Genomic DNA, 62,668 nt, shown 5'->3' on the forward strand with positions numbered 1-62,668 from the left:
TGAGCAGGGATGGTGCTGATGTGCCAGATGGCGTGGGCATCCAGGACCCAGAAGAGAGGCGGGAAGTCTAGCAGCTCGAGCAGGGACAGCCCCTGCAGCAGCAGGACCACCACGATGCACTTGCGCACGTGGGGCAGCCGCTGCCGATTCCGCAGGCACCAGGTCAGCCACCACGCCGCGTTCACCAGGCCTGGGTGCGGGTGGGGGCGGGGAGAGCTCATTCCCGGACCTCCTTCTCTCCTCCCAAAGTCTCTCCTAGCCCCCATGCTCTGTGACCCCAGGGCCCCCCTCAGGGGCTCCTCCCAACCTCCCCCCTCTCCCACCCCCAATTCTTTTCCCTTCCCTCCCCCTAAGGGTCTCTCTAGAAGCTCCTTCTCTGGGAACAGCACCAATGCCCACCTCCACCCCAAACCAGCAGCTCTGCAGATGGTCCAGCCCCCCCAGAGACCCTGTCCCACCTCACCGATAGCCACGTTGGCCGCCAGGTTGTAGCCATAGTCGAAGCGGACGAGGCTCAGGTAGGAGACGTGCGCCGTCAGCATTAGCAGCAGGAGGGCCCGGAAGGCACTGGCCACGGCCGGGCGGTGCAGCCCCACGGTCCTGCCCCGCCACCCAGAGCTGCTCAGATGTAGGGTGACCCATCCCCGCAGCAGCATTCCCTGAAGCGTCCCCTCACGCCAGCAGCAGTGTGGGGGAGCCGCTGCCCCTCTCCCCCATCAAAACAGGCTAGCAGGGCAGGCCTCCAATTCCTGGGGGCCTTTGCCAAGGTCCTTGGAAAGAGCCAGGGCCCCTGATCCCACCACAGAGTCCCTATCCAGAGCTGTCTGGAGCGTATGCACATGCAAGATGAAAGCCCTGGGACAGCACCCCCAGGGGAGAGACCGGCGACCCCTCTCTGCCCCCAGGGCCTGATTTTGCTCGCACAGCAGCCAAGGCGGGCTCACCTGACACAGCACAGATAGACTGAGTGTAGGATGACAGTGGAGGCACAGAAGTAGTCCATTTTCTGAGGACAAGGAGAGCTGGATGAGGGACCAGTGTGTGGGCAACAGGCGGTAGACAAGGCTTCATGGAGGGCGGGCTCCAGAGAGGACCCACTAGGGATGGAGGCAGGGAGGGGTGGCAGAGGCCCAGCCAGCATCTAACGTGGGAGTCCTAGGCCTATGGCTGGTGGAGACATGTCTCGTGCTCCTTTTGCCTATCGCTGTTTCATGCCTGAATTCAATAGACTGACTCTTGCATTCACATTATACAATTTAAAAAAAAAAGTGTGCTCAGCAGCAAGGCTTTAGAGGTATTGGTAGAGGGTGCCCGCCAAGACTCCAGAACGTGAGCGCATGCGCAGAATTCAGAGTGTGGTCTGGAGTTCAGCAGCTGTGGGCTCAAGTCTGGACTGCACCCCTTCACTGGCTGCAGGATGCTGGGCAAGTGATTTCACCCCGCCCAAGGCTCAGCTGCCGCATCGGTTAAGAAGAGCCAGTAATCACACCTGCCTCACGAGGGTCAAGTGAGGCTCAAGTGCACTAATAGGTTTAAAACGCCCCGCGCACAGCAAGTGCTCCGTAAACCGAGTCAGTACGAGGACTAGGAGAGAACGAAGAGCCAGCTCTGCCCCACCTCTCCTGGCTCCTCCGGGGACTGTCTCCAGCAGAAACGGGGGTGGGAGGGCGCTCACCTCTGTGAGGTCGGTGTCCCTGGTGTGGAAGACTGTGGACCAGAACCAAGCATTGAGGGAGACCTGAGGAGGGAAGTGGCTGGTGAGTGAGGTGCCCCAAGGTGGGGAAGACCCCCCAGAGGGCTCACATCCATCTCACTTTGGGGAAAGGGCTCTACAGAGCTGAGAAGCATGCTTCCCCTGGGCCCTGGAGCCCATGGACTGGACAAGCCCGGGCCCCTCCACCCCCACCCAGCCCGGGTCCCTCAGGCTCAGCTTCCCACCACCCTGAACCCCCAAGGCCACGGGGGCTGCAGCCTCCACAGGTTCCGGCCTGGCCTGGGAACCAGTTCCAGCAGAGTCAAGTTCCCCGGTTACTCAGTGGCTAAGACAACAGCCCCCGGGGAACCTCACCTCCTCCCCCAACTGGCAGGTGATCATGACAGCCCCACCCGGGCCAGGCGAGCCAGTGACCTCAGCCTCTGGGGGCGGGAATGAAGTGGGTGGGGTGGAGGGGCTCGAGCCAGCTTGGGGTGTGTCCAGAGCAAGCAAGCAAGGGAGGGAGATCAAGTAGATCCCACTGGGGCCAAGTCTCTGAGGAGGAGCCTGGCCAACGGAGCCCAGCCTCCTCCCAGCTGGGCCGCCGGAGCAGGGCTGGAGGGGCAGTGGTGGGCAAGGGCCCAAGGGAATGCTGGAGGCCTTTCTCCTGGAAATTAACTGCAAGGAGAGAGCACACATCATCTTGCAAATGAGGCCTACCTCTCGTGGGAGTTGGTGCTGGCATTTCTTTCAGGGACTGCTGTGTCCACAGCAGAAGCCCAACGTACTGAAAGAAGGGTGGGCTGGGGTGGAGATACACACACTGGAGGGCTGGGAAACCAGTCAAAGGGAGAAACGGCCAAGGTCTGGCCTGGAATGCCCTGGAGGTGGAGATGGATGCACTAGGGTGGTACAGGCCTGCCAGAGATGGGTAAAGGCCAGGAGCTGCTCAGTGGGGTCCAGTATACCAGGAAAATTGGCCAGGCAGCGGACAGAGGGAGCAGGGTAAAAAGCCACTCTCCAGGGGCTTCCCTGGTGGCACAGTGGTTAAGAATCTGCCTACCAATGCAGGGGACACGGGTTTGAGCCCTGGCCCAGGAAGATCCCACATGCTGCCAAGCAACTAAGCCCATGTGCCACAACTACTGAGCCTGCGCTCTAGAGCCCGCGAGCCACAACTACTGAGCCCGTGTGCCACAACTACTGAAGCCCAGGTGCCTAGAGCCTGTGCTCCCCAACAATAGAAGCCACTGCAATGAGAAGCCCGCGCACCGCACCAAAGAATAGCCCCTGCTTGCCGCAGCTAGAGAAAGCTGCGCACAGCAACAAAGACCCAACGCAGCCAAAGATAAATAAAATAAATAAATGTATTAAAAAAAAAAAAAGAAAGCCACTCTCCATCCGGTATGCAGCAGGAAGGTCAGAGGGTAGGATGAGTTCCCTAATGCAGGCTTGAGGGGGCTTATGAGGAAATGGGAAGAGCAATGGGGTGGAGGCCTGGGCTCTACTGCAAAGCTGGAAGTCTCTGGAGGCTCAGGGAGTCCGGTGTAAGCCTGTCTGGCCGGGGTCCAGGGTTGACTCTTGCTGCTTATGCTTCTCATGACCTGGGCACAGGCTTTGTCCTTCTGGGACCGAGCTTCCCCCTGGGACAAATCAGGGGCTGGTCAAAGTGATCCTTTGTCCCCTTTCCAGCCCTGATGTCAGGTGATCAGTCCAGGTCAGGCTGCTTCCTCCTCTGAGGACAGCCATCCTGTCCTATCCCTGGTGCTACCCTTTCCCCAGAGACAGCAATGGAGGCATGGTCCGGAGGCTGGAAAACGGGACAGGACAGAGTCGTTTCTCAGACTCTGCTTCTGCAGAGTCTGTGATACTCAGGGTCAGCGTGGGGAGAGAAGCAGGCCCGGGGCTGGAGACGGGGCCCAGGCGATCACATGGGCCAGGTCTCCTGGGCAGGTGAGGAACAGGGACATCCTTGGGGAAGAGAGTGGCCCTGGAGCCAACGTGAGGGGGAGGTGGTGGGGAAGGCAGCAGGGAATGGCAGCCAGCCAGGCCTCCTTGTCACCCATGGCAGGAAGGGGGAGGTGACAGGAGGACTGAGCTAAGTGGTGGCTGGAGGTTGGGTGGCATGCACAGGGCTAGGGATGGGATGGGGGTGGGGGTGGCTTGGTCCCCTGTCCAACCGCCTCCCCAGGGGGCCTTCCACTTACAGAGACCCACCTGAAGCCTGGACTCTGCACCCCTGAAAAGTCCCCTCTCCCCTGGGGAGTGTCCCATTATGGGGGGGCTCCTCTTCTGACCCTCTCCACAGATTTGGGAGATAGTGTCATTAAGAATGCAGGCCCTAGGGCCAGACTGCCAGGGTTCAAATCCTGCCTCTGCATTTCCTGTGTGTCCTTGGGCAAGTTATTTAGCCTTGCTGTGTCTCAGTTTTCTCATCTGTAAAATGGGAATAATCATAGTATTGATAAGGATTTAATGAGCAATACAAGTACAGTGTACAGCGCAGTGCCCAGGAACAGGGTTAAACATTAGGAGTTACTTCTCCCCACCTTGACCAGTTGACCAGTGTGGGATCCTCACACCATTTCACAGACTTGAGGCCAAAGAGCCCAAGTCGGCCTCCCATACTCCCTGCCGGCCAGGGAGGTCTAGGCTGAGAAGGGGTGGTCTCCCCACAACTGCCTAGGCTCATCCCATAGTTCCAGGCTGGGGGCAGGATGTCTGGAGCCTCCATACGGAGATGGACTCTGGGTTCAAGTTCTGCCTCAGCCCCTAAACAGCTGTGTGATCTTGAGCAAATAACAGCTTCTCTGAGCCTCAGCTGCCTCACCTACAAAACGGGGTTAATAATAGCATCCACTGCATAAGAGGGTTGTGAGGACGATGTCTGCAAAATACGGGGCACAAAGAAGCCATTCAGTAAGTGGTGGCTGTTGCTGTGGCCTGGCACACGCTAGGTAACCCAGAAATGTCAGTTTCCTTCATCATGTCCAGGGACTGACCCCCTACCACTTCCCTTCACCTGACACCCCCCACCCCCTGCAAAGGTCACAGTGTTCCAGGGCAAACCACGGGGCCCCAGGGTCTCTTGATCCCAGAACGCAGACGCCTCAGCTGTAGGAAGAGGCCCCTCCTCCCTGCTCCTGAGCCACTACCCCACCAGGATGCACCAAAGAGATGCTACTTCTCTTCACTCGAGTTTGTCATCAAGACTCAAGCGAAGGGACAGAGGGCCGTGGAAGGAAGGGACAGCCCAAGTGTACGGCTGCTCCCAGACTCCTCGGCCAAGCCTGAGTAGAATGGGGGGGCCGGGGGGATAACTGGTCAATCAGACAGGCCAGGAGGGTGATGGACGCCAAGAACTTTGCGTAAACACTGAGGAAAGGGGGAGGCGGGGCAGGTTGCCAACGAGGGTGGAACTGGTGGGGGATGAGGAAGGCTGGGCGGAGGGAGAGCAGGAGGCTGTTTCAGTCTGTTGGAAAATAGGAAAATTGAGACAAAAATATCACAGCCGTGAAACTGGTTGGATGCCAAGTGAGCCAGATCTGTCAGGAATTCGACCCCAGTACTAAGCCCCAGTGCTCGGGGCTGTCATTGACACCACCGAGGTGGGGACAAGTGGGTCTTTAAATAGCTCGGTGTCTCAGAAGTGGGGGAGGCAGAATGTTAAATATGACGCCTGCTGCCATCCTGGGCCCCCCCAGAGGCCTCAGGCAGGGCAAGCCGGCTCCAGTTCACTCCTGAGAAAGAAGTGGGCAAGAAGTGGATGGAGACTAGAGAAGGGGGGCTTTTTCCACCATCAAAAAGGATCCCTTGATTTCTTGCCATTGCCTGTTCCACTGGCTCTTGCCTGACTGTACGGAAGTCCTTCCTGAAGTCTAGCCACCATTCTGCTGTAGCCTTAACCTGTCTCTTCTCAGTTTCCTCAGCAGAGGTAGGGTACAGTTAGTCCCCACCCCCCTGAATCATCCTGCAGAGACAGTCTGGGATTTCCCGGCACCCTCAGCCTCACCTCCACCCCTGAGGACCATTCCTTGTTGGATGAAGGGGCAGAGCACTGGTCTGGCCTGGCAGCTTTGGCAGAGAGCAGAGGCCCCTGATTCCACGAAGCCAAAGGTCTGTGGAGGGCAGAGTTTTGGTGGGCTCCTCCAAAACCTGGCTGCTGCCCAGCCTAAGTCCAGGTCTAAATGTCAAGGCGGGGGTTGACTTCTTGTGCCAAAGCTTCATTAGCTCTGCGAATTCCCGGAGAAAAAGACTGAGACCCACTCCCCTCCCCAAGATCTAACCTGGAGCAGGTGAGGGGGCCTTCCCACCCCACCCCACCAGAAATCAGGAGCCCCAGTTGTTCCAGAAAACCCAGCCCAGGACAAAGTCCACGGCCACACCCTCCACAGAGCTTGGGATCCTTCGTGCTTGCAAACATACACAGGACTAAAGATCAAGTGTAAGATCCAAACTGCATCATCAAAGGGAGTGTGGGCACTGAGACTCTGTCCCTAAAGGGCCTACTGGTGGCATGAAGGGGGGTCCCGTGTCCCAGAACACCACATCCCGTAGGGTGCCCTGTGACACAGGCCCCAGGTATCTGTCCTCTCTCAACCTAGCATCTCCTGATCAGTCCCTAAGGGTCCTTGGTCACACTGGACTGCAGGGTACACCTGTGAGGTATGATCCTCACCAAGAAGGAAGCTGAGTGGCAGACGCCAGTGAGATGAAAGACCCAAGAAACAGGGAGATCAAGGCAAGAGCTGTGAAGTGACCACTGGCCTCTGGCACATGTCGTGAAGACAAAGGCTGGGACCCTCAGACCAGCACGTCTACCCAAGGAGGCTCTGAGTTTAGTTCAGAGAGATCAGGCAGGGCTGTCCTGTGCTAACAGGGGCATGGGCGAGGGGGCAGTAAAGCGGTGGGCCAGGCAGCAGTGTCCCTGGAAGAACCCCAAGGGAAAGGGGACGGGTGTACTGTCCTCAGTTTCCCCACCCTTCCTGCTTTCTTTGCCAGGACCAAATTCCCTTCTCTGTGTGAGGCCTAAAACAGGAAGTAGTGGCTCTAGCCCACCCATGCCTGTGACAGGCTGGGCTGATGCCAGGCCCTTGCTTACACAAGAGTCCTTGCCCCTCAGCCTGGCACTTGGGGCCCTCTCTGCTTCATCTTACCCCCCTCACCTCCCCTTCACCCAGCCACGCTGTGGTCAGGCTGACCTTCCCAAGGTTGCCTGTCCAGGCCCCACACTGACCAGCTTCTGCACCTTTGCTCCTGCTGTGCCCCCAGCCTGGAATACTGGAATCTAACCTCCTCTCCCGCCACGTGCACACGTCTAAGCCTGACCAGGCCTACGAATCCTGGATGAAGCCTCTCCTCCTCTCTGGGCTTCCCTGAAAGACTTCTCCCCCAGACGATATGATCTCCCCACCTCACAGCTCCCAAAGCTCTCTCCCTGAGCCCTCCTCACCTCTGCCTCCATCCTGCCGCCCAGATTGGCAGGACCTGGGCCTCCCACTTGGCTTAGCTCCTTGGGGCAGGGGCTTCAGCCACCACAAGTGCTAACCCCTTTCTCCACCCACGGCAGATGCTCCATAAGCATTTCGCACAGCACGTGGAGACAGCCCAGAGAGGCACTAGGTGCCCAGGCCCTGCAGCCAGACAGCCCTGGGTGCCAGCCTGTCTCCACTATTCACTACCTTGTTAGCTGTTAACTTGGGGCAGGTTTTCCCCCCTCTGAGCCTTCCACAAAGCTCACAGTGGTATTACGAGGATTAAGTGAGAAAATGTATGTACAGAACTGAGGACCATGCCCGTCACATAATCTGTGTTCCATAACGGATAAAAATCATTAATATCTATTGAATGGAAAGTGTTAGGGAGGAGCAACGTTACCCAGAGGCTCGACAGCCTCCTTGCTGCCCTCCTTCCGGTCCCCATCTCTCAAGTGTGAGGTTTGGCCTGGACTTCCGGCACCCCAACGCTATCAGTCTCCCCAGGGTCCTCAGAGATCTCAGGGTCGCCAGATCTAGGGGCGGCCTTCAGTCGCATCTTATTTGACTGAAGCAGAGTTCAGGAGAACGGCCTACTCTCTCCTTCCTGTCCGTGTCCCAGGGCTCCCCCAACCACACGATGGCCTCATTTTCCACCCACCCCTCTGGCCACCCCTTCTGTCTCTGTTGCTGGCTCATTCTCCTCGATTCAGCCATTAAGTTTTGGGGTTCCTCGAGGCTCCATCCTAGACCCCTTCTCTTCTCACCAAGTTCCCCCCTGGTGATCGCATCCACAGTTTCTATCACCGTCTCCTAAGCAGAAGCACAGGGGTCATCCTTGATTCCTCTCTTCCCATCTTAGGTTATCCACACAGCCAAGATGGTTAAGACTGTAGACTCTGGAGCCAGATGCCTAGATTCAAACCCTGGCTCCGGGGCAGGTTATCTAACCTTTCCAGTCCTTGGTTTCCTCATCTGTAAACTGGGGACAATAATACTACCTACCTCATAAGCTTGTTATGGTATTAACAAGGTTAATATTTATAAAATGCTTAGAATGGTGCCTGGCACACAGTAACAGCTATGTAGTTGTTTGTAAAATAAATACATTTAAAAAATTTTAATGTCACCTCCAAAACATAGCTCAAACATACTTCTCTTTAATACCTTCCTTCCCAAGACCCGGGCCACCTCTCTAGTCTCGCTACTGTGCCCTATGCTAAAATTACCAACTAGGCCCCGCATCCACTCCTGCCCGCTCCAACCTGGTCTCTACACAGTAGCCAGAATAGCAAATCTATTCACGAAGCCCCTTCTCTCCAACCCTCATTGCTTCATGAGGCTTTGACAGTCGAGATCTAAAGTGTTACTGAGCCTTCCAGGCTCTCCATCCCCATCCATCTCCAGGCTCCACCTGCTGCCCACCTGCCCACCCGCCTCACACCCCCCTCCCAGCTTCCTGCCTGGTCGGCCTCCTGGCCTTTCAGGTCCTCATATAACCTGCACTCTGTCCCGTCAGTGCACATTCCCTCATCATTCTGATTTGACCTCACACACCCCTTCCTCAGGGAAGGCTCCTCTGGATTGCCCTGTACTGGTCTAGACCCCATCACACACCGCGACAGCACACATCTATCCTCCACTGCACTTGTTCATAGCTGTCCTTTTATATTCAATTGTGTGCTTATGTGATTAGTACCAGAGGGCAGGGACCCGTCTGTTTTTATACACTTGTGGATCTCCTGCAGCCAACAAAGTGCCTGCCACATAGCAGGTGCTCAGTACATGAACAAGTGGCTGCTTTGATGGCAGGAGGGTGAGTGAGTGTGGGCTGTTTCCCCAAGGCTCACAGTGGTAGCTCTGGTCTAGAGACATCCACTGCCACCTCCTACTCTCACACCCTCCCCACGGTTGCTGTGGTTCCTTTCTGTACCGCAGTCCCTGCTTCTCACACAACTCCAGGCTCTGGATGCTGGCTCTTCTGACCAGCCATTCTGTGAAGCTCAGAGCCCTCTCTGGATACTCAGATGGAACATATTTCAGCTTCTCCAGGGATGGTCTAAGACCACACTGAGCTCTAGATGGAGTGCTGTGGCTGCTACTGCCTCCAGGCCTTAGCTGGGGTTGACAGTGCTTTGAACCTTGCAGAGGGGTCCTTGGAAAGACCTGTGGTCCCCGCATGCTCCCTACCACCCACCTCCCTTCTGTGTTTGTAAACTGCCCTGCTGGGTGTTTTAGCAGCTTCCTGCTTCACGACAAGAACAATGTTTCTTTCCTCTCTCCCTCTCTCTCAAACAGCCTGACCTAGGACTTTGCTAGAAAGGGAAGGCCTGATTCAGCACCTTCCCTGTTCTCCCCAGGCTCGACCATCCCATAGCTGCAACTTTAACCCTGGAAAACAGAGGGGAAGCTAGGTGGGTGATAATGGGGATCTAAGAGTTCCTCGTTGCTGGGTGAGGGTGTCGAGCAGGAATCCTGCCAGGTTACCTACCCAAGCGAAGGCCACGCAGGTGGGGTACATAGGGGATGAGGCTGGCACGGAGGTGCGGTAACGACAGAGCATCACCAGGCTGGCCAGGCCATTGAGGAAAGAGGCCACAGCAGAAGCTGGTTCTTGGAAGCACAGGAACCGGAAGAAGGGCCACTGAAAAAGGAGCACATGGAGGGGGCCTGAGGAACAAGCAACGCCCAGTTGGTCCAACCTACCTCTGCTTGACCTGCTGCATCACCAGGCCCCCAGCCGCTCCTCAGCTCTGGACCTTGGCCAAAGCCTCAGGGGCAGTCCCTCTTCAGATCAACGAGCTCCCCTGCAGTCCCTGGCTGAGGGTTACCCCTCTATCCTGGCCAGCACTCACAGCACTGGGGAGACCAGGCGGGGCAGTGTGGATGGCTCAGTATGGCCTGGTGGAAATAGCATAGACCTGCCATCTAGAAGACACAGGTCCTAATCCCTCCTCCACCACTAACCACAGCCCCTCTGGAGCCTCAGCTTACTCTGTGACAAACTGGGGAGAATAATTCTTGCCAAGCTCAACACTCCAGAACAAGATCATATTGGATCAAAAGGCATCAGCAAGCTGTGACTCGCTGGGCAATCTGAGGGGGTATTATTATTTTAATCCAGACTCCTACTGAAGAAGCAACAGAAAGTGTGCCGGGGGATGCTCAGGGAATTTGTCTTTGTGGCAAGGTGGGCATCTCAACCACCCTAAGCAGCCCAGGACCACTCCCTGAGGAGACTCCAAAGCCTCCCAGATCCTGTTACCTCAAATCCAGAGGCAGGACACATTGTCCCCATCTGACGATAACCAGCATATTTTGAGAAAAACAGGTACCTGCCCCAAACACACACTCATCACCCCACACCCTGGCCTGCTTGGACAGTGTGGTCCAACTAGAGGCATCTTACTCCCATCATCTACCTACCCTGACCCTCCAACTCACCTTGCCATGGAACTGAGGCACTTTGTGACCTTCCTGGAGGTAGAGGCCAACGGTGACCCACATACACTCATACTTACAGTCATCCTGACAGGTCCATCCTGAAACAGATAAATATGGCCTGGTGAACTCCCCAGCATGGGGAGGCACAGAGAGAGCTCGAATGGGGCCCAAGCTCAAACACAGGCCAAGAGGTCCTGCAGGTTGGAGAGAACCAGAAGAAATCGGAAAATTCTAGATTCCTGCTTGGATGGATGAGAGATGGTGTAAAATATACATAAGGGAAAGGCATGTGTGTGTGTGTTTTAGGGGGTAGGAGTGTACAGTGAGCAAGTAGAGATGTTTCTTCTCCTTTCCTTTCACACAAGATGGAGACTTTGGCATCTGATGGACTCATCTGTGGATACCTGGGTTTATGTTTGCCTTTCCTGAACACAGGATTTTCTCTCACTCACCAGGGAGAAACCCTTGCCGTTTTACACCCCGTCTATGAAAATGAAGCCCAGATTCTTCAGTCTGACTTTTAATGCCCCATATTGCCTTTCTAACTTTATTTCCCACTACTCCTTTTCATGCACCCTGCTCCCTGAGTAAACCAAGCTGCTGGATGTGTCCATATCTGTCCAGGGCCTCCACTCTCTGTTCTTTCTGTCTGGTATGAAAAGGGATAGTAAAGAGAAGAAACGTGTAGTCAAACAGGCCAGAACTAAAAACTCCACTTTACCACTTACTGGCTGTGTGATTTTGGGCAGGACACTTAACCTCTCTGAGTCTCCCCATCTGTAAAAATCAGGTTAAGAGAATTGACCTCAAAGGGTTGTTGTGAAAAATAACTATTTTGACACCTGCCACAAAGTAAGTGCCCACTATGGCCACAGGCCTAAATTTAATGCATCCATCCAGAAGTCCTTCCTCTCGAGAATGTTCCAAGATAATCACTGCCCCCACCTCCTCAAAGCCAGAAACGATTCCTTCCTCCCTATTACTTAATCTAAGAGTCCTCTGGGGCTCAAATCATCCTCTCCCTTGCACTTGAGAAGGCTGAAGTCCCCTTGGGGACTGTAAGCCCCGAAGTCAGGACCCTGGTCTGATTTCAGTGTCCTTCCAGGTCTTTGTACCCAGGAGGTAGTAAATGCCCATTTGACTGACTAAATAAAAAGTAAATGAAGCTCCTGGTTGACGGACTATCTAATCACTCTGGGGCTCCACTCACTCACACTCACAATGGACCCGGGGGAGGAACTAAGGTACAGATTGCAGAGTGGTCTTCGGGGGCGAAAGGGGCAGGGCAAGTCCAATGGGCGGGGCCTACCGCGGGGTGGGGCTTACCTGCTAGACTCATGTAGATTGGCTGGCGGGAGCGGAAGTGCTTCAGTGCGCCCCCAGAACAGTTCCGCTCCTCGCACCGCAGCACGCAGTCGCGGTACACCGGCTCGCGATCGCCCTGGGAGCCGCTTGCTAGCGCGGCTACCCCAACCAGCAGCACCAGCCGCACCGTCCGCCCGGCCATCCCTTCACCCTGGCCCTCCGCCGGCGGAGGAGCTTAGGAATCTTCACATCCGGAGTAACCGGAAGTTCCTTGTGTTCTTTCATCTACTCTCCGCTGAAGTCCACCCCAGTTTAAATTAAAGTTCCCGGATTTTTTTGGGCGCCTGCCCCGCCCCTCGCCGTAGTGTTATCTGCATATAACAGACGTCAGAGTTAGGGGAGGGGAGACACCAGGTGGGTTAAGAAGCAAAATAAAGTGGTATTTTATCAACACCCGTCTTCTTTCTTTTCCAGGGCCTCTTTATTTGAGGTAGGGCTAGTTTTCTGTCCCCAGCCCTGTCGAGTTTCCACTCCCTAATGTACCCAGAACTGTCCATTTATCTCCATCTCCACTGGCACCGCCACCCTAGTTAAAGACATCATCATCTGTCGCCGAGGCAGCCGCAGTAGCCTCTTAACACATCCCCCTACTTCTACTTAATACCCCTCCAGTCCATGCTCTATTTCCAAAAATTCAAATTTGACCATGTCATCCTCCTTCATAAAATTCTTTACTGGCTCCCACTTGCCTCAAGATAAAATCATAACTCCACAAGCCCTGCACGATCTGGCCCCTGCCTACTGGTCTCCCTCACTCGTCTGCCCCAGACTCCCCTCAAGGGGTCATGTCTCTCAAGCCCCGTGGCTCTACCTCGTCTGTATCACTCTTGCTATCACTCCTGCTGATTCTTTTAGTCTCAACTTAAACACTACTTCTGGGGGTGATAACACCTGGAGGGTGCTATAACATACAGTGGTCTCTTTGTCTTGTTTACCACTCTACTACCAGCACTAGTACAGAATTTGCCTCAGGGTAGGCGCTCGCTAAGAACGCGTTGTGGTTTTTTTGTTTTGTTTTTGTTTTTGCTTTTGTGTTTGTTGTTTTTTTAAGTAAATGAACAACGTAATTCACCGTAAGAATTTGGGTGCCAAACCAGGGCTGTCAAATCACCAGTGTGATTCAGACCAAGCTGAGATAGGAGAGGTGTCCTATTTCAAGAAAAATTAACAGGAGGATCTTTGGGAACAGGAGAACACTCGCTTTAGTATCACCCATCCTCCCCACACTACCACCAGCACAAACACACACACCTGTCTCATTGGAGCATTGACGCCTTGTAGCTAGATGCATAATTAGTGTGTGTGTAGATTAATGACTGCCTTTCCTCCTCTCCACTCTCTTCACCCCTGGTCAACTTTTTATCCTGGGAGGTGGAATGAGCTGGAAGTAAAATTGGATTCTATTCATTCACTCGTTTGGCAAACATTTCCTGAGCACTTAGCCCTAGCACCAAGGTGGCAAGGCACAACTCCAGGAGGCACCATTCACATTGTATGTTCTGTGAATGGCGCTCAGGGGTGCTTCATTCACATTATATTTTCTGTGAATGGTGTCTCTTCCAGTTAAATATAACATGAATAGTGTCCCCTGGAGTTGGGCACCCAGTTGATACTGATTGGGAAGCTGAAATGAACAAAACAACCACTCAGCCCTCCAGGAGCTGATGGAAAACAATAGAGTGCTAATACTACTTTGCATCTGATGGATCGGTTCATTTTTTTTTTTAATCTTAAAAATTTATTTTTTAGTTTTTAATTGAAGTATAATTTATTTACAATGTTGTGTGATAGATCAGTTCTTTTATAATACATTATTTTATTTTGTCCTTACTGTAATGCTTGGATGAACCTTTTTATGAGGATCCCCATTTAAAGATGAGGAAATTTAGGATTAAAGAGGATGAAATACGGACAAAGCAGGAATTCTCCCTTTGAGAGAACACCAAGGTAGAAATAGAGCTCTTTTAAAACTTTTAAGGTTCCAATTTTGGAAGACTCATCCTATATTATATCAAACATACTAAAATGTGGCAACACCCACATTAAAAAAATTTATAAGTAACTATATATAGTTGAATTGAGTTGCTGTAAATAGTTGACATATTGTTACATTTTGTACATATTTAATAAATTTTATTTTTTTGTAGTTTTCTTATCGTATTTTGGAGCTAACATTGAAAATTTGTTCATGTCTCAAACATTTCATAGGTCCTTGAAAACTCATGGCTACCTGATGGAGAAAACAATCCTATGTTAAAGGTGGAGAGGGCAGTGGAGACATCTGTCATGTTGTCCTGGTGGGAGATGAGGTGTTGTTTCTCTGGGACATCTCTTGAGAGTTTTTCCTGCCAGAAGAGCCCTACACAATTACCAGGCTTCTCCATCTCCCCACTTTTCAGCACAGAGACCCTCCTTTCCTTCCCCACAGAGCCCCCTCAGCTTAATCTTCTTCCTAACTTGCATTTGGTTTCTTATGTGAGTCACAGCCTGCAAAGTCATTGATTCATTCCTTCAACTCAGGCTTACTGAGCCCTACTGGGTGTCAGCCATTGCACTAGGAAAAAAATAGGTGAATCAGAAATCCTTCCCAGTCCAGGGAGGAGAAAGACAAAGCAAACATTATAGTGTGCTGAGGGCTCATAGGCAAACTGACCATATTCTTAGAATAAAAATTGGAGGATAGTCTACAATGAGGGTTCCTAATTCATCAAATATGTATTGCAGTTTACCACGGGCAAGTCTCTGGGGACAGAGTGATGAACAAGGTGCCATCCTTCTCATGGTCAGAGGAGGGAGACAGACAATAAATGAGTACCAAATAAAAGACTAAGATAATTTCACTGCTAATGTAAGAGCACATTGGTATGATCACTATGTAGGATCATTTAGCACTGTGTAAAATATACATACCCTGTAATCCGGTAATTTACATAGACTCTCTAACCAGCAATTTCTCTCCTAGGTATATCTACACAATCTCTAGATATATCTACACAAGTGCAAAATGGGGGTAAGTACAAAGCTGTCCATGGTAGCATTGTTCATTATTTTCAATAGCCAAAAAAAAAAGAAAAAAAAAGAATGGGACAGATTTATAATGTCCTGACATAGCAAAGCCTTCATGATATTTTTGGTAAGTATAAGAACGGTATGTGTGTTTGTGTGTGTGTCTGTGTGTGTGTTTACACATCACCTCATGTGAGGAAAAATAAGAGTATATATTATGTTTGTTATTTTAGAGACTGTATCTAGAAAGATATATAAGAAAGTGGAAATAATTGTTGCCTCTGGGGAGAAGGGGAATTGTGTGTCTGGGTGACAGGGAAGTGAGGGACATTTTTTATTCTTGTACTTTGAAAAATTTGTGCCATCTGTGTATGTCATCAGTTAAAAAGAAAGAGAAAATGTAAAAAAAAAATTTCATGTAGTCACAAGCATTGAGTTATATAATTGGATAATGTAAGTGAGGGAGGGAGGGCAAGGGAGTGGGGAGGTAGGTGGAGGCTACGTTGGATTGGGTGGTCAGAGACTTTTTGAGAAAGTGACATTTGAACTGAAACTCTCATGACCAGAAGGAACCAGCCCTGCTAACACCTGGGGGCAGACTGTTCTAGGCTGAGGGAACAGCCAGTGCAAAGGCCCTGAGGCAGGAACAAGTTTGGCATCTTTGAAAAACAGAAAAGCAGGCTGCATGGCTGGAAGGCTGTGAGACTGAAGCAAAGGCCAGAGACCAGATTCTAGAAGGTCTCAGGTCACAGGGAAGAGTTTAGGCAATGGGAAACCATTAGGAGGTGTTTTAGCACCAAAGCGAATGAAATGATCTGATTTATGTTTAAAACATTTACTTTTTTAAAAAATTATTTTTATTTATTTATTTATTTATTTTTAAATTGAAGTGTAGTTGATTTACAGTGTTGTGGCAATCTCTGCTGTACAGCAAAGTGACTCAGTTATACACATAGACACATTCTTTTTTTAATACTCTTTTCCATTATGGTTTATCTCAGGGTATTGAATATAGCTCCCTGTGCTATACAGTAGGACCTTGGTGTTTATCCATTCTAAATGTAATAGTTTGCATCTACCAGCCCCAAACTCCCCGTCCATCCCTCTCCCTCCCTCTCCCCCTTGGCAACCACAAGTCTGATCTCTATGTCTGTGAGTCTGTTTCTGTTTTGTAGATGGGTTCATCTGTGCCATATTTTAGATTCCACATATAAGTGATATCATATGGTATTTGTCTTTCTCTTTCTGACTTACTTCCCTTAGCATGATCATCTGTAGTTGCATCCATGTCGCTGCAAATGGCATTATTTCGTTCTTTTTTATGGCCGAGTAGTATTCCATTGTATATATGTACCACATCTTCTTTATCCATTCATCTGTCGATGGACATTTAGGTTGTTTCCATGTCTTGGTTATTGTGAACAGTGCTGCTATGAACATGGGGTGCATGTATCTTTTTGAATTATAGTAAAACATTTACTTTGGTATTGTGGGGGAAAAGGAGGCGATTGAAAGCGGGCAAGAGCTGTAGAGTGAAGATCAAAGTCCAGCGCGTTTGCCTAGAGAACTGACAGAGGCTTAGACTGGTGGTGGGAAAAACTTAGATGTATTGGAAGGGGAATTGATAGATCTTAAAGACGATTGGATGGAAAGGGCAAGGAAAGGGAGGCATCAACAATGTGGGTTCCATGAATGAAATCATCTGAAACTGGAATTGTCCCCCCACATCAGGATTTCATGATTGCCCTCGCTTTATGCTTCTGGAAGCTTCTTAGCCTCCTCTTACCCAAACCAAAAGCCAGAGGCAAGAGTGTCCTCATTCACACCCCAGTGGTCTCTATCTACAGCAGCAAGTGGGGTGAGCTTGGGGTCCTGAAGGCTTGAATGGAGCAGGAAGACCCAGTGCTTGTGAAACAAGGAATCTGGAATCTGCCAAACAGATGACTCAGTGGGGCTTTCAAGGGACAAGTGTAAGGGTTGAAAGGGTCACGACCCCCACACCAAATCCTAAAACACTGTGACCAGGGACCATTCAGTCCAACTCTCTCATATTTCAGATGGCGAGGTGAAGCCTTATTCAAGGCCACACGGCCCAGCCACTGTCTGAGGACAGACCCCAGATAAAGTAAGGGCACATGGTGAGCAGCCAGCAGAAACACACCGACAGCACAGGACACGGGATCACAAACTGTGACAGCTGTGTGTGCACAGGCCAAGATGGACGGCACGGGTGCTTCATGCACATGCATTAAAGCCAGGTGAGGCCAAGAGCACAAGTGGCCTAGGGAGGGAGGAAGGCAAACTACGCAGGCCTTGGGCCTGCATTCCTGAGATGAGGGTGAGGGGCTGAGGGAGGCAATCAGCATGCTCAGGGTCTAACGTGTCTGGTGTGCCCTTTGGGCTCTGCTCCTTTGCTAACATGGGGACTGGGGCTAATCCTGGGCCCACAGAGGGGCCTCCCAGAGGTTAGGTTGCAAGTGTTCTGAAAAGGCCACCTTTAGGAAAGACAGATTTTCTTATCAGAAACTTCTAGATTACTCTCCTGTGGCCCCAGAGAGGCCTTGTGCCTACTTTCAGGGTACTCCTTCAAACTAACTAATTAATACAGACACTTCCCCAGCAAACCATGCCCCAGACTAGAGGCCTTGTGGGGTAGGCCCCAGTTTGTGGCCTGGACCTCGGACTGTGGACCGCATCTCCTCCCTTTTTCTGTTTGTTTTCAATCCTCTGACTGCAGGCTGCCTGGTGAGGTAGGCAGAGAGAAGGAGACTCTGGTGCCAACACACACACACACACACACACACACACACACACACGGCCTCCTGTGCCCCCAGTCTCAGGGGCTGGTCAATGATTGACTGGCATTTCACAGGCCGCTGGTTCCAGACCCCAGCCTGCTGACCCCTCGAGGTCACCTCCCTAAGCCAGAGCCCCTTCTTTCCTCTTCAGTGCCGGTAGTCACTTCCACTGCCCGCAGACCCAGTACCTGTCACCCAAAGACCATCTCAGGCAGTTCTGGTGTGCTGCCCTGTTCTGCAGTCACCCCTTTCCTCTGCAGTTGTCTCTGTCTCTCGGGGTCCCTCACTGGACCCTTCTGGCAAACTTTTAGGCTCCTCCAGCAACCCTGGCAGTCCCCTGGCCCCCTCCCTTCTCCTCCTGAGGGCACCCCCCCAACACTCCCCCCCCACCCCCGCCTTTGTCCCTCAGACATCCCCTTTCCTTGGCTGTCCTGGCAGGCCCTGCTGGAGGGGCAGTTGAGGGGAGAAGCGAATCAGCAGCTCCCACCCCTGCCCCCCTTCCTCTCCGCTTGTCAAATGCCAGACAAGGTTTTTTCCCCTTCCTTCCTGGCTCTGAATGGGTTCATTCTCTTTGGGAAACTCAGCCCCGCTGGAGCCTCCTCCAGGGGCGTGAGTTCTGACCCCCGCTCCTCCCCCATCCCCACTCCAGCCCCCACTCCCACTGGCTCCGCCCTCCCTAAGCAGCCATCTAGGACTGAGCATTGTCTCCAGACCAAGTTGCCTGCTGGGATCTGGGATGCGGGAGAGGGTGGGCTTGTCTGGCCAAGGCAGGAGTAGTGAGTGGGGAGGCGGGATCTTTGTGGAGGGAGGGGCCAGTAGTTGCCCGGATTTCTTGGAGGACCCCCTTCTGACTCCTGTGCAGGGACCCGCAGGGAGGGTGGGTTCATGCACCCTTGATTCCGGGCTCTGGAGCCAAATGAATAAAGCCAAAGTCTCATGGCTCAGTTACCTCGGCATCCAAGGGTTCCTCTTCTGCAAAATGGAGAAAGATAACACCCCGCCAGAGGACTCAGTGAGATGAGGGGTGTGGCTCTAGGACAGACGGTGGCACCGAGTAGGGGACTCAGGAAAGGATGTCATCACAGCAGCTTTCCTGACAGGACAAGCCCTCCCAACACAATGGCAGGGAGCATGGGGCCCGAGGGAGACAGGACATCTCTAATCCTGACTCTTAAGACCCTGATGGTCTCTTGAAGCCTCAAGCTTGGGCGCCCAGTGCAAGTCCTTCAGTGTGTGACCAGCAAGTGACTCTTGGAGCCAGAGCCCCGTCTCCTCTCCCTGAAGGGCTGAGAGGCTGCACGTCTGAGAAGTACCTTGACTAGGTCCTGGGCTGGGTGATGGGGTGAGGGTGAGGGGCTGGCTTTGCTGGCCGTTCAACTTTTCCCTCATTAGCTCTGAGAATGTCTTGGGCAAATTGTTTAACGTGTTTGAGCCTCTGTTTCCTTGGCCCTCACCCTCATCCTAACTCTAACTCTAATCCTAGAGAAAGTAGGGATATTGATGCCCATCCTGAAGGGCCGCTGTGTCCCCATACACAGCAGTATTTCTTGAACATTCATGACTATAATCCAAAGAATAAATCCATTGCACCTCATCACCCAGGACACACATGCCCTTACCCCACTTAACCTGTAGTCAATCTTCTATTCCATTCTATTTCTCAAAAACTAACTAAATAAATAAAATAAAAAAGAAAGACTTGTCCTGATCATTGAAATTGGTTTCACAACCAACCTTCTAATGGATACTGACCTGCAGTTTGATCATCACTGATTAGAGCCAGAGGTGGACTTACCATGGTGTTAAAGAGGGGTAACCTTCAGGCCCCTCATTTGCATTTATGTGTCTAATTTTGTATTTATAACTTTGTTTTCTTTTTCTTAAAGAGAGTCCCCCAAATTTCATAAGCTTCAGGTCCCACAAAACTTGGATCTGTCCCCGTATAACTAAACCTGAGACCACTTTTCGAGCAATTACTATGTATGTGCTAAGTACCGTGCTTAGAGCTTCAGGAGTATTATCTCCTTTAACCCCTAGCACAGTGTGCCAGATGCTATTTTACAAGTGAGCCAACTGAGACCCAGAAGGGCTCAGTCGCTTGCGTAAGGTCACACAGCTAACCTGTGGTGGAGTTGAGATTTGAACCGAGGTCATTCTGATCCCAGAGTGCCGTGTTCTCAAGTTCCCTACTGTGAAAGTGCCTGCCTAGAACCACGCTAGGAATAAGGAAGCAGTTTAAGAGATGCTAATGTCCTTCATTCTGCAGCCCCCAGTAGGTGCCTCTGATCCCCTCTTGACCAGCACAGGCGTGCTCAAGGTTGAGCATTCCAACTAGAGTTGCCAGATTTAGCAAATAAAAATAAGGATGCCCAGTTAAATTTGAATTTCAGATAAGCAACAAATAATTTGTTAGGATAAGTGTATCTCGTGCAATATTTTGTTGGCATTTCCAACAAAAACACGCCTTCCTTCCATCCCCACCCCCACGAGACCCCTGACCGGGTCTTAGTAACTGGGTCAGGGGCTCCAGGTGGAATGCAGGGTGGGGAGGTGGAATTAAGCAGAATAATAAAAGGCAAGGGACAGAGAAGGAACCTTGGATGAATTGGGTGCTGAGTGCCCCGTAAAGAAACAAGGATGTTCTTTGAAGGATTGAGATGTAGGTTTCTCCAATTTGACTCTCTCCCCAAACTTGTAGACCCCCTTAAAAGCATGCTTTTCAGACTGGAAAAGATATCTAGAAGATTCGAGAAGGTATGCCAGGGAGTCCTGGAAGCCACAGGTTAAACGCAACACATCTCCCTCCTTGACTAACATTTCTACCTGAGGATGTGGTAGGAAAACCATTATTGGATATTAAAACAAACAGGCATGGGATGGAGTAGGATGCAAACGGCCAGGAATGTTTAAGATAAAACCTGCGACTTAAAAGAAAGTTAAGAATGGCAGGCTAAAGCGTTTGCCCCAGACTCCCGGGGGAGGGGCGCCATCACCCTCCTCTGCTTTGGGGGGATTCTCCATGGAAACGGGTGAGAACTGCTGCGGGCAACCCTGGAGTCCGGGCGCTGGCAGCAACGCCACCCAGGCCTGCGCGGAGAGAGGGAGAAAGTGAAGCTGGGAGTTGCCACTCCCAGGGACTTGTTGGAATGCGGTTGGAGGGGGTGGGGGGGGGGCGAGCTGCGAGCGCGCTGGCTCCCAATCACGGGAGGAGGAGGAGGTGGAGGAGGAGGGCTGCCTTGAGGAAGTACAGGAATGAAGTTGTGGAGCTGAGGTTCCCCTCCATCGTGCCCACAGAGCCGAGAAGACCCCCCGAGGCCGCCGGCCGCCCCTGCGCTGGGTGCTTTTTCCGGCGCGAGCGCCCGGCCCCCTCCCCTCGCCCGCCCGGCGCCCTCGCCGCCTGGTCTAGCCGGAGCCATGGGGCCGGAGCCGCAGTGAGCACCATGGAGCTGGCGGCCTGGTGCCGCTGGGGGCTCCTCCTCGCCCTCCTGCCCCCCGGAGCCGCGGGCACCCAAGGTGGGTCTGGGGTGGGGAGGGCAGGGAGCGGCGACGGGCCGGTGCAGCCTGGGACCCCCGTCTAAATCCCTGGTCAGGCGGGAACAGAGGGGCCATCGGAGCTTCCTGACCCGAAGTTTCGGACAGTCCGGGGGCTCAGAACCGCCGGCCCTCGGGCTCGGAGGGGCCAGAGAAGGTGGGACAGGGGGGGCGATTACACCGGAGCGGCTCTAGACGTCCCATTCGAGGGACTGGCGCTTTGCAGACCCCGCGACGGCTCCGGAACTTGTCAAAAAAGGTCTCTGAAACTGTTCACAAAGTTTCCCTCAAAGGGTGTATTGCAGGGTGTGTGTGTGTGTGTGTGTGTGTGTTTCCCCCTTTCTTGAGCCCCCTCAAGCTCTTCTCTCAAAGCCTTTCCAGTTGGCAGCCTCCGCCTCCAGACTGGACTGGGCTGGATTCCTGGGGGTCCCTTCTGCCCGGCCCCCTCCCCGCCCCCTTTCAGCCGACTGGGTTGAGTTACTCCAGCTTCTGGCAGGATCGGGGTGTGGAGGGGGGAGGTGGGGAAAGCAACCTGTCCAGCCAGAGCCGGGGAGCAGAGGATGGCCAGTCCGACTGCAGAGTTGCCTCGCGCCGGAGACTGGCGTGGGGGAAGGGGGAGACGTTTGTTTTGAACAAGTCTCTTTAGGGCCGACTTGGGGACTCTGTGCTTTGTGACTGGGAGAGCGTGGGTCACGGAGGGGTGGCGGTGGGCTTCCTGGTCTGGGGCATAAAGTGGGAGGGTTCTGAGGGAGGGATTCCTGGGCACTTGGAGGGAGGGGGAGGGTAAGGAACAGGGCCAGATGCGGGTATGCCGAGGGCCGGGTTGTCCTGCCTTTTCCTTTGTGCTGTGTATGGGGAAGGGTGCTGGGGTGGGTGCAGTGTGTGTGTCTTGCCCCATCTGTCCGTCTGGGTGCGATAACGGTGAAAGCTAACGCGTACTGGAAATACACTGTGTGCCAGGTGCTGTGCGTGTTTTGTCTGGGTTCCCTGCTTTCATCCTCAGAACAACCCTGTAAGAGAAGTCCTAACTAGTGTGCCCATTTTCCAGGCTTGAAGACCCGGGCTTCAAGAGGTGAAGTAGCAGCAAGTAATTGGTGGGTCCCAGATTGGACCCCAGGCAGTGCAACCCCCAACCACAGCTTCAAAATCACTATATTCATCTACCCTGAACATTGGGGGGGACACTGCTCCCTACATCGCCTGGTTGTGGAGAAGACAGAATGAGAATGTCCTAGGAGTAGTGGGTGGTCTTCACGGATCAGGGAGTCTGGAGAAGGGGTGGGTGTCGGGCTGTCTGTGTGTTGCCCGAGGGCCCCCTCTGTCAGAGCTCTGCTGTGTTATCTGAGGGACGGCTATACTAGGGTGTTCTTGAGTTGTGTGGTCTGTGTGTTTGTGTGTCTGGGCTTTGTGTGGCCAAACGGCAGTCTCCCTGCTGAACTCTGCCCTCTCAAGGAACTCCCTCAAGAGCTGCTGTAAATAGCGGGAGGTGCCCCCGCGCGGCTTCCCAGGAGCCTCCCCTTCCCCTCCCTGTTTCCCAGGCAGGCGTCTTCACCCCTGACCTTCTGAGAAGCATGAGGCGAGGCGAGGCGAGGCTGGGCTGTCAGGCTGAGCCGTTGCCCTCCTCACCTGGGCCTGGGAGTGGAGCAGGTGGAGGGCGGCTGGCTTGTTGCAGTGCTGGGATCTGAGGGGTCGGTTCTCCCGCCGTTGACGGGGGGCTCCTCAGGTCATCCTCACCCCTCGGCCTGCAGTGCTGGGTGCAGAGAGAGGTGTTGGGTGTGCTGTGCAGGGGAATGGCTAAAATGGCAGAGCCCCACTCAGCTGCCTCTAGCACGCCCGGTATATGCCAGGGCTGAGGGCTGGCGCAGGCATGTGGGGGAAGGGGAGATGGGGAAGGCCCAGAGGGTTGGGATTTTCTTTTCTTAGAGGTCAGGGTTTTGTAAAGTGCAGCAAACAGATCTTGCAGAGCTCATAGTTTAATTCCTGAATGATTCTCCCAACAGCCTCCTTCTTTTTGCTATAGTCAGGGAAAGTAACCTCATTTTAGTATTCAAGAAAAAAAAAATAATTGAAAGACAGGATCAAATGCGGAAAGAGAAAATACATTGTATTACAAAGTCGAATACAGAGCACTGTTAATTTTCTCTTGGTTTGGAATTACCCAGACTCCTGCTATATGAACTTCTCTTGCCTTAACTTTTAGAAAAGTACAGCGTGCTTCCTATTTGCCTGGTTCTCATCCATTACAGTTTCATTTCATCTCTGCAACAATCCTGTGAAGTAGGTGCACAGATGAGAAAACTGAAGTTCCGAGAAACGAAGTGATTTAGCCAAGGCTTCCCAGCAACACAGTAATGTCCAGGGCATTTTTAGACTCTGATGAGGAGGCATTAAGAGTTGATCAAAGTCTTACTCCCTTCGACAGGAATGGGTTAAGCAAAGCCTCAGCCGCAGTCAGGTGGCCAGACTCGGGTGGAGGTGCTATTTTGTTATTCAGGTGAATGACCTCCCTTATCTGGGCTTTAGAAAATGAGCGTGAGCTGCTCCTCGCCCCCCACCAGGTTCCCTCTCGGCTTTGGAGTCCTCTCCTTCCCTGTACCAGCCCACGTCTGCCTTCCTCTTGGGCCCTCCTGGCATGGCAGGGGACTGAGGGCAGGAGCAGGCCAGAGGCCAGTGGGACCTACAGGGCTACGGGTGAGGGAGGGACCAGTGTGGGGCTGGGGAGCTGGTGTAGGGCCAGGCTGGTTGTGCCTGGCCCTGGGTGCTGGGATGACCTGGAAAGAGATCCCCCTCCCTGCCCTGTGGGAAGCCCCTCTGGGGTGACATCCCCATCTCTTAGTAGGACACCTTTCCTCCCCACCCCTGGGAAGAGAGCCGAGATAGGGTGAGGGGTGCGTGCTCTCTTAAGGAGTGGGAGAATTATTATAGCCAATGTTGTGTTCCCCCAGCTCTGTTTACAAAGCCTCGTCACGTTTACAGACTGTTTCTTGATTCATTACCTCATTTAACTCTCATGTAATTTCTCTGCAGAGAGTAAGAGTTGTCATTATCCCTTCCTCACAGTCAAGGTCAGGTCAGTAAATATTCACTGAGTGCCTACTAAGTCACAGGCACTGCTGGACATAGAGGTGAATCTGATTTGGCCTCTGCCCTCGAGATCCAGGGACTTGATCAAGGTCACACCGTAAGCGGCCCAGCTAGGGCTGTGGCCTAATGACCTGAGCTCCGGCCCCTGGTCTGATACACCAGGCATGTGTGGTGGGTGAGTCCTGGTGTCACTGGAATGGGCTGTGGCCCCACGGGTCTGGGGGAGGTGAGCTTTGGGGATGCAGGTAGTGTTCATGGAAACCAAAGGAAGTGTTGGCTTTCATGCTGGTGAGCAAGAGAGGCAGCTGGGGCTGAAGGCTGGTGGGGAAGAACCCACTTGAGAGCCCCCCAGAGCTGAGACCTGACCACTGACATCCAGCTAGAGGGACATGGGGGCCATGACCAGCCTCTGAAGAGAGGGCTGGACATGGTGACCTCAACTGGTCCCTTTTGGTTTGGAGACTCTTGATTGGAGTTCATTTATTCATTCATTCATTCATTCATCCCGCAAACACTTATCCAGGGCTCACTGTGTCCCTGGCTCCGGGTTGGTCCTGCCTCACACTGACTGCCCCAGAGATCTGGAGGTCGAGGCTCCTGAGGGACAGGTGCTCTGGAGACAAAGCGCTCCCCTGTGTGGAACAGGACCTCCTACCCCCGCCCCAGAAAATCAGTGGGGGGCAGAGTGGATATGGGGACCATGGCGAGGACTGGGGAGGGGGAGATGAGTGAGGAGATGGGAGGGGGAGGGAGGTGTGGAGGTAGAGGAGGTGTCAGGTTGGAGGGTATTAGCCCCCAAGCCTCCAGCTCCCTGGGAGTAGGTCTCAGGGTCCCAACTTTACCACCTGTTGCAAACACTTAGTCCGAATCAGACTCAAAAACGGACACAAACAAACTCGTGGGGCGGGGCTACTGCTCTTTCTGGTCCTCCCGCCCAGCTCAGCGGCTCGGCCCTGCCCGAAGCCTATAATGGGATCAGTGGCATCCACAGAGCTGGTGTGTATTTACCTTTGAACAGGGTGTGGAGAGGGGTGTGTGTGCAGTTAGGCCTAGTGGAAGGCATGTGGGATTTGAAGTCGGGGCAGACTCGAGTTCAAATCCTCCCTCTCTTGCTCACAAGCTTTCTGATCTTGGGAGAATGACCCCTGGCAACCTCAGTTTCCTTCTTTGCAAAATCGAGGTCGTAGTTCCAGCCTCTGGAGGGCGAGGCTCCACCCAGAGTGGCTGCCGAGTGTTCCCTTGTTGTTTTCCTATTGCCTGGCTACTGCAGCTGGTGTCCCTTCGAGGCGGCAGAGGGCACAGGGGTTGGAGACGGGCCCCTGCCCCAGCTCTGCCCGTCCCTGTCCCGGGCTTGGGCCAGGGCCTTGGGGTCTAGGCCTGGAGACAGCTGTGCCTACAAAGCAGCTGAAGCTGCTGAGGTTGGGGGAGGTCCTGGCAGCGGGCGTTATTTTGGGCCTGGCCTGCCATCCCCGGCTCCTGTTTCTCTTGGGAGTCTGGGGGGAGGGACCCTTGAGTTCTATTTCTGGGTCCTCCCCTTCCTCCCTCTTTGCTTCCTTCCCTATCTGGCCAGAGGGGTGGGAACAGAGACCACTCTAGGTGCTCCTGGGAGGCTGCCAGCTAGTGGCCATTGGCCCAGGCCAGAACCCTGGGGGCTCGTCCCACCAGCCCTTCGCCCGATTTCTGGAGGCAGGGGGTATCTCTTATTACCCCCCAGGATTTGACCTTAGGCTCCAAGCTGCTGGGAGAGCGGGAGCCCTGGGGTCAGACCTCAAAGTCAGCCACTGTGCTGTCCCCCTGAATCTGCACATAGTCCGTGGGAGATGGAGTGGGGACCAACAGGAATTAAGGGCTGCTCAGGCACCTGTGGATCTGGGGGTGCACCCCACCCACCTCCCCCTGGCACACCCTCCTGGGCAAGATGTGCCAGGTGATTCATCTTCTCACCAGAGCAGAAAAACGGGTTTAACTGGGCACTTTAATCTCCCCCACTGCTGGCAGGCATGGTGCCAGCTGTTGCCCAGAGCGCCCCCTTACCCGGGGTAGTTTACCCCTTCTAGTATCCCTGGGCTTAGTGAGTATTTCTGGTCTCAGGGACACTGGGCTGGGGTCCAGGTGGACTGAGCGGCAGTTCATCTTGATGCCCCTTGGCTGGCGGTTGGCACCAGGCAGGTACACAGGGCTGACGTAATGCCCTTGTGGCAGGAGTTTCGTGGCATAGATTCTGCCAGCTGGTTCTGGTGTCTTGCCCTGAGGAGGTGGCAAGGGTGAGGTACCAGCGTAGGAGCCTTTGGAGTAGGCAGCACTCTGGCTCAGCATCTGCAGCTCGGGTCCGGATGCCCATAGTTGGAATCTGATGCTCCCTTTCTCTGCCTGGGGGAATTCCAGAAGTCCCTGCAGTGACCAGGCCCCTGGTGGTCCCCATGCCCCAGCTATGACTCCAGCTGACCCTCCTTCCCCACTTTCTGGGTGGCATTGCGGGAGTGGGTATCCCTTGCCAGGAGGTTGGCATGTGGGTGGCGTTGTTTGCTCGGGAGAGGGTCAGGGGGTATCCAGAGGATTCGTGATTCATCATCGCCTCTCTTGGGGGATTTTTACCCGTTGGCCCTGAGTTGTGCCTTTGGGACAAAGGGAGGCATTCTTTGCCAGCCAACACCCTGGATCGAACGGGCAAGCTCCCTAAGGCTGGCACAGCGAGACCCCCTCTGGATGCTCAGGATGGGCCCCAAGTCAGGGGAGCTTCTCCCCTGATGGACCTCCTCTTCCCAAATTTGCAAACTTTCTTTTGCTGTTGCACGTTCTGTGGGTACAAGGGACACGGGAGGAGGGATCCTTCTGTTGTGCTTTCTCGCTGTCTGCGGTGGCATGACTCTGGGGAGTAGGTTGGCAGAGGTGGCCAGGTTGGCGAAGCTCACTGGGCAGTGCCCTCTGACCCATCTTCTCTCTCCTGCCAGTGTGCACCGGCACAGACATGAAGCTGCGGCTGCCGGCCAGTCCCGAGACCCACCTGGACATGCTCCGCCACCTCTACCAGGGCTGTCAGGTGGTGCAGGGTAACCTGGAGCTCACCTACCTGCCCTCTAATGCCAGCCTCTCCTTCCTGCAGGTGAGGTCCATGGGCAAAACCCAGCCAGGCCCTGCTTCCTGCTGGGCTGAGCCCTCTGCTTGCAGATGGGTGGCAGAAGAGTGTTCCCCACCCTGTATTTCCTCTTTTGTTGTGGCTCCTCAACTGGGAAGTCCTTTCTGATGTCTAACCCCCATCCATCCTACTGCAAGACCAGTTGACTCCTTCTCTACAACGTGGCTGGCCGCGGACATCTCTGGGTGGAATGCACCCGTTCCTCTGCTAAATTTTTTGCTCTCTTGCCAGCATGATCACCTTTTGTTGTCCAACTGCCCCAGCCACTGTCCCGCTCCTACCCAGAGTAATGAAAGGGCTGGCGGGTTCCCCGTCCAGTTCTGCCACTGACAAGCCATGTGAATGTGGTCTAGGCCCTTGGCTTCACTGGATCTCAGTTTCCCTATCTGTATATTGGGAGCAACAGACATGCTTGAACTCCCTGGGGGCCCATTTTGAAGATCACATGGAAAATGTATGGGAAAGGGTCAGGAGCAGGAGAGAGAATGGAAACCAGCCTCTGGGTTGTGTCCATGGTGCCCTGGAGCGGGGCCTCAGGTGTGATGCTTAGTCTGTCAAATCACAAACATCATCTCGTCCAGGCCTTTCCTTTACAGATGAAGAAACTGAGATGCAGAGAGGGTGGGGCGCTTGCTTACAGTTTACAGAGTGTTCCCCCGCCATTTTCTTTCTTGATCGTACTAGAATCTGGTTCGGGGAGGTGGGGAGTGGCCTTGTTTTCCATTTTATGCCTGAGGGAGCAGGACTGCTCAGTGGCTGGGGGCCTTGCCCAAGATCCCCAAGCACAGGGTAACCTTGAGGAGGCCTTGGGGGGGTGGGTGGTAGTGGTCCAGGGCCTGGACCTGCCTCAGCCCTACCCTACCCTGTCCCCTCTCAGGAGATCCAGGAGGTGCAGGGCTACGTGCTCATCGCTCACAACCAAGTGAGCCAGGTCCCCCTGCAGAGGCTGCGGATCGTGCGAGGCACCCAGCTGTTTAAGGACAACTATGCCCTGGCCGTGCTGGACAATGGAGACCTTCTGGAAAGTGCCACCCCTGCTGCACGCGCTGCTCCGGGAGGGCTGCAGGAGCTGCAGCTGCGAAGCCTCACAGGTGGTCATCCTTATCATTGAAACTTTCTGCTGGTTATTGAGAGCTGACCGGGGTCCCTGTTAGCCATGGGGATGCTTCGTGTGAATCAGAACCGGGGTCCCTTCCGGATGGATGCAAGTGGAGCTAGGGGAGGCGCCCTTGTGAGGATTCGAAAAAGATTTCCCTTCTTCCCAGGAAGTCACAGCTTGTGCCAGCCCACATAGCTTGATAGTTAGGATGCAGGCTGGGTTTTTGCCCACTTCTTGGCTGAATGCACATGTACAGTGAACAACCTATGTAACTGTACGCGGCAGCCTTGGAGCCGACACTGTCCCAGACTCTGAGTGCCAGGTGCTTTACCTGCATAACCCCATTTCAGTCATGCTATAGTCTTGCAAGGGAAGCATCAGTGTTATTCTCGTTTTACAGATGAGAAAACTGAGGTTTACAGAGGCTAAGTGACTTGCTTGAGGTTACACAGCTAGTTAGTGGTGGTGAGGCTGGATTTCACACTCTCTTTTAACTGCTAAGCAATGTGCACAGAGTAGAGGTGGAGGAGAGGAGACAGTGACGTGGACAACTCACTCTGCCCCGGATCTCCGTTTGTTCACATGTGGGGTGGTGTTGGTAGGGCTAAAAGATGCTGAAGGAGTCTTCTCTGCTCCCTGAGGAACCTGGGGCGTGTTTAAGAGCCCCACTCCCCTTTTAGAAGGCAGACGGGCCCCAAGGGAGGTCAGAAGATGACAGATGGGGGAAGAAGCCCCTGATTATTGCCCGCCCCACAGAGATCCTGAAGGGAGGGGTCTTGATCCAGCGGAACCCCCGGCTCTGCCACCAGGACACGATTTTGTGGAAGGACATCTTCCACAAGAACAACCAGCTGGCCCTCATGCTGATAGACACCAACCGCTCACGGGCCTGTAAGCCACCCTCCTCCCCGCCTGCAGCCGCCTCTTTCTCACGCAGCCCACCGACCCCAAACTCCTGGCTTACTCCACACCCCCCCGCTGCTGCTGCACTAACACCACCCATTTCCTCTTTCTCTGTGTCTCTTCATCTCTGTGGTTCTCTGCCCTGTCTCCCTCTGCTTCCAGATCGTGCCTCCGGTTTTGGAGTCCTCTTGTCCTGCCTGTGTCTCTCCCTCATTGTGCATTCTGTCTCCTGGTCTCTGTCTCTCTCACTGCCGTTCTGTTTCTCTCCCCAGGCCCACCCTGTTCTCCAGCTTGTAAAGCTCCCCACTGCTGGGGAGAAAGTTCCAAGGACTGTCAGAGCTGTGAGTTATAGGGAGGCCCAGAATCTGGGGGCAGGGGCTGGGTGGGGAATAAAGGTGACATGGTGGGTGGGTGCCGGGCCTCGGCATCTTCCCTGAGGCAGGAAGTCTCCCCAGAAGGTGATGCTGGTGAAGGGCCGGTGCCTAGGCTGCCGCCCAGCCCTCATCCTGCCCTTTGCCCAACAGTGACGGGAACCGTCTGTGCCAGCGGCTGTGCCCGCTGTAAGGGCCCGCAGCCCACCGACTGCTGCCACGAGCAGTGTGCTGCCGGCTGCACGGGCCCCAAGCACTCTGACTGTCTGGTACGTGCCCCCGGCGCCCCAGCCCTCGGGGTGCAAGGGGAGGGGCATCCCTCCTGGTGCTGCCCTAACCCTCCGGCACACCAGGGCAAAACAGCCCAGTGCCCACCAGCTGCCTGTCCCCCAGGCCTGCCTCCACTTCAACCACAGTGGCATCTGTGAGCTGCACTGCCCAGCTCTGGTCACCTACAACACGGACACCTTCGAGTCCATGCCCAACCCCGAGGGCCGTTACACCTTCGGCGCCAGCTGCGTGACCGCCTGTCCTTGTGAGTGCCGGGGAGAAACGTACTTTTAGTAGTTTTGCTGGGGACTTTGGTTTATGTAAATGGACGCATGTTGTGAGTACTGTCCGCCCCTGGCTTTGGAGAGCTGGTCATGGCAGTTCATATTGAGCTGCCTTGTTCTTTCAACAGCAGTGGAGCAGGTGGCAGCAAAGAATAGCAGCTAAGAGCCCACGCACAGAAGCCAGACTGCCTGGGTTTGAGACCTGGCTCTGCCCCTTACTAGTCATGTGACCTTCTGGCTGTGTCTCGGTTTCCTTATCTGTTAAGTGGGGGCCAAAATAGTCCCCTCCTCACCAGGTGGTTATAAAGTTTGAATGAGTTAATATTTGCAAAGCTCTTATAACTGTGCCCAGCCAATACTAAGCACCCCTAAATGTTGATGTTTACTCTATGGTCTAGATAGATCAGAGTTTTATTTACTAGCTCCCCTGTTTACTGATGGGCATTTAGGAACTGGCCTCAGACCTGGGGACCTCTTTCCTCCTGTCACAGGAGACAGCAGTGGGCTCTTGGGTCCTGGTCGTACCCTCCCCATGGTGGGTGAGAGTACGAAGTGTAGAGCTAGATGACTTGGGTTCACATCCTGGCTCCTCCACTTACTAGCACAGGGACCTTGAGTAATTTACAGAAAACTCTGTGCTTTGGTTTCCTTTTTGGCAAAATGGGAATCTAACAGTGCCTGTTGCACAGGGTTGTCGTGAGGAGTGGACGAGTGTCCAGGGCTCAGATATGGTGTAAGGGCATTTCGGTATCGGTTGATATCATTCTTATTGTACTACCTGGGCGTGGTCACACAGCTCATGGTGGCGGGGGGCGGTGCTGAAAGGCCAGGGCACGTGGACAGACGATCTTGATCTCCTCAGACAACTACCTGTCTACGGACGTGGGATCCTGCACCCTGGTTTGTCCCCTGAACAACCAAGAGGTGACAGCTGAGGATGGAACCCAGCGGTGTGAGAAATGCAGCAAGCCCTGTGCCCGAGGTACCCAGTGGCCGCCCCCTGCACACCCAGCCTGGCCTAGCCCGCTGTGCCACCCTCCCTCAGACCCTCCTGGGACCCAGTCCTATTCTCCCACTGACTCTGCCCCTGGCCCTCCCCTGAGCAGTCCCACAAGCTCCCCCATGTCTCTGCCAATGTGGGGAGGGGGCATGCGGCCCCAGGAGGGGACTGTGGAGAGGACCCAGGAGGTTGAATTCCTGGTGCTCCGTGTGGAGGCTGAGATGCCCCCCTGCCCCCCTCCCCACAGTGTGCTATGGTCTGGGCATGGAACACCTGCGGGAGGTGAGGGCGGTCACCAGTGCCAACATCCAGGAGTTTGCTGGCTGCAAGAAGATCTTTGGGAGCCTGGCGTTTCTGCCGGAGAGCTTTGAGGGGTAAGGATACTCAGAGTTAAGGGTGGGCACATGGCCTGAGGCAGCATCAGGGGCAGTCACTGAATCCTGAGGCCCCAGAAGTGGAAGCATTTCTCGGGGATGGCGGGAGACAGAGGTGGGAGGCCAGGGATGCAAAGGAAGCAGGTGAAAGACCAGCAGGGACTTTGGAGGGGGGAGTTTTTCTTTTTGTTTTTTGTTTGTTTGTTTGTCTTTGGCCGCGCCGTTCGACTTGCTGGATCTTAGTTCACTGACCAGGGATTGAACCCAGGCCCTTGACAATGAAAGCGAGGAGTCCTAACCACTGGACTGCCAGGGAATTCCTGGGATTTTTCTCATAAATGACATGTTATCTATGAACATGCACTTGTATGGAGGTCATACCATCCAGATAAAGTAAAATTCTCTTTGAGTTCATAGTAGCTTTATTCATAATGGCCCCAAACTGGACATAATGCAAATATATATCAATAGCTGAAGGAATAAATAAAGCTGACCCTTGGACATCACGGGTTTGAACTGCGTAGGTCCACTTAAATGTGAACTTGTTTCAATAAATCCGTACTGCAGTACTACACAATCCGGGGTTGCTTGAATCTGGAACCGTGGATGCAGAGGGCTGACTGTAAAGTTATACTTGGATTTTCGAATTTGTGGGGGGTTGGTGCCGTAACCCAGGCGTTGTTCAAGGGTCAACTGTAGAAGGTGGTATATCCATACAGTGAAATTCTCAGCAGTAAAAGAAACGGCCTACTGATACATAAAACAACATGAATGTGTCTCAAAAACATTAAGCGAAATAAGTCAGACAAGAGAGAGTCCACACTGTATGATTTCCTTTGCTCTAGAATAGGCAAAACCACTGCATGGTGAGAGAAATCAGAACAGTGATTGCACCAGGGTGAGGGCCTGGAAAGGGACACAAAGGAAATTTCTGGGGTGATGGAAATGTTCTGTATACCAGTTGGGGTGGTGGATAGGTGAGTGAATGCATTTGACAAAACTCATCAAACTGCACACTAAAAATCTGCAATTTATTGTATGTGAATTGTATTTCAATAAAAATATGTATTAAAAAAGGAGAAAATTCCCTTCAACACTTCCTCCACCTTTACTCCCCTTTCTAGAGGAGACCGCTGTTAACAGTTTGTGTGTGTTCTTCTAGACCATTCATACATATATGGATACACACGCACAGAGAAATGTAGTTTTAGTAATTTGGGGGGAAAGGTTGATTTAAAATGGGAGCCTGTTGTGAATATTGTCTGCCCCTGGCTTTGGAGAGCTGGTTATGACAGTTAGTTCATGTCCAGCTGCCTTGTTCTTTCCACAGCTGTGGAACAGGTGGCAGCAAACAGCAGCTAAGAGCCCAGGCTGCCTGGGTTTGAGACCTGGCTTCTACCGCTTACTAATCATGTGACCTTCTTGCTGGGTCTCAGTTTCCTCATCTGTTAAATGGGGGCAAAAATAGTCCCACCCTCAAAAGGTGTTATAAAGTTTAAATGAGTTAATATTTGTAAAGCTCCTATAACCGTGCCCAGCAGATACTACATGCTCCTGAATGTTGGTTTTTCATCTGTAGTCTGGATAGATCAGGATTATATTTAATAGCTCCCCATTTACTGATGGGTGTTTAGGTATTTAATTAAAAATTTTTTAAGTTTAAATTTTAAAAAATTAAAAATTTTAAATTTCCTTAGGTTTTTTATTTTCCCTCTAACAAACAGTTCTCCCTTGCACATGCCTTTGGGAACAGGGGCCAGTGTCTCTCTAGGCCACATTCCTAGAAGTAGAATTTCTAGATCAAAGGATATAAATATTGTTTTGATATTTGCCAATCCAGGGCCTGGGCTTTGAAGTTCAGGATGGGAACAGCCGGGCTCGATGGGCAACGGGTTTAAGTGGAGGGGAGGTGGGGGAGGATGGCAGGGCCAGCTTGTGGAGGGAGGTCGTACCCACCCCCTTCTTGGCCCTCTCCTAATCCTGCTTCTAGGGACCGAGCCTCCAACACTGCCCCACTACAGCCTGAGCAGCTCGGAGTATTTGAGTCTCTGGAGGAGATCACAGGTGAGCTCTGTCTCTCTGAATCCTGCTTCGATGGGGCTGGGGGGGTCTTCGTCCTGTCCCCACACGCCTAGCCTCACCCTGTGCCTGCAGGTTACCTGTACATCTCAGCGTGGCCAGACAGCCTGCCGGACCTCCACGTCTTCCAGAATCTGCGAGTAATCCGGGGACGAGTTCTGCATGAGTGAGCACCAGGGGAGGGAGGCCTGATGGGGGAGGAGCTGCCCCGGGAGGCCCGGGAGAAGCTCTGAGTGTGTAGGGGGGGAATGGGGGTTCTTATTCCCCAGGGACTCCAGCAGCAGCATTCCCATGGGAGTTTGCAGAGTGTGCTGGGGACAGGAGGAAGGCGAGGGCAGCCCTCGCTGAGGGGGGAGGGTCAGTGGTGCGTTGCCCCCCTGCATTTGAGCACTCCCCCTCCCACAGTGGTGCCTACTCGCTGACCCTGCAAGGGCTGGGCATCCGCTGGCTGGGGCTGCGTTCGCTGCGGGAACTGGGCAGTGGGCTGGCCCTCATCCACCGCAACGCCCGCCTCTGCTTTGTACACACGGTGCCCTGGGACCAGCTCTTCCGGAACCCCCACCAGGCCCTGCTCCACAGTGCCAACCGGCCAGAGGTCGAGTGCGGTAAGACAGGGAGCCCAGCGCTGCTGCGCGGGTGTGCCCACGGGCCTCTGGCAGCAGCAGTCTGGGACTTACTTGTGCGTGTGCACTGCCCGTCCCTGGTGCACCATCCTTGACACAGCTCTGGTTGGCCTGGCCTCTTGGCATGGCTTCTAGCAGGGTCCTGCCACGCTGCCTTGGCATCCCTCCCTTCCCTTTCCTCTCTGTTCCTGGAACCTCGGAACTCTTTCTCTCCCTGCTTTGCGCGGCACCTATCCCCACCTCTCCAGCTCAGAGCCATGCCCACAGACTCTTCCCCCAGCTCCCTTGGACCTGGAGTCTCCCTTGAGAGTCCCCTCTGACCCCTTCCTCCTCACTGCAGTGGGCGAGGGCCTGGCCTGCTACCCGCTGTGTGCCCACGGGCACTGCTGGGGTCCAGGGCCCACCCAGTGCGTCAACTGCAGCCAGTTCCTTCGGGGCCAGCAGTGCGTGGAAGAATGCCGAGTACTGCAGGGGTATGCGGGGCAGAGGGGTGGGTGGCCGGGCTGGGGGGTGCACAGCGGCTCCTTCCAGACCCCTTCACTGGCCGTCCTCTCCTCAGGCTCCCCCGGGAGTACGTGAAGGACAGGTACTGTCTGCCGTGCCACCCCGAGTGTCAGCCCCAGAATGGCTCAGGGACCTGCTTTGGCTCGGTGAGGTGCTGGTGCGCTCAGAGCTGGGTGGAGGGAAGCAGCGCAGGGTTGGGGGTGCTGCCAGGGACCTGGCCAAGTCCAGTAAAATACCCCTGGGGAGGGCTCCAAGCCCAGACCTGAGCAGTAGGAGGGTGGTAGGAGGGTGGAAGGGGGCTGGGATGCTGGGGATGGCAAGAGTTGCGGACACTGAGGCCCTTCAGACCATGCAAAGGGCTCAGGGAAGCCTGTGCCCTTGGCCGTGGTTGTGCTAAGGTGGTTAAACCTGGGGGCTTAGACATCAGGTGACCTGGATTCAAATCCAGGCCCCACTTGCACTGGCTCATTCGTAAAATGAATGTTATACTAGTACCTACCCCATTGGGATGCAGTGAGAATTAACTCAAAATAGGGTTTGGCACAGTGCCCGAGCACAGGAAAAAGTCTTCACAAGTTACTTACTATTATTACTTGCTGTTATACCTTAGGTCATACACTCCCCCCCACCCCACCAGGCCTGGGGATCAAGCTTTGAAGGTGGGGAGCTGGGTGCAGAACAGGGGCAGCAGACACAGCAGGTCTGGGGCTGTCCCAGGAGCAAGGTGAACAGTGCTGCTGAGTGGCTGAGGGAAGCACAAAGGGGGCCCAAGGGCCTGATCCTGCTGCCCTGGGGGTGTCGGTGCCAGCCCCCCACAAACCCTTCCTCCCCTCCCAGGAGGCTGACCAGTGTGTGGCCTGCGTCCACTACAAGGATCCTCCCTTCTGCGTGGCTCGCTGCCCCAGTGGTGTGAAGCCTGACCTCTCCTTCATGCCCATCTGGAAGTTCCCAGATGAGGAAGGCATGTGCCAGCCATGCCCCATCAACTGCACCCACTCGTGAGTCTGAGGGCCTTTTCCACGGAAAGAAAGGCTTCGTTCCAGGACCCTCTCTGGGGATCTTATTCTAAAAGTGGGACAACTCTGCCTTTGCTTACCCTGAGACCCTTCATTTTTCATATCTTTTTTTTCTGATCACAAAAGTAGCACGTTGTTAAAAATTTTTTAATTAAAGCATGAGAGTGAATAGTATTAGCAATTCTACCCCACTGTTAATAACTTGCAATATTTTTCCTCCAGTTTTTTTAATCTATGCACACACGAACATATGTATTATTATTATAACATATAAAGTATATGTTTATATATTATTATTATTATTCTCCAGTTTTTATCGGTGCACAGTCTAGTATATACTTCTTTTTACCAAAATGGGATCATAGACCATACATATTTTTTGGAAATTGCTTTTTCTCACTCAGCATTGCAATTTTTCTTGCAATGTTTTTCCATGTCCTAACACAGTGATCTGCCCTATTCTTTTTATGTTTTTCACTTAGTTGTTTTTTAATTACACATGGAATACAGGCATACATTCTTGTGATACACATTTTCAGCAGTATCAAAGTATAAACACTGTAAAGCAGAAGCGCCCTTTCGTCCACTCCCCCACCCACCCAGTCCCCCACCCTCCCCTTCCTGGGGAGAACCACCAGATCACTCTGGTGTGCTCTACACATTTACAGAAATGCATTTTACATTTATGTTAGGTTGAAGATTGCTGTTTTGGGAAGTCAAAAATGATCAAGAAACAGCAATTTCATCTAGCTCATCTATTTCTCAGCCATTTCAGCTGACTCACGTATAATCAGTTTTGGTTTTTAATGTGTGTGCGTTTTTTAATGTAAATAGGATTGTACTCTACATATAGTTCTGCACTTTGCTTCCCCTCCGTCCTGGCACTTTATGTATCTTGGAGGTTCTTTCTTGTGAGTGCACGTGAACCTACCTCCTTTTTTTTTTTTTAACTACTCAATCTGCAGTATGGATGTAGTATTATTTAACCATGTCCCTGTTCGAGGGATATTCATTGAACTTGTCTCCTTTTTTTTTTTGCGGGGGGGGTGCAGTTTATTGCACTTGAGCTCCATGTACAAGTGAGCATCTTGTACATGCCCCCTAGTGTACAGGTGTTGGCCTTTTTAGGGTCTATCCTGAGAGATGGAACTGCTGGGTCACAGTATTGTCAAGCTGTCCTTGGTGGAGCTTGTGGCCAACTACTACCCTGGCATCCTCTACAGAGGGGATAGCCAAGCTTTTGGACTTGATGCTCCTCTGCGTGCCCCCCACTTCCCACCCAAGACAGGGAGGTGCAGGGGATGCAGGTTTGCAGACTGGAGAAGGCCTCCCCTGTGGGGTGGTAGAAAGAGCCCTGGTGACCTTGAGCCCAGTTTCTGCCTTTGTCAAATAGGGATCGTAACGCAGCTACACCCACCTCTGGGGATATTGTGAGGCTGAGTGGGTGCAAGAGGTGGTTCCCAGCCTTGTTGACAGGACTCTCTCTCTTCTGCAGCTGTGTGGACCTGGATGACAAGGGCTGCCCCGCCGAGCAGAGAGCCAGGTCAGCCTGGTCCCCAGGACACATCGCATGTTGCCCCTCAGTCCCCCTCCGGCCCCTGAGTGGTCACTGCTGCAGGGAGGGGGTCTCCTGACATGACACATGTCCCTCCCCAGCCCACTCGTCCACTAAGGATCCTCCTTTCAGTTAGCTTCAACCAGTGGACGGAGGACCTGCTCGGGATGCTTGGGGGGCAGGGAACAGGAAAAGATGGCGAAGACACCCAGCACCTCCCCACCCTCGAGTAGGTAGGGGTCTCCTAAGGGACACAGGCAGCCTGCGACTCCCTGGGACTCAAGGCACGTTGAGAAGAGAGCACAGCTGCAGCACTGAGGACGGGACAATGAATTCTTAACTGGGGGCAGTGGGAGGCTTCAAGGAGGAGGTGGCATGGGAGCCAGGTCTTGAAAGAGGGGCAGGTATGTCACTTGCATTAGGAGGAAAGCAACCAGGCAGCATGGTGAGAGGGGTCAGGACAATCTAGGACGTGTTTGCTGAAGGTTCTGCTGTGGTGGGCCACTGAGTAAGCTCAGAGGAGTAAGGGGTGAAGTCTGAATCAGGTTAGGGCAGGATCTTGGAGGGCATAGGCTCTCCCTCACCATGAGGCCACAAGCCCTGTGATGTCCATCACTGCCATCACTGGACTTGATTTCTAGGCAGTGGGGTGTCTGGGGAAGGGCTTTGGGGAGAAAAACAGATTGGAGTATGTCCTAGGTAAGCATCTGTCCATGACACAAGTGTTCATTAGAGGTCTGTGATGTGCCAGCCCTTGGCTAAGCAAGGGAAGGGGGCAAGGATGACAATGATGTAGGGTCAGCACCCAGGAGATCCTTCTACCCCAGGATGAGCTGAGTCTTGAAAGATGACCTCATGCAGAAATGATGGTCCATGTAGAATTAACAAAGGCTGGGAGGTGTGGAAATCATGACCTATGGGTGGAAAATTTGGCTAGAATATCAGAATCACTGGGTGCACATTCCCCACCTCATACCACAATCAGAATCTCTGCGGGGTAGGGCTCCAGACTCTTGCATATTGACAAGCTCCCTGGTGATTTTTGTCAGGAAGTTTGAGAATCCTGGGCTAGAGCCCTGGGCAAGAGCATAGACAATTTGGAGATGTGGGTGGAGAGGGTTTTGAATGCCCAGCAAGGAGTCTGGACTTCATTCTGGAGGCAGTAAGGAGCCAAGGGAGGTTTCTGAGTAGGTGAAACAGGATGGGAACCTGCACGTCACCCTTCCAACTTCCCTTTCCAAACGCCAGTGACCTTCAGGCCCCTCCATGGGACCCCTTCATCCCTCCTGCCCCCGACTGGTCCCCAGTCCCTGACCCTGGCTCCTGCCCCCAGCCCTGTGACGTCCATCATTGCCGCTGTGGTGGGCATTCTGCTGGTCGTTGTCGTGGGGCTGGTCTTCGGCATCCTCATCAAGCGAAGGCGGCAGAAGATCCGGAAGTACACGATGCGGAGGCTGCTGCAGGAGACAGAGGTGAGGCGGTCTGAGGGCCTCTCGGGCGGCCTGGGGTCTGCGGCCCAGCCCGCGGCACTGACGCACCACCCCCTCACCCCAGCTGGTGGAGCCCCTGACACCGAGCGGAGCGATGCCAAATCAGGCTCAGATGCGGATCCTGAAAGAGACAGAGCTGAGGAAGGTGAAGGTGCTTGGATCCGGAGCTTTTGGCACCGTCTACAAGGTCAGGGGTGGGGCCCGAAGTCCTGGGTGGGCGGTCCCAGAGGATTCGGTCAGGGCGTGGACGAGGGTTCTGTCAGGAAGACAGCCAGGGGCTGGGGGCGGTTCTGTTGGGTAGGGCAGTTGTATCAGGGGATAGGGAGTGGGCTGAAATGGTGAGGTCGTTGCTAAATAATGGGGTTGGCCCAAGGGTGGGGAAGGGGATTGGGAGCACAAGTAGGGACCCCTTGGACGACTGCAGGTTGGATCTGGCCCACCCTCTTCCTGCTCACATCCTCCTCTCTCTGCCCAGGGCATCTGGATCCCCGATGGGGAAAATGTGAAAATCCCAGTGGCCATCAAAGTGTTGAGGGAAAACACATCCCCCAAAGCCAACAAAGAAATCTTGGACGTAAGTCCTTCCACCCTCTCCAGCTGGAAGTACAGTGGGGACCCCCTGGCTGCAGGTCTGGGCTGTGGGCTCTGTCTTCACTGGGGTTTTAGGAGACACTTTGTGATCCCCCAGATCTCTACTCAACCTCCTGAGTCTGTGGGCCATGGTTCTGGTTTGTGACGAATGGGGTTGGATTGAGTGAGGGTCCCCAGTCACAGCTCAGCCCTCGGGAGGGGTGTGTGGTGGTTTGGGGGCTAGTGGTTTCCCATACCCTCTCAGTGTGTACCCTTGCTCCCAGGAAGCATATGTGATGGCTGGTGTAGGGTCCCCATACGTGTCCCGCCTTCTGGGCATCTGCCTGACATCCACGGTGCAGCTGGTGACACAGCTTATGCCCTATGGCTGCCTCCTAGACCACGTCCGGGAGCACCGCGGGCGCCTGGGCTCCCAGGACCTGCTGAACTGGTGTGTGCAGATTGCCAAGGTATGCACTTTGGGGGCCGGGTCTCTGCGGGCGCCCTTGGGAGCAAGCCTCTGTCTCCACTCAGAGCTAGGGTGAGGAGGTTTCCTGGGAGAGTTCTGGCAGAGTGAGGTCCACACAGATGCCTCTGACCCCAGGGGATGAGCTACTTGGAGGACGTGCGGCTCGTGCACAGGGACCTGGCTGCCCGGAATGTGCTGGTCAAGAGTCCCAACCACGTCAAGATTACAGACTTTGGGCTGGCTCGGCTGCTGGACATTGACGAGACAGAGTACCATGCAGATGGGGGCAAGGTCAGAGGAGGGAGCAGAGTGAAGCAAGGGGGAGTGGGGTGTGGCCCCTGGGAGAACTCAGAACGGCCACCTCCCCACCACACCTGGTTGGAGCACTTCCTTCTCTGCTCTCCCAGGTGCCCATCAAGTGGATGGCGTTGGAGTCCATTCTCCGCCGGCGGTTCACCCACCAGAGTGATGTGTGGAGCTATGGTGTGTGATGGGGTGGGTTGGAAGGGTGGACACGGAGCCGTGGCCCTGGGGGGGATGCGGGTGGAAGGATGAGAGCTGGGATGGAGCGAATTAATGGACACTTTAGCATGAAGGAAGGAAGGGGCTGCCAGTGCCTCAGTCTGCCAGGGACTGTGGAAAGACTGGGTATCTCCTGCCCTTGACACTGCATCCCTCCCCTCCTTCCCCCATGGTGCCAGGCTCTTGGATAGCGCCTCTGGGGCTCAGTACACTAAAGCTCCCTCTGGTCCCCCCACCTCTTAACCCCATCTCTGCCCCAGGTGTGACTGTGTGGGAGCTGATGACTTTTGGGGCCAAACCTTACGATGGGATCCCAGCCCGGGAGATCCCTGACCTGCTGGAGAAGGGGGAACGGCTGCCCCAGCCCCCCATCTGCACCATTGATGTCTACATGATCATGGTCAAATGTGCGTGGTTGAGCTGAGCTGGCTGCTTGGAGGAGGAGTGGGAGGTCCTGGGTGGAGGGGCCTACAAGGGGCATGGGAGGGGCCAAGAGCAGGATGATATGTTTAATGCAGCCTCAAAAGGGTCTCACTTCCCTTTACAGTACCAGTCCAGAGGAGCTATCAAGGACCAGCTAGAAAGAGACTTATGTGCAAAATAAAAAGGGGAAACTAGTAGAGATTCTCAAAGGTTCTCTCTCAGGATCCGAGTCTGGTACCTCTTCTCTACCACCTGAGGGCGTTGGACTCTAGTAACTGGGGTTGTCTAGGCCGGGGGTGGGGGTGAGGGGCTCTGCACACAGGCTGCAGCCAGAACTGAGATGCTGCACTCCTGCCCGCCCCCAGGTTGGATGATTGACTCTGAATGTCGGCCGAGGTTCCGGGAGTTGGTGGCCGAATTCTCCCGCATGGCCAGGGACCCCCAGCGCTTTGTGGTCATCCAGGTACTGGGCCTTTCCACGCCATCCCTGCCTATGGCTAAGATCACTCTCCCTTAGAGGGAGGAAAGGGAGATGATTCCTGGGTCCCAGGCTTCCAAGCCCAGCCCTTGCCTGACTCATCAAACCTCTGGCACTCCCTGAGCCTCCCTCGGGAGGCTGGGCTGGGGAGAGGCTGCCACGCTCTGTCTCCCGCCTCCCCAGAACGAAGACTTGGGCCCTACCAGCCCCTTGGACAGCACCTTCTACCGCTCACTGCTGGAGGATGACGACATGGGGGACCTGGTGGATGCTGAGGAGTACCTGGTACCCCAGCAAGGCTTCTTCTGCCCAGACCCTGCCCCGGGCTCCGGGGGCACAGCCCACCGCAGGCACCGCAGCACATCCACCAGGGTCAGTGCCCCCGGTCACAGTGCGGCGGGTGTGTCTGGTTACTTCTCCCGACCCCAGTGGACTAGAGTCCCTTTCTCCAATGTCCCCCAACCATCACCTCTCACGGAGGAGACCCCATTATCCCCAAGAAGGATTCCTACTGCTTTCCAACTGTGACCCCATTCTTGCCACAGTGACTGTGTCAAACCCCGAAGGCAACCTTCTTTTATCTCCTGTGACCCTGTCACCTCCCGTGGAGTCTCCATCACGAATGACCCCCATCATGGCCTTCTCTCTCGTCCTCAGAGTGGCGGTGGTGAGCTGACGCTGGGTCTGGCGCCCTCGGAGGAGGAGCCCCCCAGGTCTCCACTGGCACCTTCCGAAGGCGCTGGCTCTGACGTGTTTGACGGCGACTTGGGAATGGGGGCAGCCAAGGGGCTGCAGAACCTCCCCCAACATGACTCCAGCCCTCTACAGCGGTACAGCGAGGACCCCACAGTACCGCTTCCTCCCGAGACCGATGGCTACGTTGCCCCCCTGACCTGCAGCCCCCAGCCCGGTATGGAGTCCAGGCCCGAGCTGAGAGGTTGGGAGGTGGGGATCGGGGCTGCTCAGCCCAGGGCCCACTGTGGGGGCAGGGGCAGCACCCAGAACACACGGGCTCCTCCCCCTTAACAAGCCTCCTTCTCTTGTCCTTTCAGAATACGTGAACCAGCCAGAGGTTCGGCCACAGCCCCCTTCACCCCTAGAGGGTCCTCGGCCTCCTCCTCGACCTGCCGGTTCCACTCTGGAAAGGCCCAAGACTCTCTCCCCTGGGAAGAATGGGGTTGTCAAAGACATTTTTGCCTTTGGGGCTGCCGTGGAGAACCCCGAGTACTTGGCACCCCGGGGCAGGGCTGCCCCTCAGTCCCACCCTTCTCCGGCCTTCAGCCCAGCCTTTGACAACCTCTATTACTGGGACCAGGACCCATCAGAGCGGGGCTCTCCACCCAGCACCTTTGAAGGGACCCCTACAGCAGAGAACCCCGAGTACCTGGGTCTGGACATGCCAGTATGAGCCAAAAGGCCCGGGCCGCTGAGGCCCTGCTGGCCCCTCAGGGAGTGTGGAAGGCCTGACTTCTGGCCCGCGTCGGGACGAGGCAGGGAGAGGAGCCTTGGATCACAGCCAGGGCAGCCTGCCATGCCAGCAATCTTCCTTCCTCTTCCAACTCGCAGGTGGCTGAGAGCCGCCCAGCCTGGCTGGAAGAGGGGGCGGCACCGGGGAGTCTGGACTGATGCTGGAGCCCTGCCCCAGCCACTAGGGTCCACTGGATGCCACAGCCAGTCTCCTTACCTGAGGGAGCAGCCCAGCCTGACTTCTTCCAGAACCTGACACTGAAGGACAGGGAAGCTGAGCCTAGGAGGGGAAGAGGCCCCAAGAGGGTGTCTAGGAACCAGAGCAGAGACTCCCTGAGACCCAGCTCTGCCCCTAAGAAGAAGGGGACAGCAGCAGTGCCCATATCCGGTCCCTGTACAGAGTGCTTTTTTGGTTTTGTTTTTACTTATGTTTTTTTGGTTGTTTTATTTTATTATTTTTTTTAAGATGAAATAAGGACTCGGTGGAGAGTGGGTATTGTGGAAGCGGGGTGGGGGGCAGTCCCTGGGGTTGCGGGAGGAATGTCCCTTCTCCATACCCACTTTCTCCATTTGCAAATATATTTTGGAAAACAGCTGGACACCAGCCTATGTCTGGGGTGGCTCTGAGCCATTCCTTTACTGCTCACCTCCTAACCTACATTCAGTTCATCTTTCCTGGAGGGACTGGCTAGGAATCTTCAGAAAGCTTGAATGGGGAGCCTACTGCCAGTTTCCTGGCTCTTGGGTTGGGGGGAAACTGGTTGGGATTCTGACCTGAGAGCCCTTTGATGACCAGATCATTCTTGCTTAGAAAAAAAGAAACTCCTAAGGCCACCCACCAGAATGGGGTAATTTCCTCCCTGTAGGTAGGGGTAGTCGGGGAAGGATGGAGGAAAGAAGAGGCAGTGTCTACTGTGTGACTCATTTTCCTTGCCTTGGCAAGGAAATCGTTGAATTAGAAGTAGCTATCCAGAAAAAACCCACCCAGACAGCACGATCACGTTGGTGGTATAAAGGTTGGGCTGGCCTCTGTCTCCCTCTCCTCCCTTCCCACAGTCCCAAACTGGACATAAAAACACACACTAGTGGGCACTGGTGTTTGCAGTGCCACTTTATTGCCAATAGCTGACATTGCCTGGGGTTAGTGGAAAATAAATTAGAACTATGGTAGCATCTGACGGGTATGGCTAAGCTGGAGAGGGGAGCAGGTTTTTGTGGGCACTGATCCTGGGAAAGGGGTATAAGGTGGCCGTAGAAATGTCCATGGAGAGGGTCTTCTCTTTCACCCCTAAGACCGCAGAACCCTCCTGGTACCCAAAGGGGCAAAGTGGAGGCCAGGGTCTCTTAGCTACGGGGAGCTAAGTGCGGTGAAAGAGGCAGTAGGGAGCCCTCAGCAGAACCAAAGGGGCGACCAAGGCTTGGATCCCAGAAGAGAGCAGGAACCCAGAATCACGTGTAGTCACAGGATGACGCAGGGAGGGCGGCTATTGGTGATCTTTTCTAGGGGTTCTCCGTTACTGGCTCTTCGGATGGCCTCAATGAGCTAGAGGGCAGAGATGTGGAATGGGATGATGCGTTCATTGTAGGGGCAGGGTGAACCAGGGGTCTTCCCAGCATTGCAAGTACTCACATCTTTCTCATAAGGAAAGCCTCCATTCTCCAGCTTGGAGAACACCAGCTGTCCATTGATTTCGATCTCAAAGGCCCCTGGTATTAAATAAACGGATGAATGAACTGTATGCTGAGAACAGGCAAAAGTCAGGGGAGGCCCTCCACACTCCTTAGACTTAACACAGGCTCCTCCTTCATGTCCTTCACGGGCCCCATCCGCTTCCCAACCCTGGGTCAAGCCAAAGGAACATAGGGAGGCATCACCTGTGTGTCCTTCCTTTGAACTTGGCTTCGTAACTCAATAGAGGGTTCCCTCCCCTCCAACCCTACACTTCAGTCTCACCCGTTTTTCCCAACAGGCTTCATCTGTAACCCCCCCTCACTCAAGTTACATGGACATTTTACTATGTGCCAGACACTGCTGGACACTATATAAAACAGCCAATGCCAGAGCTAGAAAGTGGTAGAGCTGGGATTTAGAACACTGACTCAGCAGGTGTTCTGAGGCCTCACCTGTGCCCCCCAGGCGCGACTCGATCTCGATGCCAGGATACTGCTCCTTCACGGCACTCGCCAGCTCCAGGTAGGTCGCCTCGAAGCCGCAGGGTTCACTAGGGAGAAGATACCTGAGGTCCGCTTGGGTTTCGGGGACGGTACCTCCGGTGGACCCACCCTCCTCCGGCCCGGATTCCCCCACTGGCCGGAGCCCCTCACCAGTACTCAACCACGATGCGGACCCCACTGCCCGGTTCGACCTCCCCGGGAGGGGGCGCTACGGACGCCGGCCCTGTCTCCCCGCTCATTACTGCCGGCTCCCCACAGCAGCTGCTTCCGGGTGTGACGCGACGCCGCAGGCACGTGACGGGGCGGGGCCGCGCGTTACATCCGGGCGCCCCCTTCAGGCGGCTGCTGCTGCTTTGTTTTGACACTGTCACCAGCTGGAGAGCTGGGCTGGGAGGATGGGTCCAGACCAACTTTCCTGGCCTGCGTTCCCAGCGCCCGACTTGCCCCGCACCTAGTGTCCGCTGGACTTCACGGTCTTATTTAATCTAATGACATGTCTTAGACTGCAAAGCGCTTTCCAGTTTAAAAAAGGAAGAGAAAGTGGGGCAAGCGGACCCAGGGCCTGGGGTTGGGTGATGGTATGGAGTAGTTGCCATTTCTCACTAGCTGATAGCATTTTATTTTATTTTATTTTTAATTAATTAATTAATTATTTTGGCTGCGTTGCGTCTTCGTTGCTGCGCGCGGGCTTTCTCTAGTTGTGGTGAGCGGGGGCTACTCTTTGTTGCGGTGCGTGGGCTTCTCATTGCTGTGACTTCTCCTGTTGTGGAGCACGGGCTCTAGGTGCGTGGGCTTCAGTAGTTGTGGTGTGCAGGCTCAGTAGTTGTGGCACACGGGCTTAGTTGCTCCGCGGCACGTGGGATCTTCCCTGACCAGGGCTCGAACCCGTGTCTCCTGCATTGGCAGGCGGATTCTTAACCACCAGGGAAGTCCACATGTCTCTTTTTGAATTATGGTTTTCTCAGGGTATATGCCCAGTAGTGGAATTGCTGGGTCATATGACAGTTCTATTTTTAGTTTTTTAAGGAACCTCCATACTGTTCTCCATAGTGGCTGTATTAATTTACATTCCCACCAACAGTGCAAGAGGGTTCCCTTTTCTCCACACCCTCTCCAGCATTTATTGTTTGTAGATTTTTTGATGATGGCCATTCTGACAGGTGTGAGGGGATACCTCACTGTGGTTTTGATTTGCATTTCTCTAATGATTAGTGATGTTGAACATCCTTTCATGTGTTTGTTGGCAATCTGTATATCTTCTTTGGAGAAATGTCTATTTAGGTCTTCTGCCCATTTTTTAATTGGGTTGTTTGTTTTTTTGATATTGAGCTGCATGAGCTCCTTGTATATTTTGGAGATTAATCCTTTGTCAGTTGCTTTGTTTGCAAATATTTCCTCCCATTCTGAGGGCTGTCTTTTTGTCTTGTTTATGGTTTCCTTTGCTGTGCAAAAGCTTTTAAGTTTCATTAGGTCCCATTTGTTTATTTTTGTTTTTATTTCCGTTTCTCTAGGAGGTGGGTCAAAAAGGATCTTGCTGTGATTTATGTCATAGAGTGTTCTGCCTATGTTTTCCTCTAAGAGTTTTATAGTGTTTGGCCTTACATTTAGGTTTTTAATCCATTTTGAGTTTATTTTTGTGTACGGTGTTAGGAAGTGTTCTAATTTCATTCTTTTAACTCTTCATTGCCGTGCGCGGACTTCTCAGTGCGTTGGCTTCTCTTTTTGCGGAGCATGAGGTCTAGGCGCGCAGGCTTCAGTAGTTGTGGCTTGCGGGCTCTAGAGTGCAGGCTCAGTAGTTGTGGCGCACTGGCTTAGTTGCTCTGCGGCAAGTGGGATCTTCCCGGACGAGGGCTCAAACCCGTGTCCCCTGCATTGGCAGGCGGATTCTTAACCACTGCACCACCAGGGAAGTCCCCTTTTGTTCATTTTTAATAGGGTTGTTTGTCTGTTTAGTGTTGATTTTTAAGAGTTCTTTATATACAGTTGGCCCTTGAACAACACAGGTTTGAACTGCATGGGTACACTTATATGTGGATTTTTAAAAGTACATAATACAGTACTACATGATCCAAGGTTGATTGAATCTGTAGATGGAAACTGGATAGGGAGGGCTGGCTGTAAAGTTATACTCAGATTTTCAACTGCTCAGGGGTCGTCGGTGCCCCTAACCCCTGTATTGTTCAGGGGTCAACTCTATTCTGGATACAAAGTCCCTAATCAAACATACGACTTGCAATTATTTTCCTCCAGTCTTCCACAAGTTTTTTTTTTTTTTTAATTTTCTTAATGGTGTCTTTTGAAGTGCACAATTTAAAAATTTTGGTAAAGTATAATTTATCAATTTTTTCTTTTGTCATCTGTGCTTTTGCTGTTGCATCTGAGATCTCTGCCTAACCCTACGTAGGAAGATTTTCCCGCATAATTTCTTCTAGAAGTTTTATAGTTTTAGCTCTTACATTTAGGTCTATGGCCTATTTTGAGTTAATATTTGTACATCATATAAAGGAAGGATCTAAATATATCTTTTGGCATGTGGATATTCAGTTGTCCCAGAACCATTTATCAAAAAGACTATCCTTTTCCCCATTGAATTGTATTGGCACCTCTGTCAAAAATCAATTGACCAGGGACTTCCCTGGTGGTCCCGTGGTTAAGAATCCACCTTCCAAACCAGGGGACTTGGGTTCGATCCCTGGTCTGGGAACTAAGATCCCACATGCTGCAGGGCAACTGAGCCTGCATGCCACAACTAGAGAGAAGCCCGTGGTCTGCAAGGAAGAGCATGCGTGCCGCAACTAAGACCCAACACAGCCAAAAATAAATAAATAAAGAAATAGAAAGAAAGAAAGAAAGAGTTGATATTAAGGAAAAAAAAAATCAATTGACCAGAGCGTGGTCTGCAAGGAAGAGCATGCGTGCCGCAACTAAGACCCAACACAGCCAAAAATAAATAAATAAATAAATAAATAAATAAATAAATAAATAAATAAAGAGTTGATATTAAGGAAAAAAAAAAATCAATTGACCAGAAATGTAAGGGGTTTTACTTGGACTCTTGATTCTGTTCTACTGATCTATAAATCTATTCTTTTTTGTTGTTGTTTCTTTTTTTATTTAAGAAATTCAGGTATCGGGGCTTCCCTGGTGGCGCAGTGGTTGAGAGTCTGCCTGCCAATGCAGGGGACACGGGTTCGAGCCCTGGTCTGGGAAGATCCCACATGCCGCGGAGCAACTGGGCCCGTGAGCCACAATTACTGAGCCTGCGCGTCTGGAGCCTGTGCTCTGCAACAAGAGAGGCCGCGATAATGAGAGGCCCGCGCACCGCGATGAAGAGTGGCCCCCGCTTGCCGCAACTGGAGAAAGCCCTCGCACAGAAACGAAGACCCAACACAGTCATAAATAAATAAAAAGTAAATAATAAGTTGACATATCTTTAAAAAAAAAAAAATTCAGGTATCATTTATACACAGTAACACACATCCTCTTGAGTGTACAGTGCTGTGAGTCCTGTTGTACATCCGCCACCATGACCGAGATACACACATCTCCATTACCTCCTCATAAGCTCCTCTGCTGTCAACCCCTCTCCCTCCTCCCCAACTCCAGATCTGCTTTCTGTCCATAGCATTCTGCCCCCTCCAGAAAGTCATATAAATGGAATCCTATAGCCCTCAGCCCTCTGAGTCTGGCTTCCCTCTCCAACCTATCCTTCAACATCCAGAGTGATTTTTCCAAAATATAAATCTGCCTGCTCCCCTGTGCCTCTACTTCAGCCCAGATGGACCCTACAGGGTCTGGCCTCTGCCCGTAGTTCCTGCTGGTCTGGACAGACAGGATGGATGGCTCTTAAACCCGGTTTACAGAACAACCACCCGAGGGCTTGTCAGTACCACACATTCCTGGGTCTTGGCCTCAGAGACCGAGATTCAGTAGTTGGGGAGGGGCCCAGGGATCTGTTTTTTTATACAAGCCTAGGGAGATTTGGAGGCCGTGGTCACAGGCCACGCTTTGAGAAACAGAGCTGAGTACAAAGTCTTTCTCCACACTTTCCACACCTGCTCAGCTGCACCTGTGTGGCCTCCTCTCCTTCCTTCTCCACTCCACTCTGCCTCCGCATGGTCTGTCCTGTTTAGTCAAGGGCTTTGGCACTTGTTCCATCATCATGAAAGGTGCACCCCCCCACCCCCGCCACTTCCCATCCACCAATCCAAATCTCCTCTCTGCCCCAGACAACTTCCCCTCTGCTCAATTGTCACTTCTACAGAGAAGTCTTCCCTAACTCCCTGGGTAAGCCATTCTCCCAGCATAGTTGTCTCCTGTCATTTCTTTCTTTTTTTAAAGTTAATTAATTAATTTATTTTTGGCTGCGTTGGGTCTTCGTTGGTGCACACGGGCTTTCTCTAGTTGCAGCGAGCGGGGGCTACTCTTTGTTGCTATGCGTGGGCTTCTCATTGCGGTGGTTTCTCTTGTTGCGGAGCACGGGCTCTATGCGCACGGGCTTCAGTAGTTGTGGCTCGTGGGCTCTAGAGCACAGGCTCAGTAGTTGTGGCACGCAGGCTCAGTAGTTGTGGCTTGTGGGCTCTAGAGCGCGGACTCAGTAGTTGTGGCGCACGGGCTTAGTTGCTCCATGGCATGTGGGATCTTCCCGGACCAGGGCTCAAACCTGTGTCTCCTGCATTGGAAGGCGGATTCTTAACGACTGCGCCACCAGGGAAGCCCTCTCCTGTCATTTCTTATTATTTGTGTGATTCTTTGATTAACACCAGTCTCCCTGATTGGGCTGCATGAAGATAAGGGTGGGGTCTGTTTTGTTGCTCACTGTATCCCCAGTGCCAAGCATGGGGTTGGCATATACTAGGTACTTAACAAATATTAGTTGAGTGGATGAAGGAATGATTGAGTGGGTTGTCTACTGTGTTTTGCACAAGCTGTCCAGTGGCCCGGGTGACCGTGCCCCCTCCCCCACATCTTTGCTTAGTCCACTCGTACTGGTTTTTCCAAGGAAAACCCAGTTTGGAGAAAGTTGAGCCTGGAGCCACTCCTTCTTGGTCCCCCAGGGCAGACCTCTTATCACCCCTATGAATTGTTGGTTAACCCACTGTCACCCAGTTGGGCTGGGAGGCGGCTGCTGCCTTTGATCTCAGCCTTCCAGGCCCTCTCTCCACCCTTGTGTTTGCCTAGTGCTGAAGGAGAGGGCTAAGGGGGTCCCCTGGCACCTGGCCAGAGCTTTCCCCAAATCACTCCTCCCGCTATGAGACCTTGCCTAACCCCTTCGATTTTAGAAGGGGACGCTGAGACCCTGGACTTTGCTTAGAAGGGAAGATACATGCTGGGTGCCTCTGAGGGGCCAGGGTGCAGCCTGGGTGGCCAGACTGTGGCTGGAGGTCAAGGGACAGGCTATGTTGCTGGACTCCCTCTGGCTGGCTTCCCTCTTTCACAGAGTGCCCTTTGCTCCGGGGGGTAGGACCCTGAGCAGCGGACAGGCCCCCTAAATTGGCCAATGAACAGACCAGGTTTGGGGAGGGGAATGGGGAAGAGTGGGCAGGGACATTTCCCCTGACTTTCCAGGCCCCAGCCCCTCCCTCCCAGGTCCTGAGGATCCTAGATCTTCACTCTCGAGGCTGTTCAGTTCGACTGTCTCTCCCCTGGCACCTGCTAAGAAGGACAAAAACAATCCCAGCCAGCATAGAGTGTCAGGGAGTCCCCGCCCCTCCTCCTGTGCTTCCTCCTCCCCTGCCCCTCCTTCAGGCCCCGCCCCCACCTGCCCAGGATAATTTGTTTCCTTGGGCCAGGAGCCTGGACAACAGAAGCTCAGCCTGGCCCCACTTCTGCGTCCAAAGTCAGGACACCCTCCTACCACCTGTAGGGAAGAGGGAGCGGATTTGAAATCAAGTCCAGGTATCTGATGTTCCTAGACAGAGCCGGACTTCGAACCCTGTGTCCTGCTGGGGCTCCTCCAGGTAAGGGGACCGAGATCGGTCCCAGACGACAACCTGCTCCCACCGCCAGCCGCACCAGGGCCCCAGGCTGTGCCAGTCTCAGGGCCAGGAGCTGGCTGGCCGGATGCCCAGGTGGACAGGACGGGCAGCCGCCTGGCTCCCCCTCCCCTTCCCCCTCAGTGATGTCAGGCCAAGGGCGGGGACAGGAGGGGGACAGGTAATTAAGGGCTTGGAGTCTCCCTCCCTAAACCGGTGGCCCCAGCCAGGTGTACCAACACCCAGGGTCCAGGTAAGGACCAGAGCGGACACTTCATCTTGGGGGCGGGAAGCACCGGCAGATGCAGGATCAATATGGAAAAAGATTCGGCCTCCTGCTATGTTGCTCTAGCGGCCTCGCTTTCTCTTTTTCTCCAGTCTCCCATCCCGCCCCCTCCTCACCATCTACCCCCGGTGTTTCCCTATTCTCATTTCCTGTTCTGCCTATTCCTTCGTCCTTCTCCGCATCTCCCCCTCCCTAACCTCCCCTACCCCAGACACACTCACGAACCAGCTGATGGGGCCGGGGAAGCAAGATACCAGATTCTCTCCCCCTGGAGACGCGGCTTTCCCGCTGAAACTAGCTCCTCCCCACACTCCCAGAAAGAGAGCTAGGAGAGGAGTCCGAGTACCGAGGGAGCTGCCCCAGGTCTCCCTTGCTCTGTCTGACTTGACCCCAGTTTGAGTTCCCCCCAAGTCTTTATTAAAGACAGACGTCTCCGCGGGGGCAGCGGGGCACCCTCCAATTTGGAGGGCAGTAAAGGAGAGGGATTCTCTTAATTGCTAGAGCTCCGTCTCTCTGGATTGTATCCTGACTCAGGAACACAGGGCCCTGCCCTCGGGTGGGAAGGTGGGTGTGGGGCAGGCCCGGGGGGCGGGGGGTGGTCTTTTCTGGCTTCAGAAAGAAGTGGTCTCGGCAGGCTGGAGGGCTAGATGCTGGGGGATCTGCAGCTCGGTGGGGCCTGGGGAGAGTGTGTGTGTGCGTGCGGGGCGGGGAGGGCTGCCTCGTCTGTCTGAATAGGCTGAGGAAAGACCCAGTCCGAGTCTGGGTCTCTCTGGCGCGTTGGGGATGGAGAATGCACCTGCCCGCCATTGTCAGGCCTTGCAACCCACTGCCCCTCAACAATGCCCCCTCTTGGTCTGCCTGTCCTGTACTCTGCTCTCCCCTCTCCCCCTGATATCCTGCTGGGGAGGCCCCCCGTGAAGGCTAGCAGCCTTTAATGATTAACTCCGCAGACACTCTAGCATTCTTCCCAAATTAAACTTTAAAAGAGCTGCCCCCCTGACTCCCATTGGGCGTTTTTTCCCTAGTTAGGGAGTGGGCGGGGCCTCAGGGTCCGGGGCCCTCCCCGCAGCTCCGGGTCATCTAGGGGTTTCCCGCCTCCTCACCTGGGCCCTCACCCTAAGGGCTCCCCCACGGGTAAAGCCTTTTCCCCCCAACACTGAAACCCGATGGGGGCGGGGCGTGGGGTCCTGGGCCAGGCCGGGGCCTTCCCGCCACCTCCCGGCGCTTCCAGCCCCTCCCCCCACCCTGGGAGGTACCGAAGGTGGCCTTGTTTTCTACGAGCCTCATACACTGGGCCCTGCCACCCGCCCTCGGGGCCAGCCAGGTGGGGCAAGATTCAGGAAGTAAACAAGGAGGCTGAAGGCCTGGAGGACGGGGAGGAGGGTGGGGCCGGAGCCGCCAGGGCACGAGAGGCTACTGGGGAAGCAGCAGCTGGGATTCGCAGTAATGAGGGGACAGATTGATTTGGGGGGTCGATTTCTTCAATATAACCTTCCCAGGGCCCCAGTTTGAAAGCTTCAGATCTCTTGGCGATGGGGGTGGAGGCTGCCCAAGCGGGACAGCTAGGACCCCGTTCCGGCTCCCTCTTCTCTTTGGTCCCGACTGCCCCATTCCTGTCTTGCCTTAGAAGGGTCTGGAGAGCAGGGTGGAGGGATCTGAAGGCTAAACCCATCTTGAGTCAGCCTTCCTGCCCACAGAGGCCAGACTCTTAGTCTGACTTAAATCTACCCTCTTCCCTTCCAAATGCTGCCCAGATTCCTCTTCCCTCTGGGATGGGGGAGGACCCAGTCCTCTGGGTCCCAGACCACCCCACTGTTGGTCTCTGGCTTCCTGGAGGAGGTCGCTCCTGCAACCCCTCCCCTAGTCCTCCTCGGAACGAAGTCACCAGGGCTGTCTGCCAGAGGTTAGACAGGGGTGCGAGTGGAGTGTTGATGTGCTGGTGTCTCTTGATGTTCGATGGTGGGGGTGTCTTCCCCTTCCTGGCAGGACCCTCCCTGGCTCTCTCTCCTGACCTTTCCCTGTCTGCCTGTCTGTGTCTGTCCTCTTGTGTGTCTTGACTCTCTACTCCTGCTCCTGAGTACACGTCTGGCCAGGACACCCAGGAGAGTGTATTAATTAGAAGGACCCTCATCCCCCAGGGGTGATGAGGATGAGCCCCATGGGCCAGCTGAGTCCTGGGTGCTAAGTGTGGGCAGCAGCAGCAGAATGAAAGTCTGCTGGGCCCCAGACAGGAGAAGGAGCGCTGCATGTTTCTTTGGGTTACTTTGGGTGCACTAGGGGCAACCCTGAGAGGTCAGCTCCACTCCAGATGGGCTTCTGAATCCAGGCCAGGCCTTTCTTCTTTCCCTCCTGGGTGAGGGGGCTCCTGGGCTGGGTGGTGGCTACTGGGGCCCATTGCAGGTGCCACCTGTGCTGGAGGAGTTGGAGTTAGGCCAAGGGTGGGGAGGAGGAGGTGATGTCAGAGGAGCCTCAGCGCCCCCCCCCCACATACTCCTCCTCCCCCATCCTGTTCCTGGCCCCTCCCCCATTCCTCCCAGGCCAGTAGGTTGGGGGCGGGAGTGGAGGGGGTGGGTAGAGGCAGGGTTGTTTGTGTTTCTCCTAAGCCAGGAAGTTGTGCAGATGAGTCAAGGTTGAATGGAGAGCCCCAGGCAGTGCTGTCCCACCCCACCCTGACTCACCTGTCCCCAAAATCTCCTCATGCCCTCACTTAAGGGTTGGGGACCTGCCTCATCCTGGGGAGGTCAATCCCAGGTTTCTTAGGCACCTAACAACACTGGCCCAGTGTCTGGAGAGCAAGCAGGGGCCTGAACTGTGAGTCCTCCCAGGTCCTCCCAGGTCTCAGCCCAGCCAGAAGGGTCTTGGTTCCTGTGGAGGAGGGACCTGCAATGCCTCTACCTGCTAGTGGGCTTCTTTGCCCCATCTCTTCTCTCCTTACTCGTCCAGGATGCCTGTGTAGTGCCTGTGGGTGATAAGACATGGGTAAGATCCTGGCCTTGCCTGGGGTGGCCGGGCATCTTCAGACCAGTGGGTGGATAAGACAGGTGCACAGTAATTGGCGCAGAGGCCCCAGCACAGTTCGGAGAGGGAGCCCTTCAGTCGGAATGTGGAAAATCCAGGAAGGCTTCTCAGAGGAAGTAGCTCGGCATTGAGGCCTTAAGAAAGTTAGGCAGGAGGAGGGGCTGGGGGAAGGCACACAAGGTTTGGGGGCTGCTAGGGCCAGGGCCCCCAGGCTGGCTTTCTCCCTCCCACAGCAGCTGAGCCCGCCTCCTGCCCTCCTGGTTCCTGTCCTTCCGCACCTCCTTCTCCCCTTCTGTGCATCACTCAGCACTTGGGCAGGCGTTGCCACAACAGGCTCTGACAACAAAGCACTGGAAAAACCTGGGGCAGAGCCCAGAGGAGTGAGTGCCCCACGTTCAGAAAGGGTGACACCGAGACCCTGAGCCCCAGACCATCTTTGGTTGTGGAGTCTGTTGCTGCTGCCTGGCTTGTGGTGGGGGCCTCACAGCTCTGCCCCGGGCACCCTGGGCCTAAGGAAGAGCACTGGACTTGGAGCCCAGATGCTGGGCTCCACTCCCTGGCTCACCTGTGATGGGGCAACCATGCTTCCTTCTCGGGAACTCAGTGTCCCCTTTAGTAAAATGGGCACAATCTACCCTTCCTCAAAGGCTCCAGGGAATGCCAGTTAGGGGGGAGCAAGGAGGTGCTGTGTACACTCCGGGGTCACCTTGACAGCAGGGTGAAGTCGGGAGGTCTGGGTCCTCTTGGCCCCTCTCCCTAGGACAGGGGCACAAGAGCAGCTGTGTCAGCCCCCTCTTCTCCCTCAGATGTCATGGAGCTGGGTCTGTCTCCACCTCATCTCAGCGGCTCCTCAGAAGACCTGTACCTGGCCCCTGGGACCCCTCCTGGGACTCCCCCGCCTCCCGATGTTCTTCTGTCTGGGGAGGTGAAGAGGTCCCAGCCTCTGCCCATTCCGACCAGCAGGTAAAATGGGGTGACAGCTGAGGGAGGCCGGGGGGCAGTGGTCAGCACCGGGGTAACGCACAGAAGCTTGCAGTCAACTCCTCACTCCCCCCCTCTTTCCCCCCACACCGCCCAGGAAACTTCTTCGACAGGAGGAGCTGCGGTCAACCTCTCTACCCTCCATCCCCAACCCCTTCCCCGAGCTCTGCAGTCCTCCTTCACAGACCCCCATTCTTGGGGGGCCCTCCAGTGCAAGGGGGCTGCTCCCTCGAGACACCAGCTGCCCCCATGTGAGTTGTCCTGGGAAAGAGAAGGCAGGGAACGTGGGGTGCTATGGGACAGGGGTGGATATAGTGCCGCCTCGGAGGAGGTGGGGGGATTTGGTCAGGGATCCCTGAGGGTAGAGCAGACGGGGGACGGGAAAGAACCATCCTTTGCTCTTCCCCGAGTCTTCTGCCGTTCCTGGGGCACAGGTCATAAAGGTGTACAGCGAAGATGGGGCCTGCCGGTCAGTGGAGGTGGCAGCGGGCGCCACGGCTCGCTACGTGTGTGAGATGCTGGTGCAGCGATCTCATGCCCTGAGTGACGAGAACTGGGGGCTGGTGGAGTGCCACCCCCACCTAGCACTGGGTGAGTTGGGGTGCAGGGGGCTGCCTGGCCCGGGAGTCAATGCTTCACACCTTGGGCTAGGCCGGTGGCCCAGCCGGGAGGCCTCGTTGGTCTCCACTGACCCCTGCTCTTTGCCCTTGACCCTAGAGCGGGTCTTGGAGGACCACGAGTCGGTGGCGGAAGTGCAGGCTGCCTGGCCCATCGGCGGAGACAGCCGCTTTCTCTTCCGGAAAAACTTTGCCAAGTACGAGCTGTTCAAGAGCACCCCAGTGAGTGTGTGGGGGGGTCTGGGCGCCGGGACACCCTGATCCCCACCCTGGACCCTCAGTCCCTGACTCCTGGCTCCTTTCTCCCCCAGCACTCCCTGTTCCCAGAAAAGATGGTCTCCAGCTGTCTGGACGCACACACGGGCATATCCCACGAAGACCTCATCCAGGTGAGGGGACACCCCCATTTCACGGCACATCCATGACTCTGCAGGAATGCGCAGTGCTTCTTGGCCCTTAAGCCTGTGCCTTCCCTCTTTGGGGTGGAAAGCCCCAACGCAGCCCTAAGTGACAAGTCACTTTCTCCGCCTGAGCATCAGTTTCTTTGTTAAATGAAGACAATAAATGTATGTGGAGCACCTCCTGCCATAAAGGCAGGTCCTGGGAAGGCCTCGTGTGTGTGTGTGTGTGTGTGTGTGTGTGGCCACCTCTAGGCTTCTCACCCTGCTCTCCTCCGGCCTCAGAACTTCTTGAATGCAGGCAGCTTCCCAGAGATCCAAGGCTTCCTGCAGCTACGGGGGTCAGGACGCAAGCTTTGGAAACGCTTCTTCTGCTTCCTACGCCGGTCTGGTCTCTATTACTCCACCAAGGGCACCTCCAAGGTGAGGTCTTGAGGGTGACAGCCCCAGCCCCTCAGATACCCCATCCCTGGTCCTTCTAGGAGCTGCCCTTTCTCTGTTGGAACTCCTGGACCTTTCACCCTCTAGGCCCTGGGACCCACAGCTGCTCCTCTTTCCCTCCCAGCTTACCTGCCTCAGGAGTTATCAGTGGGAGAGGCAGGTGAACTGAGTTCAAGTCCTGACTCTAGTTCTATGTGCTGTGTGACTTGGGGCACTTCTCTGCTCCTCTCTGGGCCTGAATTCTCCCCAGCTGGCTTAGGGGGGCAGTGATGGGGGATAGGGTCTGCCTTTACCAAGTCTTGCTCACTTGTGCTGTGCAGGATCCGAGGCACCTGCAGTATGTAGCAGATGTGAATGAGTCCAACGTGTACGTGGTGACCCAGGGCCGCAAGCTGTACGGGATGCCCACGGACTTTGGCTTCTGTATCAAGGTGAAGAGCCTGGCCTGGTCTGGGAGAGAGCAGGAGCTGCTCAGGCACCAGGATCCTACCTGGGGCTTCTAAGCTCCCTCTGGGACCCCCAGACTCCTCTCCCTGCACCCTGCCCTGCCCCACGGAGATGGGAGATGGGAGACGATCTCTGGTCCTAAAGGCAGATATAGGACCAGCCAGTTTCCTCTCCCTGCAGCCAAACAAGCTTCGAAATGGCCACAAGGGGCTTCGCATCTTCTGCAGTGAGGATGAACAGAGCCGCACCTGCTGGTTAGCCGCCTTCCGCCTCTTCAAGGTGAGGTCCTGGCACTGGCTTGGGGGGCTGGCCCAGCCCTGGGGATCCCTGGCGTGAGGGAGGGGTTATAGCTCTGCCCTCAGGAAGTCTCCAGAATGAGGGGGCATCACAACCTTGCTCTCTCAGAATCCTTGGTCCAAGGCTGGAGTCTCAGCTCTGGCTTCAGGAAAGCCCCTTATCCAGGGGCAGAGATGTAGCCCTGCTCTTGGGGAGCTCTGGTCTGGGTGGGGGGGGGCCCACAGCCCAGCTCCCAGCACCTGCTTGACCTCCGGCCTTCTTTCTCTCTCCACCCCCCAGTATGGGGTGCAGCTGTATAAGAATTATCAGCAGGCCCTGTGCCGCCACCTGCGCCCACCCTGTGTGGGTTCCCCGCCCTTGGTGAGTGTGCCCAGTGGTGTTAGTGTGGGGAGATGGGGGAGGCACCCAGGCCCCGTGCCGAGGATACTTGGGTCCTGTTTTGACCCGTCCCCCCATCCTGTCCAATCTGCAGAGGAGTGTCTCAGACAACACCCTGGTGGCCATGGACTTCTCTGGCCACGCTGGGCGTGTCATCGAGAACCCCCGGGAAGCTCTGAGTGCCGCCCTGGAGGAGGCCCAGGCCTGGAGGGTTTGTACTGGGGACCTGCTCTCCACGTGGGTTTCCATGGAGCGGGAAGAGGAAAGCGAGGGGAGAGGGGAGGCCCCCAGCTGCAGAAGGAGGCTCTGTATTCTTCAGGGGCTGGTAATACCCCAGCCACGCCCTGACCCCCCGTGTCCCCCACTGCTCTGCAGAAGAAGACGAACCACCGTCTCAGCCTGCCCACCCCGAGCTCGGGCACGAGCCTCAGTGCAGGTGGGTGAGGGCCCGCCATCCCCAGGGGAGGGGACTGCCATGGCTTCTCTGCGCATTCCTCACGGTGGGGGGGGGGTTAGAATGAGGGTCCCCGCCCTGGAGTGACCGCCCCTCCGCCTTCCCTCACCCCAGCCATCCACCGCACCCAGCCCTGGTTCCACGGACGCATTTCCCGCGAGGAGAGCCAGCGGCTCATCGGGCAGCAGGGCCTGGTAGACGGGTAAGGGGCAGGGCTGGGCAGGGCAGCAGCGCCGGGGACAAGAGAGACCTGGGTCAAGGTGGCAGCCGTGTGTCCTCGGGTAATATTGCCCTGTCTCCTGGCAGCGTGTTCCTCGTCCGAGAGAGTCAGCGGAACCCACAGGGCTTTGTCCTCTCGCTGTGCCATGTGCAGAAAGTCAAACATTACCTCATCCTGCCGGTGAGTAGTCCCAGGTTCCTGCTGCAGTGGAGATGCAGGACTCCCAGCAACCCGTCCTCCTCACCAGGCCCCCTCCCCACCCTGGCCCCCAGTGTGCCTCGGGTCTCCCGCTCTTTTCTTCCTCCTGCTCAAGCTGTGGGGACCTCAGCCCTGGCCCAGGAGGGAGCTCATTCGGTCCCGGGCCCCTCCCTGACCTCCCACCCACTATGGCCACACCCCAGAGCGAGGAGGAGGGGCGCCTGTACTTCAGTATGGACGAGGGCCAGACTCGCTTCACCGACCTGCTGCAGCTTGTGGAGTTCCACCAGCTGAACCGCGGCATCCTGCCCTGCTTGCTGCGCCACTGCTGCACCCGCGTGGCCCTCTGACCACCACACAGGCAGGCCTGCGTCTCAGCGCACTCTGGGCTGCCCACCCACCTCCGCTCCTAGGGTGGACTAACAGGGGGCAGAAAGTGGGGCCAGGGTCATCATGAATGGCTGGGGGCTCCCCCACTCCGGTTTCCTACTCTGCTCCTGGCCTCCCTCAGGCCGAAAGTGCTCCCCGCCCGGTCCACCCTTAACTTCTCCTTAAGGGAAGGCACTTGGGTGGGCACCTCCCCTTCATGGCGCTGCTCTGGGGCGGGCATTATGGGAGAAATGGGGGCAGCCCAGGTGGTCTTTACACTCCACACTTTGTACAGACTGAGAGGCCAGTTGATCTCTGTTTTATACTAGTGACAATAAAGATTATTTTTTGGTACTCACAGGGGTGAGCTCTGTCTGGCAAGGCACGGTTAGGTGGAGTAGAGAGGAGAGGTGGGCACCAGTCAAGGCCTTGAGAATGTGTCGGATGGATCGAGGCCACATGCTGGCCAAGCCTGGATGTTTCTTGAGGTCCTCTTGGTCATCTGAGAGCTTCCGGTGCCCAGCATGGAGCCTGGCCCATAGTGGGTGCCCAAGGATTGCTTGTTAAATGAATGAATGGACAGGGAACTGTCATCCAGGTGAGGTTTCCTGACAGGATCTAAAGCTATGGAGGTCACTCTAACAGGGCCTGGGAACTGGAGATGAGTCAGACAGCATCCATGTCCTTGGCAAGTCCTGGGCTACCTGGCGAGATAAGGAGTCCTGAGAAACGCACGATCTGCCACCACCAAGGCACACAATGGCTCTGTTACCTTACCTCCAACAGGTCCCTGTGACGCACCCCCCACCCCCCACCCCGTCAACCCTCTCCCTCCTCCCCAACCCCAGGTCTGCTGCCTGTCCTTACAGTTGGTTCCACGCCCTCCAGAAAGTCCTATAAATGGAATCCCACAGCACTCAGCCCTCTGAGTCCGGCTTCCCTCTCCAGTCTGTCCTTCAACATCCAGAGTGATCTTTCCAAAATATCACTCTGCCTGTTCCCCCATGCCTCCACTTCAGCCCAGATAGACCCTGCAGGGTCTGGCTTCTGCCCACTGCCCATACCAGTCTATGCTTTTGTGTAAGAGTTTTATAGTTTCAGCTCTTACATGATGGGGGAGCTTTATAAGAAAGGTATCAGACTGGTAACACCTGAACTGCTGCTCAATCTTCAGATCACAAAGAGATAGACCCTCCCTCCACACATGTGAACCTCAATGGGGTATTATTTTTGCCAAGAAATCAAGCTCCCTGAATCCAATGACTAGTTTATCGGAAATAAAAGGAACAGAGGAACACGTGAAATGACACATGGGGATACAATTACCAAAATCCAGATTGGGAAACTACAGAACAGATAACCCAGTTTCTTCTTCAACAACAAAAAATTACAAGAAGAGAAAAGATGGGGACTCTCTAGGTTTCAAGAAATTTAGACATCTATCAAGCAGATGTAATGTGTTGACCTATTTGATTCAAATCCAAACTAGAGAACTGTAGGAAGCATTTATGAGCAATTGGGGGAAATTTGAACTCTGATGAGATATTTGATAATATTAAGGAATTATGGTTAACTTTTTAAGGGGTGATAGTGGTTTTTTTTTTTTTTTTTAAAGTCTATACGTTTAAGAGATTCATTCTGAAGTATTTATGGGTGAAATGATGTCTCAGCTTTGTTTTTAAAATAACCCAGAGGTTAGGGGAGAGAGTGTGAGTATAGTCATAGGTTGACCATGAGTTGACATTGAAGCTGGGTAATGGGTACATGCGATTCATTAAATTATTCTTTAATTTTGTATAAGCTTGGAAATCTAGAATAATTTAAAAAATTTTAATGTAGGATCTCTCCCCAGATCTTTGAGATTGGTTGGGCACGAGGTGGTGGGATCCCATTTTGTAGGTGAGGAAACTGACTCCTCCTCGAGAACTGCCCCAAATCGGTTAGTGGGAGAGCCAGGCCTGGGCCGTTCCCCTGCCCCTGCCTGGCTGACTTCCAGGTGGAATTCCCAAGTGGCCTGTAGGGGGTCCTCCCCTGGAGAGCCCCCTCCCTTCTCTGCAGCCCTCTGGCTGATGGGAGGTGTTGTCCTGAGGTGACCTTGAGAAGGACCAACCACTAGAGCCAGCCCTTGGGCCAGGCTTGGCAGCTCCAGCAGCCACTCGTGACAGAAGCATCCCCAACCCTGGCTAATCCCAGGCTGGGGAGCCAGGCCTGTCAGACAGAGATGGGCAGAAAGGCCTCATCCATCCTCAGCCTGGAACCTTCCGGGGTTTACCCTGAAGAACTTACTGCAGCCCAGGTGTGAGAAGGGTGCAGATTTTGTTTCTTTTTAGTAGGATTTAAGGAGGCAGGGACCAGTGCAACCTGCTGCCTCCACCTGCTACCTGCCACGGTTCCCAGAACCATCCTGTCAGTGGCTGCCCCTCGGGCTCGAGCTGGCTGGTACTGGCTGTGTGCTGGCCACGGATGCCCAGGGCCACTTCGGAAGCATGGGTGCAAGGGGTGCAGGCTGGGGTGAGAGTAAAGGGGTTACAATGAGTCACCTCTTAAGCATGTCCAGGGATTTAGGCTGCATAAAAACAGGACACAGGGCTTCCCTGGTGGCGCAGTGGTTAAGAATCCGCCTGCCAACGCAGGGGACACAGATTCGATCCCTGGTCTGGGAAGATCCCACATGCCGCGGAGCAACTAAGCCTGTGCACCACAACTACTGAGCCTGCGTTCTAGAGCCCACGAGCCACAACTACTGAAGCCCGCATGCCTAGAGTCCCTGCTCCGCAACAAGAGAAGCCACTGCAATGAGAAGCCCGTGCACCGCAACGAAGAGTGGCCCCCGCTCACCGCAACTAGACAAAACCCAGTGCAGCAATGAAGACCCAGCACAGCCAAAAAATAAATAAATAAATGTTAAAAAAAAAAAAAAAAGCTCTCTTGAAAAAAAAAAAAACAAAAAACAGGACACAGTGTCCCCTCACAGCCTAAAAGACACACGGTAGGAGACAAAGCCCTTCTATGTCAATCAGCTAATTGGAGTATGTGAGACAGAGATCATTCCCATTTTATAAATGGGAAACTGAGGTTCAAAGAGAGTCCCCCCCGAGGTCATAGATACAGTTAGGGACAGAGGTCAGACTCAACCCATCTTGCGAGTGGTGAACACAGTCCTTCCTTGCCCTGTCCTTTTTTCTCTGCCCCCTTCCTTCTCAGTGCCACTATGAGGGACCTGGACTGCTGGGGGCCTTTAGAGGTAGCAGCTGGCTCAGCCCTGAGCTGGATACTGGAAATCGGCAGCTGGACATCCTTGGTGAGTGGCTGAGATTGCTGGCTTCCTGGAGGAGAGGCAGCAGTTGAGAGTGTGGGAGACAAGGGCCCCTCAGCTCACAGAGGGA

The 62,668-nt window shown here is 54.3% G+C and overlaps 4 protein-coding genes across 15 annotated transcripts in view; 2 read left to right on the forward strand and 2 right to left on the reverse strand.

Moving 5' to 3' along the window:
- Positions 1-14,439, reverse strand: part of PGAP3 (post-GPI attachment to proteins phospholipase 3) — a 16,357-nt gene extending 1,918 nt beyond the window's left edge. Inside the window, exons 1-9 of one of the 11 annotated variants that reach the window (XM_082441707.1) lie at positions 11,938-12,075; positions 11,340-11,388; positions 10,612-10,709; positions 9,659-9,811; positions 2,069-2,371; positions 1,676-1,738; positions 945-1,006; positions 464-600; positions 1-190 (exon numbers count right to left, since the gene is read on the reverse strand). The exon at positions 1-190 is cut by the window's left edge and continues 15 nt beyond it. In XM_082441707.1, the coding sequence (XP_082297833.1) occupies positions 1-190; positions 464-600; positions 945-1,006; positions 1,676-1,738; positions 2,069-2,371; positions 9,659-9,811; positions 10,612-10,709; positions 11,340-11,388 (1,055 nt within the window). In that variant the 5' untranslated portion in view covers positions 11,938-12,075. The other 10 variants (XM_082441706.1, XM_082441708.1, XM_082441709.1 and 7 more) reach the window with 10 other exon arrangements.
- A 6,532-nt stretch (positions 14,440-20,971) lies between these two features.
- Positions 20,972-43,627, forward strand: ERBB2 (erb-b2 receptor tyrosine kinase 2). 2 transcript variants are annotated; one of them, XM_082442400.1, is made up of 27 exons: positions 20,972-21,293; positions 27,347-27,498; positions 28,409-28,622; positions 29,387-29,521; positions 29,806-29,874; positions 30,058-30,173; positions 30,298-30,439; positions 31,321-31,440; positions 31,706-31,832; positions 33,823-33,896; positions 33,987-34,077; positions 34,317-34,516; positions 34,875-35,007; positions 35,094-35,184; positions 35,876-36,036; positions 37,550-37,597; positions 38,943-39,081; positions 39,164-39,286; positions 39,575-39,673; positions 39,954-40,139; positions 40,274-40,429; positions 40,546-40,621; positions 40,921-41,067; positions 41,449-41,546; positions 41,745-41,933; positions 42,219-42,471; positions 42,614-43,627. In XM_082442400.1, the coding sequence occupies exons 1-27, from the start codon at positions 21,221-21,223 to the stop codon at positions 42,967-42,969; spliced, it is 3,768 nt and encodes a 1,255-aa protein (XP_082298526.1). In that variant the 5' UTR covers positions 20,972-21,220; the 3' UTR covers positions 42,970-43,627. The 2 variants fall into 2 exon arrangements, with proteins under 2 accessions (XP_082298526.1, XP_082298527.1); XM_082442401.1 differs by lacking the exon at positions 29,387-29,521.
- Positions 43,628-44,121: 494 nt separating this feature from the next.
- On the reverse strand, positions 44,122-45,510 carry MIEN1 (migration and invasion enhancer 1). The gene is made up of 4 exons (XM_082442405.1): positions 45,354-45,510; positions 45,153-45,250; positions 44,659-44,735; positions 44,122-44,571 (listed from the first exon to the last, which is right to left on the reverse strand). Exons 1-4 carry the CDS (start codon positions 45,440-45,442, stop codon positions 44,488-44,490), a joined length of 348 nt encoding a protein of 115 aa, XP_082298531.1. The 5' UTR covers positions 45,443-45,510; the 3' UTR covers positions 44,122-44,487.
- A 5,335-nt stretch (positions 45,511-50,845) lies between these two features.
- Positions 50,846-59,636, forward strand: GRB7 (growth factor receptor bound protein 7). The gene is given in 15 exon segments (XM_082442402.1): positions 50,846-51,163; positions 55,289-55,445; positions 55,561-55,714; positions 55,898-56,054; positions 56,181-56,302; positions 56,392-56,469; positions 56,764-56,901; positions 57,240-57,350; positions 57,547-57,645; positions 57,943-58,023; positions 58,136-58,252; positions 58,417-58,477; positions 58,610-58,697; positions 58,802-58,908; positions 58,911-59,636. Coding segments are annotated over 15 exon segments (1,878 nt in total). The 5' UTR covers positions 50,846-51,108; the 3' UTR covers positions 59,264-59,636.
- The last annotated feature ends 3,032 nt before the right edge of the window (positions 59,637-62,668 follow it).

The sequence above is a fragment of the Balaenoptera physalus genome, assembly GCF_965194825.1.
Source record: "Balaenoptera physalus genome assembly, chromosome: 20".
NCBI lineage: Eukaryota > Metazoa > Chordata > Mammalia > Artiodactyla > Balaenopteridae > Balaenoptera > Balaenoptera physalus.

Bases quoted from the DNA above. Each gene is read 5' to 3' on its own strand.
- MIEN1 (XM_082442405.1), bottom strand. From the start codon at position 45,442: ATGAGCGGGGAGACAGGGCCGGCGTCCGTAGCGCCCCCTCCCGGGGAG. The intron at 45,251-45,353 runs GTGAGGGGCTCC...TCTTCTCCCTAG, and splicing joins CGCATCGTGGTTGAGTACTG to TGAACCCTGCGGCTTCGAGG. The intron at 44,736-45,152 runs GTGAGGCCTCAG...ATTTAATACCAG, and splicing joins GTCGCGCCTGGGGGGCACAG to GGGCCTTTGAGATCGAAATC.
- ERBB2 (XM_082442400.1), top strand. From the start codon at position 21,221: ATGGAGCTGGCGGCCTGGTGCCGCTGGGGGCTCCTCCTCGCCCTCCTG. The intron at 27,499-28,408 runs GTGAGGTCCATG...GTCCCCTCTCAG, and splicing joins CCAGCCTCTCCTTCCTGCAG to GAGATCCAGGAGGTGCAGGG. The intron at 40,140-40,273 runs GTATGCACTTTG...CTCTGACCCCAG, and splicing joins GGTGTGTGCAGATTGCCAAG to GGGATGAGCTACTTGGAGGA.